General features: G+C 49.4%; 1 protein-coding gene across 1 annotated transcript; it reads right to left on the minus strand.

Moving 5' to 3' along the window:
* Positions 1 to 31,305: 31,305 nt before the first annotated feature.
* SNX19 (sorting nexin 19) lies at positions 31,306 to 57,625 on the minus strand. Its single transcript, XM_042800591.1, has 11 exons — positions 55,778 to 57,625; positions 55,244 to 55,382; positions 54,419 to 54,519; positions 54,154 to 54,273; positions 53,731 to 53,861; positions 52,452 to 52,548; positions 51,977 to 52,163; positions 49,590 to 49,719; positions 36,808 to 36,992; positions 35,867 to 35,954; positions 31,306 to 35,190 (listed from the first exon to the last, which is right to left on the minus strand). Exons 1-11 carry the CDS (start codon positions 57,302 to 57,304, stop codon positions 35,055 to 35,057), a joined length of 2,841 nt encoding a protein of 946 aa, XP_042656525.1. The 5' UTR covers positions 57,305 to 57,625; the 3' UTR covers positions 31,306 to 35,054.
* Positions 57,626 to 71,065: the final 13,440 nt, after the last annotated feature.

A 71,065-nucleotide genomic window follows, 5' to 3' on the forward strand; every position in this document is an offset into this window, starting at 1 on the left:
GCTTTGGGCTCAGGGGTGCAGGGCAAGACAGCGTCGAGCAATTAAGATCGCTGGAGTTTGCGTAAACCCCACACACCAGTCCTGAAAGTGATGCCTAAATCTCAGCTGACCCCCCAGGCGATTTCTACCCATCCAGATTTGAAGGCAAACAAACATAATACATCCAGTTTTGCAGTCACATGCTTGCAGAAGCATTTGGGGAGACCCAGGGACTGATTGTCTTTGAGCACAATAAGTGTCCGGGTCTCATTTTGAGCAAGGCTGAGCTCCCATTGATTCTGGTTAGAGTTGCACATTACTGAAAATTGGGCCGTTTCATTACAGTTCAGCAAAACACATGAATATGTGATAAAGTCTGTGACTGGGCCCCCTTGCTGGCACCACAGTTATGCTAATAATGATAATAAAAAGAGGATGTTCCCTCCCAGAAGGTTTATAGTCTGAAGAGACAGCCAGACAAGACCGGAGCAAAGGATTATCATTATCACTAGTTTCTGTGACTCAGAGGGGCTTACCCAGAAGTCACACACAGACTGCAATAGTGCCGGGAAGGAGTTCAGCACCCTAATTCCCACGCCCATACCTCCCACGTGCCACACTTCAGCACCTCTTCCCCCTACACCTTCCCTGCTTGTGGGACCATCCAGGTTTGGAGACTAAAGCGGTCTTTTAGAGGGAAGAGTCCTGCTGCTACTCAAGTTTTTATCGGATCCTCCAGTTTCATAAATACCCAATACACTTGACATCAAAATCTGGTTTACGGCAACTCCCACCTCAGACATCTTCATTTCTGCAAACAGGACACTGAAAATTGTTCTATAACACGTCATTAAAATCCTATGGGAACACTAAAGTGATTACACCAAAACTGAAACACCCACCACCACCAGGAAATCTTAAAGGTGTTTTTCTTAAACGTACTCAACAAATCTTTTGCAACAGGGAGTGACCTATTCCAGTGTTTGGGTATTATATTCCCACTGTGGACCTACTGCCAACTTTTCCACGTGAGTAATACTGAGTAGGTGGCACAGAGGGAATGCGCATCCTCGCTTCTCATCGGGTTCGAGATCTGCCACAGGCTCCAAACTGGCAGAGTGAGGCGGGGGGGGTCCCAATCCCCGCTCCGCTGCGCCACTGGAAGCCATCCGTCCTCCAACGAGGTACTGAGCAAACTAGAACATTTGCTCGTCCTGATGCTTTGGGTGCTACTGAGCAACTTCATTGCTTGGGTCTGGCCCGAGTTCAAATTCCACATAACTGTATCCTCACCTAAAAGCTGCTCTGTTACTGTTAAGCAGAATCATTTTCTCCTGGAAGACTTAAGAAGAGGGTGGTTTCCAGTGGAGGTTGCTCCCTATTAAACTGTCAGAGTCGTTCCAGGGCTTGCAGCAGTGAAATCAAATTTGCTATGCGGGGATGGCTTTTATTCAAAAGCCTGACAACCAGACTCCTCACGCAGAAGCTTCACCAGTTCAAAGCTCCCAGAGGAGTCAGCGAAGAGAGGTAAGGTGCCACCAGGCAGTGTACACCTTTGTCATTCTCCATCACCCCCCGAAGGCGCTTGTAAGTCTACAGAGAGCCTAAGATGTACCTATTCCTGACTCGGACACCTAAGTGCGTGTGTAGATGTAGCACATTTAAGATAATCCCCCCCACCACCATCCCAGCCTTCACCGGCAACTCCTACAAGTGACAGCTGACAGCATGCTAACGCGGAGCGTGAAGGCTTGCAAGAGCCCTGTTTATACATCCCAGCACAATACTCCTCTTTTTATTTGCAATAGAAAGCCACAGGAGACCCAGGCCTAGGTCAACTCCAAACCCTCCCAGGCAGAGCTGTTAGCTGGCCAGTCTTTCTTCCTCCTCTATTTACGCACCTGGTGATTTATGTGCAAACCTTGCCCATGACAAATTATATCCAGGGTTTGTTCCCCACCCAGAAGGGAGGGTGTTTCTCTCCACTGCGACCGTCGCCTCAAATGCTAATCTCATCCTCCGGCAGGCTCGCAGCACCTCCCTGACTGGCAGCACTGACACACGTATTCCCTCTTCTATCATCCAGAACCTCAGGGATTATGAAACACTTCGGGTCTGAGTGTTTTTTTTTTTCAGGCCTGGCAAAATCTCACTTAATAAAGCTTGCTGTTTTGGCAGTGAACCATTAACAACTGTTCTGTGTCTGGTTTTCTCCTGCTTACGTCCACCTTTTAGCAGCAGCCTCCAGACCGTGTTTCCCAAGTTAGAGAAAGGTCCACAACATAGTGCCAACAACCTTCAAGTTGAAGATATACAGGTTTACTCTTCCCTATCCTCATATCTGGTTACCCATCAGGAAAGGCAATTAAATTACCTGGTTGAAAATAAATCACCAGCAATATCCATTATTCCTTGACATTTTCTTGTTTTCCTCTATGTCGCAGCAAATACTTAAGTAAATATCAAACAACTACATAATTCAAACATTCTACTTCAAAAGAGTTTCTGGATTCATCACAAGTAACAGGTCACAGGGGCAGAGTTTCTTCGCATTGCCACTGCCACATGTTTATTTGCAAGATGCTCACAGAGCAGGTTGATTTGAATTGGGCTCGATTTATGTTGAACTCGCCCAAAATTTCTAACTCTGTAGCTATTAAATGCGCTAAATCCTGGGGCAGCAGGTATTCAATTCATGAGAAATCGGAAAATCCAAGAGAACACGTGTGGAAGCTCTGGGCATTTTTTAATTCTCAAACAGCTCACCTATTGCACTATAAAACTTACAATCTCTACGTAGGTCTGAAGGAACATGCAAGCAATTGGCACGCAGGCTACTTTTAAACCGTCTGAAGCAGAGAGAAACGCATCGTTATAGGAACCTGGAAGCCACTTCTGCTCATTATTGAGCTCCCATTCTGCACACAGTTGCTTTTCACCTACCAAGACTGGCAGACAAAGGTCTCCCACGTAAGATGCAGTACTCTATTTCAAGAAATTCAGAAAATGACTGGGATAAAGCATAAGAAGTAGCAACAGAAGTGATTCAGCAGATGTTTCGCTATGATACTTTTCCAAAACGATGCTCGTTTTTAAACCACCACCAAACATATGTACAAGAGCAGCCACCCTGCTCACCAACTTGGCCAGACAGTATCAGACACCAGTTAATATCCTACTTCCTATTTCACGCAGGAATCGCCGAGTTTTCCATTACTAGAGACCTAAACACCCATATTGTACCATTTTGCCCACTCGCTCCCGATCTGTGGCCAATGATTTTCTGCATTCCACTGCTGCAAGCCTTCCCAGCGTGTTGCAGTAACAGCTAAGTCAAGCTCATACTCGGATGTGCAATGCCAGTTCCTCCACTGGTCAGCCAAGCTCTTCACATCCGTGTGGCAGCAATTAAAGGGTGACGGCCATTCTGCCTCTGTTCTGCTGTTGCTTCCCTGGCTTACTGCTACATCCCTGCTCCTTCGCTCCCCTTCTCACCCTTTTATTTCCATGTGAGCAGCATCTCTCCAAGGGGAGTCTCTGTAAGACTTCCTGGAGTACTCTGGGTCCGACTGGTCTTCTCTTCGGCTTGCCCACCCGTTCTCCACACACAGATGCTTTCTCTTGTGCTGTTAATGCACACAGATCTCACCTCCGTGCCATCCCAGCTAGCCTTTTTACCCCTCCTGCCTCCACCCCATCGGCATCTCGCTGCGATCCAAGAGCCCTTTCTCCTGGGGCCATACGCATAGCCCATACCCCACTCCAACATCTCACAGAGGTTTCCCGAGCCTAGAGATGAACGCACACTCCATCCACCCACTATGCCATATTCTTCACTGCCAAAAAGCTTTCCTGCCCCCCTTCCCTTTTCTCTCTGCCCCTGGACTGATGCTCTGCGCTACGTTCAGTGATGATCTCCCTGCCTGGAAAAGGAGAAAATTTCTGCATCGTCCTCTTTCGGAGAGACACCTCAAGTAACTCTAAAGGAACAAAACCCCCTAACAACAGTATTGGCTCAATGCAGCAAGTACAACTGCAATTAGCTAAGCACAAAGGGGGTATATCCATAGCTCCAAGGTATTGTAACCATATGAGCAGCCATTCTATATTTAAGAGGAAGCCATGGGATTTATTTGTATCATGCAATGATGAAATAGTTTCTAATCCAACAGTAACTAAGAAGGATGTTAAGCCACAGCTAGTAAATGAGGTATTTTGAAATCAGCAAGCCCAGAGAACTTGTACTCGAGATTTAAAAAGGACCTGGCCAAAGAGTTCTCTGGATCATTAATGTTGACTTTTAATAAATCTTTGGAACACTGAGGGCTGGAAGAAAGCTTATGTTGTGCCAGAGTTTTAAGAGGATAGAAACAGGATGACCCACATAATTATCCACCTGTGACCCTGACTCCTATCCCAGGTGAAATAATGGAACAGCTGTAAAAGAACTTCATTAATAAAGCATTAAAGGAGGGTAACAGCAAATGCCAACAGCTTGGGTTTATAGGATGCAGATTTGTCACCAAGTTGGGAAATTTTTTTGGAGTTGAATATGTTCCTTAAGCTTGCAGGCTGGATGTAAAAAGAGTACGAAGTTTATACAATTTAACGCCAACTGAGGCCTTACAAAAACCTCAGCCTTCCTATCCCTGTAGAAGGACTACCAAAACAGTTACAGAAACCCTGATGCAAGCCAGGAAATTGTGGGGTAAGATGGGCAAGTGATCCTTGAGTCACCGTGTGCTGCGGAAAGGCAGTCGCATGAGTAAAAGGAAAGGAGCAGCCATCACAGGAATTTCCCCAGTGTGAAGTGCAGGACACCGTCACTCCCTGCTCTGGATTTCCTTTGCTCAACGCTTCCACTACTGAGAAGCCCATTGGCCTCTAATTAGTTTTGTCTTCAGCACAACATCAACATGACATTCATAAAAACTTCATTTATTCGAAACCAAATCCATAAGCTGAAGCTCGAGCATGAATTCCAGAGATGCTTCCAGGTACACACCAGAAGATGTGCCTCTGGCGCTCAGAAATGGCAGCGAGAGCCAGAACAGAACAATATCCTACTGGTAAGGGACTAGTAAATTCATTACGCATCGTGAAGGCTTTGGGTCCTTGCCCAAGGGTAAGGAGAGAAATGTGGGGAAAAAAAAGTAAAGTTGCTGTGCATGTCATCTTCCGGTATGAAGCAATGGGTGATGAACAGCCAAACTGCCTAACGCTTTTGGGTCCGATATTACACAAAGGATGCGCTTCATCTCCAGCAACATCTCGGCCCTGCCTGAGGCTTAGCGGCAGCCCTCCTCCCTCACCCCTTCCTGGGAGGTCAGCTATGGTGTGACCTTCACGACAAGGCCAGTTTTCCAACCCAGGAGCCAAAAATCTTCAGCTACAGCCCTGTCATCTTCCCCTTGATTTACGCCTGCATGGGAGTCCAGGTGGAGCAGTGGAGAGTTGAGGGGAAAAAAAGCCATTCTTCACTCTGAAATTGTTAGCAGACAGCAATGCACATCGAGTGTCACCCCCACTCTGCCAAACAGCTGGGCTACCTTGGGCATCTCAGGGACACATAGAGGGTCTGTGAACAATTTCAAAATCCCCCTGATGGTCATTGCTGAGCATATATGACTTCATCTCAGTTACTGTTATGTTGTTGAGAGTCAAGAATAACATTAATTTTTCCATATCTTGTGGTTTTTGGAGGGTGTGAATAAATTCTCTTGCTGTGAGTTATTTAGGTATCAGTAAACCCAACCCAGCAGCGGTGAAGCCATTGAGCAATACAGAAGGCCCACGGTGGTGATGTGGCAGGCAAAGACCCACCGGTATGACACATCACAATGTCCTAAGTGTCAAGTCAGAACCATCAAGAAGAACTGTAGATCAGGTCACGATAGGTCTACTGAAAGAAGTTGCCTCAACTCAAAACTTGTGAAAAATGCATTTACCTTCACTTTCTGTGTTCAGTTTCATACCTTAGACACTTGCATGAATACAGAATGCTGAAAGACAAAAGGCTTACGCCCTTTCAGGCCATCAGGAATCAATCAACCCTCCCAGATCCTTCAGAAAAATACCTTGTTGGCATATCAACAAGAAAAGCTCTCCCACCACCATGCTGTCTCTTCCTAGAGATGTATCTCAGCAGGACCTTTAAACCAAAGGGTCATTTGGTCCAGTGGCCACTGAAAGTTAAGCACAGCTTGGAAGGACTTCCAGCTAGTCTCTCACAGCCTTATTTGCCTGATGTTACCACAAAACATACTCTGGAGAGCCAAAAAGCAAAGCTGCTTTTGGTCTCAGGTTTTATCCAGCTCATCCCCACGTTTAGAACTCCAGTTGCACATGTGTTCACCAACTGATGGTCATGAACTCTCCCTGCTTCTTCCAACCCTGTGCGCCCAAGGAATGGTGCACCCCAAAGCCTTGAATGGTTCCTGAAGGACAACTTGTACCCCATGGCCACTTCCCTCCCTTACCTCTGAGTTTCCCTTCCTTCCTTCCTCCAAAAACATCTTGTTTTTTAACGTGTGCTCCTCGGCTGAGCTAAAGCCCACAAAGCACACATGGAAAGCCTCCATTTTACTCAATGGATTTTTGAATCCCGCTCAAGAGGAACGAGCCTCCTACACGAACAAGTGCAGGAAGAACTGGAGAAGGAGAGACCTCATTTAAGACTATACAAGGGGAAATTGCAAAAAATTACCTAAACCTTTAGGAACATATTTATATTTTGATTTCATGTAATATTACTTCCTGGTTTCCAGCACGTATTCCCTGGGCGTCCCCTATCAAATATCAGGCAGTATTAAATCACTGATCCCCGATCCCCGTAGCTCTCAGAAAAACATCTGTACTAATTTGTTGGTTTTCCTTAACATGAGGGCCAGATGAACTCCTCCAGGGCTCAGCCAAGTGAGATCGCTGACAGATGCAGAATAGAAGTGCAAAGATTTTTCCTTTATTAAAAATAAGGTTCCACAGTCCAAGCCCTGAGCTTGTCGTTTGCCAGAGTGATGAAATGACACGCGGCAACCTTGATCCAACACTGTTGTGGATACAAAAACAGGGTTCTTACCTAATGCTACTCCACTAGTAAATGATTTCTGACAGCACATCCAAATTGGCACAGGCCAACAAGGTGAGGGGTCTGGCGTCTGGATACAGCCCTTTTCTGCTAGGGGTGTCTGAAATGTCTCAATGGCATACAGTTAGTGAAGTAAGGCAGCTCTTTGTCCTTGCTGTTCATGAAAAGGTACATCAATCCACATCAGCAGCAAAGCCTGCTGCTGGAATGAACTGCAAAGCCCCAGAGGGTACCATCTTTGGTGGGCAGTCCCTGACACCTTCCAACACTTTTGCACATACAGCGTGTCACACTCGTGCTGAAGGTGTGCCGGGTAGTTTGCAGAAGCAAGGAGGAATTAAGAGCAGCAAGCCTCGGTGTGCTCCCACCTCCTTAGCCACGACGTTTCGCATCAACGGCCTCACGCCCCCCAGCAAGGTGTTAACACGGGCATTTATTAACAATCATGCCAATGTTCACCTCGGCTACTTCATTTTTCCACCACCACAATAAGCAGGCCTAGCCACGATCCTGTTTTGCAGAGGAAGCTGGGAACCTCTTCCGCTTTTGCCCTGGCTTGGGGAAGGCACTGTACTCCCAAAACAGTTAATTGCAACTCGGTTGAATAATCAGCCTTGCCCTGAAACAAAGAGCAGTTTTCATAGGAAAAGCTCCCTTCCAAGTTCAAAAGAGTCCCGAGGGAAGGGGCTGTCTGCACACAAGTAACAGTACAAGACCTTGGTTTTCTCCCTGTCTGGTGTGCTTTGATATGGATGCTTCTCTGCTGCAGAACTTGCACACTTCATGCAGGATTCCGAAAAGGTATCGAAGGCTGCCCTTGCATTAATAGGAATATTAATCCAAGTGCTAGCTCGCTGCCAGGGGAAGACCTACTTGCATGTATAACCTCAGGCATGTGTTCAGCCCCAAAAGACTCGCCACAAAACTTGTCAGCACCACGTTATCTCTGCACAGGGATGACTCACACCACTTTGCCAATGCTGGTGGGTCACTGGGGGCATTCCCCCTTCAGGAAATTCTCCCTGGCGATGACCCAGTCAAAATGCAGAAAAAAACCCACAAAACCAGATCCATCCACCAGAAGCCTGGGGATGCATCCCAGCCAGGGGCATTGGTCAGCCCATTGACAGGCTGTATCTGCTTTCAATAAACTTTTATAGCCTGTCAATGCGCTGAATCCTATGCAATAAAATTTGTGTCATAAAAAAAGTCGTGCAGTGCCAGTGTCTCTTTTTTTACTCTTTTTAATTTGAGGACAGCTGGGAGGGACTGATTCAGGAGCCAAGTTCATAAGATTTTTTTTTTTTTTTTTCAAATCACTTTAAATTACAATGGGAATTTTCAGAGCCTCCTTCTGGGGAGAGCAGCCATTTTCAAAAGTGACTTCATTTCCAGAGCTGGCTTACCTCCCAGTATCTGAACAAGCAAGAAAAGAAAAGCTCAGAAAGTAGATAGGTTTCAAGTTTGGTTTGATTGGTTTCAAGTTTAACAGTCATAAACCAGCCTTTAAAGTTCCAGGCGAATTCAGGATGGTTTAGCTTACCAGGCTGCCAGTCCTGAACATCAGCTCACCGACTAGAAGAGATCATCCTGCGCAGCATTGCCTTCAGCAGACAACTTAATGCATAAACCTGGCACAGACAAGGAATCTGAAAAAACCCTCAGGCTGGCAAACCTGTAGATTTAACCCTGCAAGGCTTTTGCCTGGGCTTTCACAATGGGCCATGGTCTGAACCCCTGGGATGCACTTCTGCGGGCCGGAGGTCGTTAAGGGCTCCATTTAGCCAGCTTAAATCCCTTTCAAGTCCCTGCACCTAGTGAAATGGGGAACAAGGGACAGTTAAGAGCAATTCAGAGACCCCAGTAAAGCACCAACTGGAGACACAGAGACCAAGGAGACTAAAGAAGCTAACAGTCTCTTTAGTCCCTACCTTTAAGATGCAGATAACATTGTTTTCTTAACGAGCATGTTCCAAAGATAAATATGCTGCCAGGGGTTAACAAGCTCCATAGCTCTCAGGATATGCAGCCCAATTCCCAGTCCCACTGATGGCTGTTTAGGGCAGTTTTCACCCCAGCTGAGGGTTGTTTGTAATGCCTGGTTATCAGGCAGAGTTTTCCCTGGGAGGAGCAGGGCTTTGATAAAGCTCCCGCAAAAATCTATGAGTAAGCAGGAAGAATTTTCCCCGGCTCGGTATTGTTTGGACTGTCGGTCACCCCTAGCTTTGCTAGGAGTAGTACATGAGCCTAGGAGAGAGCTGTAAATACCATGTCCCAGCATGTGTCTGAGGGAGGGGAGCTCACGAACGTAGGGTGCAAACAGCTGGAGCTATAGACAGCTGTTCTCCACCACAGCACAGTGACTGATGGGGTCTCTCGCTGAGATGTCAGCTTTAGCTAGTGTTTTAGGAAAGATAAGTCGCTAATGACCGCTGTTTAAATGATTCTTGGCAGGAAGAAAAACACAGAGGTCCTTTATGAAGAGTTGCTCTTTATCTGTCAGAATAGCAGCGCCAGTTAATTTTTTTGTTTTGTTTTGGTTTTGTTTCCATGCTATATGTTGTCTCTGGGGTGGGTTGGGGGATGCACGTGGGGGAAGAGCTGCTTTCCAAGTTTTCTAGACTAGATGTTCATGTCTAAGACGTGATGGACTGCTTGCTGGAGTCCCATGGCTGCATCTCCTAGTATCACCTCTTCAGATTTAAGCACTTTTGTTTCTGGTGAAAGGTGGGGGATTGACAGCAATCAGTTTGAGCAGCCACAGGAGAAGTGAGGAAAGCTGCTCTGGTCTGCCCTGACAGAGGGATCAGCTCAGACTGACAGCCCTGCCTGGCCATCTGTCCCAGAAGAGCGATTTATACTGACAGGCGGCCTCTGGTTATTGTGGCTTCCCACACGATCCCAAAGAGCAGTTCTTTGGAGAGCTTGGCTAGCAATCTGGCTGGCCAGAAAGCAAATTAAATAGCATCATCAATGCCTACTCTCCAGGTGGCATCACAAGAAAAAGCTAAAGACCACAAGCCGTACCCTGATGACAGAACTTCCTCCAAATATGTGTGACTTCGCAAGTCGCTCGTTCTCACTTTCCTGTTTACCTTGTGTGTCTCCTACCTCTTCGGGCCTTCAACCTCCACAGGGCACGGGCTTTTGCATGGCAGCAAACCCAAGTTGCATGCTTCTTGATCCAAGCTAAGTATCCATAAGATAGCATTTGCTAAATCCCTTCATAAGGGGCAGGGGAGCTTCCTATGAGGCCAACGGCACGGACGCAGCAAAAGGGCACTGTGCAGCTGCAATGGGGAGAAGAGGTTCTGGAGAATCCGGGACTAATCCTCTCCTGTGTGACCTCAAAAATGTCCCACTTTTCTTCCTCAGACTCCCCATCTGCACAGAGATCGGAGAATCATAGATGATGGATAGCCAGACTGCCCTACCAAGTGGTGAGAATTAACTAGTGCCTGTAAAGCACGTTGAGAGACTCAGATGACAGGTAGTATATAACTGCAAACTCTATTATATCATTCCACCACCCCCTCTGCCAAAAATCTGCCTTTGCAGAAGAGATCCAGACACCAAATACGTTATTAAGTGAGGATGTCTGACAGTAGTTCAGCTACGTAGAGATGTTAAATAGTAATAATAATGAAACAATACTCAGCATTTGAGGATGCTGTACATCTTCAAAGCACTTCACCAAAACATTAACTGATTATACCCCCAAATAAATTGCTCACAGCTGTTAGAGATCCACGAGGTATTCAAAAGAAATGGATGGAACATCATCCATCCTGAATCATACAGGGGGATGCACGTGCTATAGCGTAGTCAAGAGCTCAAAAGGAAATAACTTGCAGGTTTTAGTGCTCTTCCGTACACCTCAAAGCACGATTTATTCTTAGAACAAGAAGCAGAGGCCCGAGCTCCCTCCTCGCGACAGCAGAAGAAAGTTGTTGCAGTGCCAAAGCCTTATTCAGAGTTCAATGTCATAGCGTTAAAACTCCTTTTTCAACTTAATCTTAGCAGAAATAGCTGCATGCCAGACAGCTTAAGGCATCTAGGGTGTTTATAGACCCAACCAATAGAACATAGATTTGGCCCTCTTGTAGTAAACACAGAAAGCTCATCCAACAACCCCTTTTGTACTCATCTGCCTTAATTTAAGCACGGACCTCACTACTGCAATTCCCTATTACGTTGAAGAATTAAGACTAGCTCCCCCCAATCAGTTCACATCCCTGGCTTATAAAAGCAGCACATCCCTCTCCTCGGCCCACCGCTCCTACCCCCAAAGCAAGCAGCTGCAAAAAAGCCATTTCAGGTGCACAGCAAAAAGCTTGTTGCTGTAACTGCCTGGTGGCACATATGCCCCTCAAAAGAACACCAGGGCACTTGCATCTAAATAAGCCCAGGAGAAGTATTATTTCCATATACAATTACTGGCTAGCTTTCCAACACCGGAGCTAGTTCCTGGCCTGTTCCCTGCCAGAGCACAGCATCTGCCTAGGCAGATGCCTGGAAAGACACGAGCGGGGACCTGGCATCTGCAATAACCATTAAGGTATAAAAGGTTGTTTGTTCGCAGAGCTGCAGACTCGCTCGTTGACAGCCCATGGCCGAACACTGCCACGGCCCAGTGTTTGCCACTGACCCACTTTGTGGTTTGCCTGCATTCCCTCAAGGTGCCAAAGGGCAGAGCTCAGAAGAAAACAAGGCCTGAGAAGCCCCAAAGCAACCACCAATTTAACACCACTTCACCACAGCATTAGGCTTGGCCTCTTTAGTCTATCCCTTGCAAAAGCAAGGCAGCCCAAGCAGTGCAGCATGAACACCTGATTTCTCATCTCACAGCAGAGGTGCAGCACATCAGGGCAGATGTGCCGGGGCAGAGCAGTAGGGAAAGGGTGGAACGTGCCGTAGGGAAAGTGTGGAATGTGCCATAGGCCCAGGGTGGGATGCACACAGAGCATCATCCTTCATAAAACCTGGAGCAACCAGCACAAAGCAAAACCACGAGGTCGAGCAGAACTTCATTTTGGGGGATGAGGCCAGCAAAGGACAGAAGAGCAGTGTCACCGGGGAAAGAGAGGGCATGATGCAGGTCAGGAATAACCTGCCGGCACCACACAGGGCCAAGCCAGGAGCTTTCCAGATGCCAATGGCCCAGATGAAGGCAGAGCAGCCAAGCTTGCACCAGCACAGGATCGCAGCACACTGTGAGGAGCTTTATCAGATATTGGGGAAGTCAAGGCTTGCTAGGAGAGGGGAACAGCAGAGCGATAGCGAGGACACACTGACACTGCCCACATCTAAAGGAAAGCAAAGCAGCCCCTCGTTTTCTCGAGTAAGCTCACAGCGTGCCGAGTCTCACAGGAGTTTTGGTTTCAGCCTTCTCTACCATTTGCACGCCGTGTACTGGAGATCATCCTGCCACACATCATCAACATCTCCAAAGAATCCCAAGGTAACTGCATTTAAAAATGAAACCTCCAGTACCCTCCAGGAAAGCCGATGCACCCTTGGTAACAAAGACAGTAACCTATTTAAAGATGAGCTATTTAAAAGCAGTAGTCTGGGGTACTTTGCCAAACCCTTTTCACTTAAGGAGAGCAGCATAACAGCTTTCTCTGCTTTGCCCCCCCACCCCCGTTCACAACACACCAACTCCGAAGCGGCGGGGGGTTTTGTTTTGCAAACCACATTTTAGTGCACTGTCACTATGTTTATGGTGTGTTTTAGGCTCTACAAGACAGGAATCGTGCCCTTACACTGTCTACAACTTCACTGGGTCTATATAGCTTATTTTCAAGCAACTGTTTAAATACACACCCTGCACGCCACAGCAGCTTGAGATACAGGCTCGAGGACACAAGCGTGGAATCGTGGCTGAAAAGCTCACCCCTGCCTTGTGCACCGTAGAAAACATCCTTATAACATCACACAGCACACACCAGCTCGAAATATCAGGTGTGGTTTGATATCAAGGGACAGCGCTCCAACAGACAGAAGGATGCTGCAAGAGGCACTGTGGATGTTGGTCAAAAGAAACATCTTTAGACTCTGCTCTGTCATTTAGGATCTGTAGCATAAAACATAAGGCAGCATTGCTGAAGTCTGGAAGTATAGCTTAAAAAAAAAAAAAAAAAAAAAAAAAATATCTGTGTGGGGCATCGGAGTGGGAAGAGCCAAGACCTGCTGTAAATCAGCGCTGGAGTGCATTGGCAAAGCTCAGTGTGAGTTCCCTGGGAAGGAGGGAGCCATGCCCAGAGCCCAGCACGGGGCAGACACGGGCTGATTTGAGGTGCTTCTCGTGGCCATCCCTCACCCCAAGCGCCCCAGGAGGGTCTGTGCACGGTCAAGGGAGGAGACATGGGGAAGGGCAAAGCACATACAGCACCTGCTCGGGCTGTGCCTGGATCCAGTCAACACTGTCAGCCTCTCACTTGGAAAAAAAGCCACCACAAATACAGTTTCTCCCATCCAAGCCTCTCTCCTTCCCCCTCTGAGCTCATTCATGGCTCAGGCTCCAGGACAGCTGCCGGGTTGCCAAGTCCCCCCCAGCTCACTGAAGCACAGAGCAACACGATCGGGATGATAGCTGGGCCAGCTGTTAGGAATCACTGCAGGACTCAAAACAACTAAAGACCAAGCAGGGGGGAAAAAAATAAACCAGAAAAAAAAAGCCCCTCGCTCCTTTTCCTCTGCCTGGACATTGTGGTCTTGTTACCACCATCCTTAAATCGCCAAGTGAGCCCTGGCCAAAATGACAGCTCATTAAGAATATTTAAAATAAAATACACTGGGTGGGGAACGAAGGAGCCCAGGGAACAGGGACCAGGCAGTGGATTTTTTCACACCTAAGTGATTGTTTTGAATGCAGCTCAGGTCAATAGAAGTGACCTCGATCCTGACTGGGACCAGTGCCAGTGGACTCCAATGGGAAGTCCCCCTCCCTCCAGGCATCAGCAGAGCCACCCTGAAGTTCACAGTACTGCAGGAAGGTGAGCTGTGTGCCTGCAGGACCTGCTGGTACAGGAGGGCTCGTATACATTTCTAGATAAGCGCTGCCTGTAAGAGTTGCCCAGCTCAGCAACCTGCAAGCTTAACTCAAAGGCGGAATCCCTTCTCTGCAAAAAAAGTCCTTTCTAACTACAGGGAGCTACTCCCTCCTGCAGCAAAACCCAAACTCATTTGAAAACACTGGTTTGTTTAAATTAGAGCACATTAAAGCAGACAAGAATGCCCCTGTCTATGTTTATGGGAAGCACATTGTCTTCTCATGGTGACTTGCACAGTGGGCTACCATGTGTCCTCAATTGACACTAAACATCAGCAAAGGGACATTGAGAGGCTGGAGGAGAGCAGGATGCCTGCTCCCTGAACACGTTGGGACCAGGAACACCACCAACTCAACAGCTCAGCAAGGAAGATGGAATTTTGAGGCACAGATATCCACAGGACCCCCACTGACAGCAGTGGGGCTACAAATCCGGTTTGTTCTCCCAAGAAAAAAAGGGCGGGGGGGGGGGGGGTAGCTGACCAAAAAAACGTTCACACCAGTGCCCAAGTACCAGGCCCAGCATGGGATACCCCTCACCAAGGAGGGGACAGAGGCCTCTCCCTGCACGTCGTGTTGGGATGGGGCTTGGATGCTATAAACCTTGGTGATGGTGACAGAGGACTGCGCGAGAAGCTGAGGAAGAGCAGCAGCACTCGGGCTCTAATACAGTATTTTCTCAGCAGATCGCCTTGCTGTTGCTCCACAGCCTTCAAGGCAGGTCTTCCCAGCCCCTCTCTTTTCAGCTGGCAGGATGAGGACCTGCAGCTGATTTCAACTGGAAGCCATCACGAGGGGATAACATGATTGTTTCACTTTGCTCTCTGGCTGGCAAGGATCGTCACTGTGGCAGCACTAGGCCACTCTCTCTCTACACCCCACTCCTTGCACAAGGCCCAAGCCAAGACATGGATGCCTGGGAATTTACCTCAAAGTTTTAGGTGCCCTTCTGCCTCTGGGGTGGGAAAGGAGGCCAGGCAATCACGTCACTCTTTGCACTACCATCACGAGCCCCACAGGTGCCCAGATACATCCTGAGCATTGGGACCCTTAAGAAACGTCTCCACACCTCCTTCCCGCTGCGCTAGCTCGACAAAAATAGCAGAGCCCCAATCTGTCAGCTCCATTTAGCTTTGCTGCAAGCACAGCTGATGCAGCAAAGCCAGAGGTTATGCTCCCCATTACAAAGCTGGAAATAAAGTTGCAAGAAAACAAAACAAAAACCAGAGTGGACACAGTTCTAGGCTCTGCCTGTCATCAAGATGCCTCCTGAGCTCTTTCCACCACCATCTCCCTAATGCACAGCAGTGTTTCTGTGCAGAGTTTCTCCAGCACTGAACCTTCCCCATTTTTACTCCCCAATTCAGGGCAGCATATTAACCCCGGTGTGTGGCCATCCAAAACACTCTGCCCCTCCTGGCTGTAAGTTAAGCACGGCATTTCACGGGGGGAGAGGAAGGGGACTGCACCTTGGCTGTTCAAGAGACTCTTGGCTCTTCAGAAGGAGCAATCATTGCACGCACAGTTCAGCAAACCCATGGGCTCCCACATCCTCTCAGCACATTAAGAAACAGCTGACTAGTTAGTTATTAGAAACTCTGGTCCAGATGAGCTCCTCCCTTCCTGTCCTTGGCCTTCCAGAAAGCTGGTCTCTCCCTTTGGAGAAGTCTCTCACCTACAGCAAAGGCTCTGGCTAAAGAGCTCAAGGGTTTGTCATTTTTGGTGAGAACAGGAGCCGCTACAACCTCTCTCCTGCAATTGCTTTTCTTCACCAAGCCTCCAGTTGAAGGATCCTGACAGCTTGCTACCCTCATTTTAACCCCAGCTCCCTACAACCGCTTCTTCCCATACCACAAGCTCACCCCCACTGTCTCCAGGTGTGTAATACAAGCATATTTCTGCCTAAACACTACTCCTGGTCAACTGGCTTCTTTCTCTCCCATTCTTTTATCCTCTGAGGCTTTGCTGCCTGCACAGAAGACAGGACAGATGTACAGGCTGCTGCAGCTCAGGGTGCCCTGTGGGACAGTAATTGCAGGATGAGGTAAGGCAGAAGGAGGTGGGTGCTCTAGGCTGAAGGGAAGGACAGCTGTGGCTGTTCCCAGGATCTGGAGCAAGTTAATTGGTAAATACCAGAGCTGGAGCTGAAGGAAAGCTGGGCATTCACAGCCAAGAAAGCCGAATTGCTTTGGAAGAAGCCCTGGCCTTTGTTGCACAATCTCTACGCAAGGCACTCACTGTACTCAGAGAGCACGAGGCCAAGGAGGGATAAAGCAAACGCACACCCCCCTCGCTCAGCCTTGCACAGCCCAAAACACAGCTCAGCACAGGCCTCCAGCTTCCCATCTACCAAAAAACACAGCCTCCAAAAGCCAGCACCGCAGCTTATCCTGTGCAGCTGCCCCTGGGGAATGCAGTGTAAGAAGCAGCCAGATTTCGGTTTCCTTCGGGGCTCAGAAAAATCAAAGGCACACACCATCCTGCACAGACAGTTTCTGCAACTCTTGGTGCTCGACAGCCTTTGAAACCTCAGGGGAGAGTCAGCAGCAAGGAGGACCTCAAGCATTCTTTCCAAAGCATTATTAAAAATACAACTAGCTGCTAGGTAAGTGAAAACTACAAACCCCTTAGTTTGAAGCTTCACAACACACAGCAGCATAACCTTGTTCTTCTCTGGACACTTGCAGTTGACAACGCGTTAAAAGAAAACTCTCTTTAGTTCCCACCATTCCATTGATTTGCCCAAATCCTACCTTATCATGCAAACAGCAACGCGGACCCAGTCAGGATGCTCTCCGGCCGCACCAAGCTGCCACGTGGTAGCTCACTATGCTCTGACTGTTACAGAAAGGACCCGGCAAGAGGAAAAAAAAGAAAGGTACGTCTTCAGAAAAATCAGGGTATAACACGCTCACATCCTCCTTGCTACTCCTCAAGTCTTTAATCTGCTAGGTCACTGCAAGCTTCTTACCACAGAAAGGACATCAAACATGACGAGAGAGCTGCCTCTTTCATCCCTTCCCTGAAAAGCTCAGCCTCAGCTGAACCTCATTTATGTGAACTCCCTGCCCTCACAGCCCTGTGAGGACAGGTTAACTGGAACTACAAGGTTGACCTCCTTCTCTTCTGCAGGTGGGACAGTTTACATTATTAGTCCTCCTCTTCCTTGTTCCTCAGTCACTGACAGCCTAGGGAACTGCCTTTGAGACACGATTTAAAGCCTCTGCAGCTGACTGATATGGGAAGACTTGGGAAGCCCCCTGTTTTTCCACTCGATCTAAAAAACATCAAAGAGCTTAGAGAAAGCGTGGGAAATCACTGTGCAAGAGATCTTATCGGAGTCACAGCCCTGCGCCTGGAAGCACAGGCCTAAACCACCTGTACAACACATACACTTCAGGCTTCCCTTCTCGTATGTGCCAACGCATCCACAAGATTACACGTTTATTTCCAAGAAAAAACCCTGATGTGCCCTTCCAGCCGTGGCAGCGGGCTAGAAACAAAGCCTGCGTGTATACACACGCGCCTGTGTACGCGCACACACACGCAAAATACACGTGCACACCCTGGCGTGCAAATTATCTGTCTCCCATTTGTATTTGGCTTGGCTGCACAGCCTGCTCTCCGTGGGCTCGGCCAGTAGATATCCAGGCTAAGATAAACACCAGACAGCTGCTGGGAGCCAGAGATATTTTGGTGATTAACAGCTGTGTGGGGCTATACAACAGAGACCCCCCCGACCTCCGCCATCCCTCCAGAACAGGCTGTTTCATTTCAGATTGCTGGTTGTCAGGCGAAGGCTGGAAGCGATCAGAGGAGATTCTCTGCAAAAGTCACAGGTGGGAAACCTGGCGAGGGATAAAACCGTTGCCCCAAATCCCATCCCTTTCCCAGCACGCCGGCCGTGGCAGCCTGCGTTGGCTGTGTCCAGCGCCTCTTGCGCAGCACTTGCAGCCGCAACTGCGAAAAAAGGTGATTGCTTATTTCAAGGTTTCTTGAATCCACGAAGGAATAGCAAAAAGCTTACAGTGAAGCCTGTTTTCAGGGCATTTATGGTTTGACATAACTTCAGAAGGTCTCGCAAGTGTTTCACGTTGGGCTCTTGGTAAATGGACTCTCCTCTTGTAGCACAGGCACGCAGCAAGTGACAGCCTTGTCCTGGAAGAGGAGAAGCTGGGAAAAAGAGACAGACGTGGGCTTTGGAGTAAGAATGGGGCTGATGGGGGGGAGGAGAAAAGAAATATTCATACCATGAGGGAGCGGGATGCATAATGACTGTAGCTGATCATTTCTAAAGAGCATAAGGAAATTCCCAGTCTGACTTTCCCAGTTGGAAAGGGGAACTGAAGCCGCCGCAGGACTGCTGGATGGAAATCCATCCCGAGCAGCAGCAGTCTAGGATGCCTTACATACAACGGCAGAGCCAAAGGCGTTTTGATGGAGGAAAGGGGCGAAAAGTGGGAAGTTGCTCACAATGCGACTATAAAAACAAAGTCTAGGGATTAGTTAATAATGTGTGGTCTGAGAAAACAAACACATCTCCCGGTAAAGACCCTAGTTCAAATAAACTGGTGCTGTTGTCATTAAAACCCACCATCTGCATGTCTGTTTTCCACTGGGTCTAGTGTGAAATTTAAAGGGACCCCTGCGTGGAGAACTAGTCCCCCAACATCATCCTTTGGGGGCACTTCAAAATCCAGATGTGGCTGAAAGACACCGTGACTTGGACTCATCCCTGCACAGCATTTGTAGTGAAACTGAACGTATATAGCTGCAAGTCCTTAAGCTTTTACGCAGGAAGCCGAAGTTGAAGGCAACAGCTTCTTGTCTTCGAAACGATGAAGCCTGCAGACCCTAAAAAGCCAGGAAACGTAGGTGTGTGGGGAAAGATGGCTGGCTGTGCCCAAGGTGATCGCGTGGAGCTCTCCTCCTGCTTTCCCTCTCTGCTCCCAGCTCCCACCCTGCAGTGCGATAGGTAAAATAGACCTGAAAAACCAGGTCTAGTACTAAAGCCCCCCAAGCTCGGCGGGGGAGCGGAGACCTCCCTGGTTCTGCTCAGGTCGCCCTTTCATGCCTGATTGCAGCTCATCAAGGCCCAAAGTCTAATAATGAAACAACCGAGGCCGAGAGCTCCCTCTGACAGCTTAACTGATGGTTGTAATTAGGGACTAGCCCACACAGCTTTTCATTAGTGCACTGCACAGCGCAAGACTTATTATGACTGTGGTGGAGAGCCTGCGCTCCCCGTCCAGGAAAAAGGCATCAAGGCCCCCAACCTTCAGGGAAAACGGGAGCAGAAAGGCTTGGTGCAAACAGGGAGCTCTCTGTGCTCTTTCGGGTTCGTAAACGGCCATCCGTGTGCATTTTCAGTGCAGAAGGTAGTTCCACTTACATGGAAATTGCATTCTGGGTACATCCAAGCACATTTTTATTTCGTTGCACATGGCATATTCATCATTTAAAAAACTTCTGCGGCACCCTGATTATTCCCTAGATGTTGGTGACTGCAGGCAGTCTCTGCTTCTTTCTCTCCAGACAATCTAGGTATCCCTGGATGAGCCTGACCACCTCTTTCCATAGTCCATGGGTCACTGGTTTTGGCCGCGATTCACTTACCAGCCTTCTCTGAGTACTAAGATCTCCCGCCGCAGTTGTGGTGATGCTGGGTAGCTGGGGTGTCTGTATCACTTCCTCTGTTTTGCTTCATGAAAAATTAAAAATATTTTCTTACATAGCAAAAGACTAACCGTACTAAGAAACACACTCATCTTCTAGATGATAGGTAGAACAGAGTCCTCTGAGGTCCCTGCTTTCATCCTTCCTTCTGGCTTTCCAAGCAGAACCTGCTTCTTTCTCCTGCACTGCAAACAAGATTTCGGTTTTTGTCAAGTTTGATTCTGCAGCTTCGAGTTTTCTTACTCCTGGGCAATGTCTGCTCTTCTCATAGCTGTTTTATAGAAGACCTTGTGATTGTAAATGGCAAAGCGAAGGAAAAGGAAGTAAACTGGTTAGTGTGCCAGAATCACTCCTGGCACTCCTCCCATTTCTATTTTCTCTTACATTATAGAGCTGGAATAAATCAGAAGTGAGCAGTACACCGGTAAACTGATGAAAGGGGAGCAGAATCAGCACTCTGCTCCCTTGCAGTGGTAGAAAAAGGTGCAGTCCCATGCAGGCAACAGTTAGCCTGAATTACAAGTGGTGGGGAAGGAGAATAGACTCAGAGTGTTTATTAGCAGTCATAACCTTAATCAAATAACACTCAAGGATATGTAAAGAAATCTGTTCCACTGCAGCCTCCCAAGCCAAATAAAGGAGTAAATGGGACTTCTATCAAAAATCCCTTTTAAAATTCATGCACGTTGGGTTCTAAAAAAAATATCCCAATTTCTTGGGGAACAGCCAAAGCTCCAGAGAAGCCGCCCTAGATCAAACCAGTGGCCCATCACGCCAAGCATTCAGTCTCCTGCCGTGGCCAGCTCCAACACACTGGAGAAAGGTGATGGCCCAGGATGAACCTGGCCGCTTGGGCAACGGTGTCCGTGTGTGGAAGGAAGAGGATGCTCTCCCCGAAGCATCATCGGCCCTGCAGGCATCTCCCAGCTCAGTGATCTCCATCTACCCGTTTCACTTTGCTCCCTCTCCCCCATCTATGGGACTGCTTTAGTCAACGTTTGCATATTATGTAGAATTACATGGGGAAAAAAAAAAAAAAGAAAAGAAACAGACTCCGTGTAATAGAGGTGCATGTAAATAATCACTGGCCTAATCCCCTTTGACAATGAAAGATATCCAACCAGAAAATGTTCACGTCTGTAACTCAACCTGAAATTTAAGCACAAGGAAGTCGTGTCAAAAGGGGACTTGGGTTCCCATAAAAGCCTCTCTACTTCCAGACCCCGGGCCCCCTAGCCAAAAAAACAGAGCAAACTTCCAGACATAACATCTGAGAAGTGCAGGCCTCACAAAGGGACTTGCTAACCTCTGCCGGAGAGACAACCACCAGGAAAACAAGCAGAGAGAAGGGAGCCTTCAAGCCCAGATGAAGTACCTGCCACGGAAGAGAGGCACGCTTTCCATCAGAGATGGAGCAGGCTGTGGTACATTATCCCACGAGGGCTGGTGAAAGCCCTCTCAGGGGAGACATTTGAAACCAGACTGGACAAAGCCCTGGAGAAGATTCATGGCTGGCGTCTGTTCTCCGCTCTTGTGCAACAACCCTGAAGTTGATGCACGGCAGAAGAAGTTAGCTTGGGGTAGGAAGAGGAGCCCCTGGGCAGAGAGAGGTGGGTTAAATAACGTAATTGTGGTTTCAGTTCTCTTGCTCGATCACTTCTGTCCCACTAAGGATACACAGCACGTGAGGTCCACCAGCAGGACTGAAAATCTTCCTGAAAGCAGCACACATCACCCAGGGTGCGGAGTGGGTACTCATCTCGGCCTGAGGACGCCTGAGGTTAAAGCCTCCTTTGCAGTCAGTGATGGTATTAAAGAAATGAATCAATAAAAGCCAAATTTTGGGCTACTTCTAAGAGCAGAGGGCCAGGTCAGGATCCGGCTTCTGTTTTTTCACGAAGGAAGAGAAAGCTTCAGTTGGCATCGTCTTTTCCAGGGCGAGCAGCTAGTCTGCTATATTCCCTGCCTCCACTAACCTTGCCTTGCCTGCCTGCACCCCAGCAGCTCCTCAGGGACTGCCAGGGCACCCCGCTGCTTGAAAACCAGATCACATCCTTCCAGCCACAAAGCACCGAGGCGGGCACTTACCAAGGGTGGGTGACAGTCCAACCCTGGCAGCAATGTCCCACGGTCGGGCAGAAAGAGCCCTTGTGGGGGCAAGAGCCTGTTATTGCTCTAGAAGGATCCTGAACTTAAAAAAGAAGAGCTGTCTCCACAGCACAGACAGAAATTTCCTCCGGCCTGGTTAAGCCACAGGACTAGGGACTGGCTGGGGCTACGCGACCACCGTAACTCAACAACCAGGGCCCTTTGAGAGCAGGTAACTTTCTCGTCTTGGTTTCTCCCATCACCTCGAGTTGCAGGGTCCCCCTTTAGCTCAAGGCCCCTACCAAAGGCAGGGTGGGCCACTGGAGCATCAACTTGTGCTCCCGCTGCCTCCATGCCCTAACAGGTCCCGCCGATGCTGCCTCCGGTCTGTAACGCTCGCATGCTGCACCCTCTGCCTGCACAGAAAGCACCGACACTGTGCTGAAAGAGAAATATTAAGAGGAAAGTGCTGGGAAAACAGGCAGCAGGCTGCAGAGAGCAAAGCCGCCCAGTTGTAGGCCTTCACGGATTCCCTTCTTGCCATCAGTGGGGCTGGCTGCATTTCGCTTTCTTTACCCAGAGCCTCCAGACACAAGACTCCACTGGTATTAAATTCCTGCCACGTGCGACAGTATCCCTCCCCTCATACAGTGGGGAGTTTCTCTTTGCTGGTTGGGAATTTTCCGATGAGATGGTTTCTCATCGGAAAATGCCAATACACTGAAATCAAAGCCCTTTGTGGGAACGTACCAGTTTCAGGGAGTCTTTCATGGGAAAATTTTCTTCAAACCCAGGCTGGAGCTTTCCGCCCGAGAGGTGGGAGCAAGGGCGCTCTGCATCCAACGTCCCCATCACCTGGCAGAGTCCCCCGGGATGGGGACACCAACACCCCTCTCTATACTTTCTTCTCCCCATCTCCCCACCTCTCAGACCTCTCGCTGTGAGCTTCACGTCTCTGCAGACTTATTTTACTCCTCATAAATGCTGCAGCCCTCAGGGACACAGCCCTGTGGGCAGGACGTTATCTCGGGCCACGGGGAAGTGCAGATTGGGTGTGAAGCCACGCTCGCCGGCGCGTATCTCTTCTAGATCACTTGTCCACCCGCTTTTCCTGAGAAAAACCCGGCAGAGCCTTGGGATCACCCTGAAGCAGGGCTGGAAACAGACTCAAATTTGGGAGAAGGTTCCACCTGGGAGCTGGGCCCTGTCTTGCACAGAGCTCTAGCTTGCAGGGCGGTGTGGTGGCTTGGTGGGGTTCACGAGTGTCTTCCTGTCCACGGCGGCTTCCCCTTGTCCCTCGCAGGCTCTGCGATGGCTGAGACAACAGCACCATCTTGTGCCTCTGCTTGACCCGGGGAAAAAAATTAAGGGACAGCCCCAAAGCTCCCTCTCGCGGCTTTCGCAGCGAGCAGGTCACACCAACCAAGGGCAGAAGTTTCTCTGCACATCCCTCGAATGTGGTTCAGAGTTGAGAGGAGGCGTGAGGACAAACCAGCTGACCTGCTCCCCAAACCAAAGAAATTCAGAGAAACCACTCCCGGGGATGGCAGGCCGTGGCACGTTCGTGCCCCGTCTGTCCCCAACACCATCCACAGCAGCCGGGGTCCACGCGAGGACATCATGCAGGCAGAGGTTTATCCTCCGGGCAGGCAAGTCTGGATTTGATAGCTCAGACCTGCTGCTGCAAAGCACAGCGCGTTATTTCAAGAGCTACCAGGTTCCACTAAATTCGTTTCCAGAAAAAAAAACAAAAACAAAACCAAAAACATCTGAAGGGCTGCGGTCCTTCAAAAGATATTCAAAGCCAAGGGAGATGTCTCCACCTGTGACCTGCTGCTGCAGTGCCGGGCCCGTAAGCGCTAACCTTACAGGCAGTATAACTTAAACTGCTGACTTCTTTGGCAGTTCAGGGTTGTTTCAGGAGGATGCTTGCTGCAAACACGCTGTCGCAACGTTTGACGGTGGCTGCAAGGCTTTCAACACCTGTGGTTTCAAAGCTGGCACTTTTACCCAATCCGGCGCAGAGCTGGCGGGGGGATTTGCTCATGTGAGGTTGTCCTTGTTCTTTTCCCAAGTGATTTCTTCCCCTATTGCAACCATTTTCTAATTACACATCGTTTTCCCCCAGAATGATCCAGAGGGCTGACAGATTGCAAAACTTTTTAGTGCCGTCTTATCTGCCGGTGCTTGTGCCGCGCTCCAGGCTAAATACAGCTGCTGCCAAGGAGAAAAAACGAACTTTTTCTTAAGGACAATATGATCTACAGACCAAGAATAAGGAGTTTTTTAAAGGGTATTAGTAGATTTAGATGTAGCTTTAGCTCCATGTTTGCCACCTGAGAAAAGTGCTGATGGTAGTCCTCATGCTAATCTTATATCTGGATGTTTCAGGGTACGTGCTCTGCCTTCCTCTCTCTCACCCACATAATTTCCCACTCACGCTGCAATAAAAAGCTTCCTGCCATCCATACAATCTCACTTTTTCATTCCTAACCGTGCAACCGTCCTCGGCCCTTTCTGCATCCTCTGCCTCCCACAAGCACGGGGCCCTCGCCCACGCTGCTCTCCAACTTGATGGAGACACTGCCAGCCGGGATCTTACGCCCCGCTTAACTAGCGCGAGCTTAGCCTTGTGAGCTAAGCCGGCCTTCCCGGGTTCCTCGCCACGCACGCTCAACCTCCCGGGGAATATCACGCCTGACGGCGTGCCAGCCTTGTTGTTCGCTATCGATGAGATAATGTCTCTTAAATCTGGATCCCTGACACGCGGGCGTTCAACCCCCTTTTGCCTGCGGCGGCATTCCAATTTCAGGACAGAAATGACCAGGAGAAATATGAGAGGTTAGTGACATTTTTGGCTTGGAAATCGTCAGCCTGTCGTGGAAAGGAATGTGATCAAAAAGAGGCATCGCTCGTGTTTATTTTCAAGCCCTTGATGTGTGATGCACTTTAATACACGCTGTTCTAATGCAGCTTTGGGGCTTCAGGTGAACCTTATTTTTGCTTGCAGAGCATATTGGGTCAGGAGCAGCCCTTAAAAAGGATCGCAGCGCATCGTGCCTATTTATACCCTGGACGCTGTTTTCTTCAAGACGGGAGAGCCAAGGGATGGACAGGCCCTGCCTCCTGCTTTTCCACGCAGGTGGTGGCAGGAACGTTGCCAAAAGCCATTCTGAGTGCCTACCCCTCGAGGGAGAGGGGGATTTTCAGACTGTCCGTAGGTGCTGCTTTAGAGGTGCACACGAATCGGGGATAAAGCTCTTGAAATGGGCGAGGGTGTGTTTGTGCTGAAGTGTGTTGAAAATGATAGCCCTGAGCTAGTTTGTTAGAGTTTGCCCGCACGGACAAAAGCAAAAAATACAGCTTGGTGGCAGGTATGGAACCCAGAGCAAACCTGGTTCAATAAAAGCACGTTGCCTTTTGCGATAGTGGTAAGTACAGCGCCGGGAAGGTTCTTTACCAGTCAGTCATGCTGGGAAAGCTCCAGCTGCTTCATCTTTGTCACAAAATGAGCAACGAGAAGCAGTCTCCCTCCTCTCAGAGTTACTCAATAGTTCCAACAGCCCTTTTTCTAGAGGAACAACTTCTTCTCCCAAGGCCACGTCCAGAGGAACACAGGAGGTGATCTGGGTGAGAAATAAAGCATGCTATTTGTGTGCTGGTGTTTGCAGCATGTGCGTGCTGGAGATATGGGAGGAATCAAAGAGCTTTTATTGGCCTAATCAGACAAAAACGTTGACGAGATCCATACCGGCGCAGGTATGTGCACAAACACATTTCTCCAGTGGCCCCGACTGTATGGGCGGCAGATAGCATCAGAGCATCCATCGAGAAGAGAAGATTACCTAGTGCTAATGCTCTAAAAAAAGGCCCCAGTTTCCCCAGAAGCTGCAAACATAAGCAAAGCAGAGAATGTGTTGCAGGCAGACCATCCAGCAGCATTTTCCCAACAGACAAGTCCCAAGTGCTGTTCAGCTACGTGGTGGAGGGCCCTGGCTGACAGAGGGAGGGAAGCTCAGCGCGGCTGGCTGCGGCGGGAGCAGGGCGTCCTGCATCCCGTGCTGGCCAGACACAGAAAGGGTGAGCCAACAACCTGATCTTAAATAAAACGAGCTCGGCTTCCGTGGCTCTTCCTCACCACCCTATATTGTGGCAGCTCTCGAGGCAGCCAGGAATGGCATCGGTTCTCCAAGGGACACAGCTCGCAGCTGCCCTTACGGCGCGGTGCACGTCACCGCCTTATAGCAAGCAAGTGAAGCTATTAAATATCAAGTACTTCCCATGAAGCTGACACTTTTAATCCCTGCGCTGCCTTCCCTTTTCACACAGTGGTGGCTGGGGCCTTTCCCCACTGCGAGGGGCTTTTTCTCCCCCCCCCCCCATCCCCAGTTTCTCCAACCTTATTGCTCCCTCCCACTCGCAGCTGAGAATTAAAAGACATAATAAAGAGCCCTTGAACCGGAGGGGGAGCGTCTGGTGAGGAGGGGGGGGAAAAAAAAAAAAAAAAAGCAGGTCCCTTGTTTGAGCCCGGGATTCATCTGCCTCTCCCCGCGGAGATGAAGAGGCCCTTTCACCCCAGCAACCAGAAGGTTGAAGCTGGATATGTGCTTACCAGCGCGGCCGTGGCTGGGAGCTGCCAGCCTGGGGTCTGACGGCGGTGACATTTCTACCTCAGATTAGACGGTCCGGTGCAAAAACGCATTACGAGTTGCTGGGGAGACTGCCCCTTCATAAGGCTGCACGCTTGGGAGCGAGCCGCTGTAGCTATGAAACCGGGCCACGGCGTGGCTTCAGCCCCTTTCTGCAGATTAAGGTTAATAAGAGCCTCCCCAGCCCGCCGTGCCCACCGCGCTCTCCCAGCGGAGAGCAGACCGGACGGAGGTGGGAGCCCAGCGCCTCTAATATCCCCACCGGCGAGCACGCCGTGCCCCCGCTTTTGTTCTCTGCTTCTGCCCAGTGATTTTTCATTACAAATATCCTCTTATCATGCGCGCACGGGGGCGGGGGGGGGTGGGGAGAGCGGGGGGACCGGGCCCACACAAAGAGAAAGAAAAGGCTGCTTGCTAGAAAACCAGTAATTACAGGGCTCGGGCTTTCCTCACGGAGGATTCACATGGATTCGACATGGCAGTGTTTCACACACACGGCCCCTCTGGGGGTGAGCTCCTGTTTCGATTTCATTATCGGCAAGCTGGGCTGCCAGGGGAACTTTTGCCCCGAAACGAGTTTGCGAAAGGGGACAGTTGCAACTTCTTTTATTATTTGCTTCGAAAGCAATTTCGCTGCCGCCCCCCAGAAGCCTCCGCGTTCGCTCGGGCGCGCGGTGGGAGAGCACAAATGCGGTGAGCTGGCTTGTCAGCGCCGCGCTGCTGCTGCCCGTGAGAACGGGAAACCTTCTTCTATGCGGCCACCGCCTGCTTCAGCAAAACCTGGAGGTGTGGAATCAACCCTTCAGGCATCTCCTAACCCCACGCGTGACTTGGGAAGGCTGTGCTCGCAAGGTGCTTTTGGAGATCAGCAAATTCTCTGTTTGTCCTTTTACAGGGGAGCTAAAACATAACCCACGTATAAATGGATGCAAGTAAAGCCTTGCAGGACCGAAATTTGACCTTTTGTACTCCCTTGCCATCGGTATGGCATGATTTTCCCCGGTTCAAGCTGAAGGGGTTAGCACAGCACCCAGAGCTTTGCAGTGTTAGGATGCCTGCACAGCTCTGGGTCAGCTTATCGACCCCATTTTGCAGCTGGGCGAAACGATGGCTGAAAACAACCGGGGCAAGTTCATGCAGGAGGTCCGAGAGACGAGGAACCCAAACTGCCTCCTCCCTGCTCAAAAAGCACGTTAGCAGCAAACACCTCTCCTATTCGCTAATGCATCCTTGTATGGTTGTACACGAACCTGGGAGGGGCCCGTTTGGGCTAATTTTACACCGTTTCTCTGGGGAATGTACCACGGGGCCAGTTTTTCACCTTCCCTGGTGCTTTGCCAAGAACTCTGGGACGTTTGCGGACACCTTGCAGCGGCAGGACTGATGAAGAGAGCCAGAAAACTCCACAGGAAAGATGTTTCTGCCATTAGCACACGCACTTGTAGGCAAGCTACCCTGATCCTTTGTGTTTTTACGATGTGTACAAGACAAGGGCCAGCACAACGACCCACTCTGCAAACTCAGAGGTGAGGTACACTCATTTGATGACAAATACTAAGAAATGCACTGTCGTGGCCAAAGCCTCATAGTACTGGAAGTCACTACTGCCCCTGAAAGCTCACAAACTCGGCGTTTACCTGCGCGCTTCTAGGCGCCTGGATCTGTTATTCTTGGGCGAGATGCGGCGTTGGACTGTAGCTTAGGTTTTGGGTAACCCCGACCTGCTACTAAAAAGGAGTCCCAGGTCTATGGTTTGCCCGCTCGTAAAGACAGCACCATTTGCAAAACTCAGACCCAAGCCCAGCATTTGGTTTCCAAACACGCTGAATTTTGCTTTGGTTCCGTCTCTTAATTCCCACCGTCTTTTCTTTCTCTCCTTATTTACTTGTTAATTTTCATGGGTCTTAATTTCCTGCACCCTGAGCCCCGCTGAGACCAGCCTCTGCCTACACGGGATTGCACGCTACAGCCCTTCCCTCTTCAGGAAAGGTCAGGAACGGAGGTTTAGTGTGCCGAGAAGAAAGGCAGCAGCAGACAGACGGAGAGCACTCATAAAGATCTGGCTGTGAGCCTCTCTGAGAAAATGTCAGGTTGGGGAGGCTATAATAGCTTTAATCTGCAGTACAAGGGGATTAAAAGACTCCTTCTCACAGGACAAAAGAAAAAGGAGCGGAGCGGAAGGAGCGGAACAAGGGGAGAATGAAGGCTGTAAGGGGAGGAAGGGAGAAAGTTAAAGAGCTCAACTATAAAGAGCATCGGGATTTAAAGAGCTCCGTCTTCTGGCGTAATAAATGTGAAGTGGCCTGCATGGAAAAGGGGCTTTAGCCAATGGCTTTGCTTTTGCTTTTTCACACTAAGCACACACACTTCGGCCTTCTTCAATCAAGGCAACTTGTTATGTTTGGCTTTGTTGATTTTCAGGGGCAAAGGAGTAGGAGGGGGAAACAGAAGGTTAATGAGGCTCTGCCAGATGCGACACTCCAGAGAAGCAGTGGGCATTATATTTTTTTTAAACAGTGGTTTATGGTCTTTGATCCTCACCCCTGCTGTCCCTCCTCCAGCACGTCCCTCAACCCCCCCCTTGTCCTCGAGGGCCGTGGAAGAGCAAAGGGGCCTGGGAACAGGAAGGAAGTATGCCGAATTGCAAGATGCTCTCCTCAAGTACTGCTTGAGCAACCTTTTCAGCCACTCAGCGAGGCCAGGAGATGAAGAGAGCGTAACTGAAAGGGCAAGGAAAGAAGGCGACTTTAAATACTTTTCAAAGGGGAAAAAAACAACCCAGTGCATCAATTGCAGGAGATGTGAGGGCCAGCCAGCCACCAACACGGACAAGCAAGCGGCGCTCCAAAAGGGAAACCAGGTACTCAAAGGCAGCTTTTAGCATTGCTCAGGTGCTGCAGGAAACAGGGTTTCCTAGGGCTGGCTGCTAACCTCAAATCAAGGCAGGACTGCTCCACTAGATCAGCGGGGAGGTTTGGCCAGGAGTACATAAAGACACTGCCAATATTCTCCTCAGAGACAAGAGGACTTCCACCTGGCAGTAACGACATACTCGAGTCTTCAAAAAATCTTTGAAGAAATGGCAACATGGGAGGGTAACCCAACCACCCAGGAGTCCTGAGTTTCCTCCCATTAACACACTCACCAGCCTAAAGCTCTTTGAGAAAAGAGAAGGGGGTTTCTAGGAGCCCACTGTGTTAAACAGGACTGCAACATCTGCTCCCATCTTTTATGTTATCCATCTTCCCAGCACAGCAGGCTTACAAGTCAGAAGAGATGCTCCCAGACACCACCAGGCACAATCAAATGTCTAAGGCAGGTTCTCTCGACTGTTTGAGCAGCTCAGCAATGTGCTGGGGGCTGGCTAGTGCTCTGTGCACAAGTTGTACTCAGAGAGAGAGAAAAAAAAAAAAAAAAAAAAAAAAAAAGACTTCGTAACATAATAAGCAAATTCCAGACAGGAATTAGAGTATAGCATATCCAGTGGAGACAGGGGGCTGGAGTGGCATTAAGGTAGGAAGAATATAATTACCTGAACTGGATTGTGGCCAGGACAATGGTATTAATTTATTTCAAGAAAACCACACATGCCAAAAGCTGGATTTTACATTTAAATCCAGAGGATGGCAAGTCACAGCATCCCGATTCCATTCTTCCAGTGTTCAGCTAGAAGGAAAGGTCTCCCGATGGGTTTACACCCCTCACGCCTCCTGCCCCTTGGCCACGATGGGAGAAGCTCACCCCCAGCTTCATTTGGGAAGCCCGATGCCATCCCAGCGCAAAGCCCTGGAGCTATTGCTGCTCTCCCCCAGAGAAAACCCCATCCCACTCCCCAAAACTCCCCCGCAGGCAATAAAGCCGCACTCAGTCACAAATATAGTCACAAGCAAGCTCTCTCGAGCGCAGCCCCGGTTCGATCTGGTATTAATTATCCACTCTTCTGCAGAGATAAATGCTTAATCCTCTGGCTGTTGACACTGGAAATGGACCAACCTACCCCGGGGTGGATATTATACAGGGGAACTTGGCTTCAGCTATGATCCCCGCATCATGTGCTGTACAAATGTTCACTGGCTTGTAGGTAATGGATTTCATAGGGTGTACAGGATCTTTCCGTGGCAGAGCTAATCCGGAATAATACATGACTCAAGCATTTATTGTATCAGGTTTTTCCTCCTCCCTCTATTTTGTTTTCTTCGACGTAATATTTCAAATTTCTCATTTTCAGACATTCTCTATTTCCTTATAGCTTACCAGCTTTCCTCCTCCAGGACTGATAGCAAGGTGAACTTCCCCAGCAGCAGCACCCAAGGGATGCGGAGATGGGTCTGCACAACCCCTGTTTCTCTGGGTGTCTTTCACTTTTTTCCAGGAGAAAGGCCAAAGATCTCCACGTAACTCCTCTGGTTTCACACTCGCTGGAAAGCCTAAATCAAGTAGTTCACTTGTCAGGGAGAAAGAAGCAAAGCTGATGCTACCAGAGATGGTAAAACTGTTCTTATTTCTGACCAAGCTGCCAAGGACTTTGTTTTTTCCCATGTCTGCGCAGTCCCACTAAAGTCACTGTGTGCCAGGAGGGCAAACCACCGTCCCAGACCCGTTGCCACCAGCTCTGCTACCCCAGCCAGGCGTTTCAGGACGCCTGGGGAGATGCCTGCTCCCTCCTCCCCACTCCCACCTGGGCTTTTTTGCCTCTCTCCTACTTGCTCTTTCCTTCCCAATGGTTGTCTTCCAGGCAGCTTCTTGGCAAATTTTAAACCCAAACACAGAAACAAGTTTGAAACAGAGTGTTATTGTACACCGAGTCAGAACGTAAGTCACAAGTGCTTGGGAGCACCGTTTTGCTCCCCTTTGAACAACAAAACAGGTTCTCAGGACAGTGCTTTTCTACACCGACATGAATGGCTGCATCCACAAGCAGCTGATACAAGGGTTTGAATACAGCAAATACAACGGGGAGTCAGTGCAAGGTGGCACTCTTTTTTTTTTTTTCCCCATAAACACCATCAAAAAACCCAAGCTCTGGTTCAACACAACTGCTATTTAGCTTATGGGGGTGGCCTTGAAGTTCTGTACCACCACGCTCTGTGTTGTACACACACACAAGTGGTCCCTGCTTCCAGGGAGCTTGCAGTCTAACGAGCCAGCACTGGGGGAAACTAATTGCTTTCCTCAATGCCACACAGTCAGCAAGCAATGGGCTGGAAGCAGATTGCAGGTGTCCAGTAGGATCTCGAGAGCTGAGCACCCACCTGAACCCTGCACCGTTTGCCCTATAGCTAATACGACAAAAGCCTGCAACTTTTTTTTCTGAGATCAAATCTCACTGCCGTCACCACCCTCCCTTTAGCAAGAGGTGGCTAAAGCCTTCTGCACAAATTCCTGCAGGGAAAAGGGAGCTTGATGGGAGTATCACACACAGAGTGAGTTAAAGTTTTTCTGTTGGCCTTGTTTGTTTTACCAAAGTGGTATTTCTAGTCTTAGTCCAATGGAAATAAACTCTCAGCCCACCTGAATGCAGAAGTTTGCCTTTGCCGCTGTCATGCTCAATTTAATCTGAAAAATTAGAGTGAGGCAAAGAACTGGCATTAGAAGAAAGCTGAGCTTTTTATTGGATTTTGTATGCCTTAACAACGAGATACAGTGAGGGGCTACTTGTTCCTATGCTGTTCCTGGGCAGCTTCACCTCAGCTGTGAGAATGAACTAAGATCTATGAAGGGGAATGGGAGTTTGAAGCCTAGCCAGTAAGAGCATGAGAAAGGGCTCTGGCAACCCTGGTTTCTGTTTTCCTTGCTTTAAGGAAAGAAAAGGGGTTCTGGAGATTAAAACAAAGATCTTGCAATCCGAACTCCTGGGGTCTGCTCCCAAGTCAGCCGCTGACTTTAGAGTGTGTGCAAGTAAACCTACTTCATCTCTCCCTGCCCCGGCTCCTCCCACGTAAACTCAGAGGAGATGTTGCTACTTTGCCATGTTGGCAAGTCAGCGAAGTGCAGGCTTCGAGGCCCCCCGAGTGAAAGGTGCAGAGACCACGCAGTTGTCTGGTACGACCCCAAATCACTGCTGTGCCATCCCAGCGAAGTGCCGGCTCTCAAGCTGTCCTCCTCAGAGCCTACCAGCAGAAATCGCAAATTCTTTCCATCAGGAGGATTGAATACTGAGTCATTTGCAGAACGTCAGAGGTCAGGGTTAAGGATGTTAGGGCTTCCTGGCAAAGGAGAAATCTAAGCTTGTCCTTCCAACATCACATCCAGTGTCTGTAAGGGCTGTGCTAGACCTTTGCTCTCATGTGGAGCTGGCCGCGCCTGTTTTACAGTCCATCTCTGAATGAGCCTTTTCAGCAAACAGCCTCTTAATGATATCCCTAATCAATGACAGAGCACAACCTTGGAGCTCCAAACCCATCAAATGAAAGCAAGGAAGCACACCAAGAGCATCTGGGAAGCCACCAAGAACAACAGGGCTACGTTACATCAACGCTGGCTGATCGCTCCTGCTCCTGCTCCTCAAGACAGGTGATGTAGTAAATGGAAGTAGTAGGAAAAAGAAGGGAAACAGGAGCCTGCATCCCAACCTGCTCCTTGGCCATTTGGGATCATCCCATATGGAGCATTCTCCAACACTTTGCCTAATCTACTCTTAAGCTACTTAACACACCCACCGCCTCCTTTTCCAAGCAGGTGCCAAGTCTGCCACCTCAGAAGTGTCACTGCTGAGAAATGGCTCTGGTAAGCGATGCAAAACTGCTTTGCTTCATTACAATGGATTCTGCCTAGTCTTGGGATGTCCTTAGAGCTCCCTAAGAATACACCTGCTAGCAGCAAGCTAATCCTCCCCTGTATTTTCACACATGCAATACATGCACACAGACAACAGAAGCAGGAAGAAGCACACAAGCAGCTGCGTGTCCGTTATTAAGCAGCTCCCTCTGGAAAAAGCAGAGCCTCTGCTCTCAGCAGTAGGCATGCTGGAGTTGCACAGCCTTCTCCCCAAACATGCCACAGAGGATCCAGCTCCAAGAAACAGCGCGCTGTGTGAAATGCACCACTTGGTACTGTCACACGGACACTAGCTGTGATCCTCCACGCTTCCCTCTTCCGAGGTCTTCTCTTTGAAGCACCTTAATCTACAGACAATGCCAGTACCCCCTTGATCAGCAAAGTCCAGCGCTGGTCAGTTCATATTTCTCCCAGGAATTACACCGATACAGGTCACCAAACTGGTCTGTTGGTGCATATTCTCTGTGTCCTTATTCTCCGTGTCCATTTGCCCGGTCACAAGCCTGACAGCTGGGCAGCACAAGCTTGCAAAACCACACCTGTCTTGGATGACCTGGAAAAGCAGCTGCCAAATGGATATGCCGTTCTGTGCCGGGTGGCACTGGACACTGGGACCCGACAAGCTTTCTAGAGCCCTTTGCACACAGCTGTCGCAATAGTAAACCCAAGCATGGCGACGTAGCAATCCCCACGAGAGCGAAGGTGGTGTTCTCAAGCCCGTTGCTGTGGTCTAACCTGCTGGCTGTCCATGACATGTGGCTGGGATCCCTCCTGGGCTCCGAGGTGCTCGCTCCTCCTCCAGAGCTTGCTGTGACAAGCACTTCCGTGTGGGAGCTGACTTACTCGCTGGGTGTCACACGTCCTTTCCACCTGCGCCTTCCAGGTGACAGTGTCTGGGACTAAAACACGACTCAGCAGGCAAAATACACGGTAATCCTAAAGTCCAGCTAAGCTACCATTCCTCTTTAGCCCGGGGTCAATTCTCTTTTCCACGATCACAGTCTACTTGCACCAAAAGATGCCAGAAAAAAACCAAATCAGAGCATTTGCAGCGGGAGGCAGCTTATCTCTGTCCCTAAGGCAGGACAGCAGCTTTGATTTCTGCACTGCTTTCGACCTCCCAGTTGTGTGGGCGGTGGGGATGGGTCCCTGACTGACTTCAGGGCTATCACCACATCTCCATGCTCCATTCTCTCCCCGTCTTCCTTCTGGTAAAACGGATGGTGCTGTGTAAGCAAGGGGCAGGCTGCTTAGAGAGCAGGGAGAGCGTTTGGTCCTCCCTTCACCTGTCCTGGAGAAACATCTATCGAAGAGATATCATCACATCAAGTCTCTGCGTGCCAGTGTCAGAGCCTGAGGCCACAAAAGCAAATCTTCTGTGCTGTCTGCCTTTAGTTGTTAGAGATGGTCAGAAATGTGGGGCGAGACAACAGGGTTTGTGGGCAGCCTGCATATCCTTCTCACGCTGTCCAGCTCAGCAGAGGTCTGGCATCTTCATTCCAGGCTCTCCATCAGGTCAGCAGTGGAACAGATGCTACACAGTGGAAAAGCATCTTCAGCCCCTGACACTGGGTTTAATCCATCACCCAGCCAAAACAGAGAAGCCTGGAAGCAGCCTCATTTAGCACTGGCTGGAAAAATTCTTTACAAGAAGCTCTCAGACATGTTCAGTAAACACTGAAAATCAAATCATCCCATGCCTGTGGCTGCTTCTCTCCTCCACTGCTGGCTACACCAGCCCTGGTTAATGTGCTGAAATGCCTGCTTTGTCCAGGCCACTAGACGCAGATGGCGCGACAGCTGCGGTCTCGAGCTCATCGCTGGAGCCCTTCAGCATCAAGAACTCCAGCAGAACGTCCAAGAGGCAGAAAACCAGGTGCCTGAAACAGAGCGAAGACAAAGCTTAGGCTGGTCAGGGCACAGCGAAGCTGGGAAATCAGCTCCAGACATGCAGAAGCCAAGGCTCACGCAAGGAAGAAGTATTCTGACTGCCATCAGGGGAAAACCAAAAGATCTCATACCCTAGAAGAAATGTTTTAAGGGATGGTTCAGGGTTTTTTTCCACCCTTATGAACCAGCGGGTGCTTGAAGCCACTGAGCAGCACAGAAAACACAAATGCATCTCCTGGCCTGAGGTGGCATATGCATTTCTCTGCAGTTAATCACAAAAACACTGCTTTCCAAACGCGCAGTGATGGGTATACAGAAAACCACTATCTACACATATAGGCAGCTCCCTAAGCTCCTCTAAAAACAACAGACTAAACCAGGATTTGTCTTATTTCCACTGACAGTCCCCTGACATCCACAAACTAAGCAGGCCCAACATAATTAACAAGATGTGCTCAATAACCTCCAACCAGACCGAGGTCCTAGACGTGCACCTTCATAATAAGCAAGCCAGATGCCCTTTGATAGTATAAAGTCCAGGATAATTAACCAGTTATGTTCTGTGCCAAGAAGCTGGCAGCGTGAATCTCACGGCGAAGCCCCGAGCGTAGCTTACAGGCCCCATTGCAAAGGCTATCGGGGTAAAGAGACTATAAATCCACATACCTGTTTATCACAGGCTGGCCCAGGGACTCCAAAACCAGGTTCCAGCTCATCCGACATTTACTGGTTCCAAGGATTTCTTGGATCACATCTGCCAACGTCAGAGACAAAGCTTTAGGGACTGCACATTTCCATGGTAGTAAAACCAGGGTCGGTCTTCTGCTGGTGGGTGCTAAATCAAAGGTTGTGACGGTGCTCTGAGCCTGAAGCATCTCATGCCCAACATTACTGTGACCAGAAAACAGCCAGGGACAGCACTGAATGCTAGACAAGCGTTCCAGGGTGGAAGGGCATATACTGGTAGTGCTTTCTCATCCCCAAAGGATAGCAAAGGCCCCTGATGATGCAGCAAGGAGTTAAAAGTTCAGGCTGCACTCACATGGATTAGGCAGCAGCTGCTTTAATGCCAAAGGTCCCCGTGTCAAACTTGAAGAGAGGGAAATCCAGTGCAGCTGGGCTCATGATTGCAGGCCAGTGGAAAAGCCACTCTTTAGAGCGAGAAGCCAAAGGCTTTGCCTCAGCCCTCTTCTCAGCCACGCTACCCTTCGGCAGCGGGTGGGAGCACAGCGTGGCGCTGCCTGTCCTGAGCCCAACCTCGTCCGAGGTGGCTCTGCGGGAACCGCACCACCAGCACTAAGCACAGAGCGCGTGGCCACTCTGCACCTGGGAATCACCGAGACGTGGGTCCTTCCCCTCCGTGCTCTGCTGCTCCCCGGCAGCCTAGGCAAACTCTCTAGAACCAGGAAGCTGTGGGTTTTGCTTGCAGGAAACCATTCAAACCCTCAAAGGTCAGAAACCTTTCTCGGTGCCTTGGCACGAGCAGACTCCCATCTCTGGGTTGAACCACGTTGCCAGAGATGCCAACGCACTGCAGGGTTCCCCAGCCTCCCCCCTCCACGGCTCCTTTCTCAAGGGCAGCTGGCACATCTCTGAGGCACACTTACTAGGTAAGATCCCCATCAGGCTCTGCAGGGCCTGCTCTGCTGCTGCTTTCTTCTGTTCCTCTGTCCTGGCTGGTTTAGGCACTGCTGGTAAAACTCCTCCAGGCCAGATGGATTCCTGTAGCAACTGGAGGTACTGGACCCAACGCTGGGTGCAGGTCAGGTTGACCACCTGGACTTCCAGCCACCTGTGGGCACAGGGAAAGAGAAAGAAAGATCAGGAAAAGTCAAGCTCGGTACCAAATCATGAGCTTTCCGACGACCAGAGGCCCTGGTGAGAAAACATTAGCTTGCTGGGTAAGTTAACATGCAGTTTCCAAGTCTATACGTTAAACATTTTCACAAGTATTAATTAGCTGAGTTTCCCTGTGCACTAGAAGTATGTAAACCTTCCTCATCTTATAGACAGGAACACTAATGTGAAGTCACAGTGGAAAAGCAAAAGCCATGAAAAGCTCCACTACCCTGCTGCCCGCAGGAAACCAAATGAGTAACCGGTCCCTAAAGGGAGCACAGCGCAGGGATATGACTGGCCTTAACTTCCTAAGTTATGTCCACGCACAAGCAGATGAGAGACAGAAGAAGGAGCTGGGAGAACCACCAAAATTTGTGTTTTAACTCTAAAACAACCCCTGCGACTGACTGGAAGGACACGAGCGTGGTCTGGCAACCAGCACTGCCCGCATTGGTCCCTCTGCTACCTGAAGAGTCAAGGGTGTCTTGCCTGGAGACCAAAACACACGCTCCAGTAATGGCATGGCAAGAATATCCCCCTGCTTCCCTGCTGTCCAGCCCTGCTCTGTCCACCGGTGGCAGGCAATGAAATCATCGCTGCTCCCATCCAAAACCTCTATTAAAAGGAAAGTGAGGTACCTGCCAAACAAAACTGCTGGTCAGCCCTCCTGCTGGGCCAAGACCGTGCCCTTTATACGGTAACAACCTGCAAATCCCGAGGCCGCAGGAATGCTGCTCCACGTAAGGGCTCAGAGGCGTTTGCAGCCTGCATGGGGGGAGATGTGTCCACACCACCCACGTGCTGGCCAGGGAGAGTTTCTAAATCAATCATGCAGACCCTCTCTCCCAGGCGTGAAATCACTTCCCCGTGTAATAGCAAAAGCCACCAGCTGTCAGTCAGAACTCGCCACTGCTTAAAATCTTCCACTCCCCCCCTCCCCAGAGCCAGGAGAGGCCAGCGGATGAACCCCTGACGCCACAGAGGCCAACGGGAGGGTCCCCAACAATTTAGGGAGATCAGGAGTGGGTGGTGCAGCACCGGTGGCGATGGCCCTGCTGCTGCTGTCCTCGTCGGCGGGAGGCTCCGGAGCAAAGGGGGGAGCGTCGGCACGGGGGCTGGGTAGGGAGAAGGCTTGTGATTTCACCAATGCTTCAAGAGTCCCAGAGGAGAGGAGTTTGCAAGCAGGGCCAGGAGACCCGTTCCTCTTGGCAGCTGGTGTTCGTGCTTGCAATTCCGTCACCACTACGCCCCGGCAGCTCATAGTACATCCAAGAGCATGGGCCCTGCCAAGGCAAACTTTATTTAACCTGCGCTCTGCCAGACTGTCTGCATTCTTCCCAGGCGAGGCATTCGGGCCAAGGGCGTCTTTCCCCCACGCAACCGGGACAACACGAGCGGCGAGTCGAGAATAGCAACACCTAAAGGTAACCAGGGGCAAAGGAACGGCAGGTAGCCATCGTCAGGAGCAGGGCTGCAACGTGATGCTCCCTTCTTCAGCACGAGGTGAGGTGCCTAGCTGCAGGTCTTGAAGGATGCACACCTAGGAAACGTCAGCTGCAAAAGCAAAGACCATTAAAAAAAAAAAAAACCCTGAAAACAAGCCTTGGGACAGCAGTGAGGCCTGTTATGTCTCAAAGCAAGGTCTTACTGGAGGATGGAAAATGTTCCTGGTGATCCCAGTAATGGCACTGGGAATGGGGGGGCACGGCCTTTGCACTCAGGCTCACCAGGGACCCCAAGTACTGATGTTGCTACAAGATAGCGCCAGAGATCCGAAGCATAGCTTCCTCCTGTCTTAGAGGACAAAATGTCACAGCACAGTCTTGCCTGGGAAAAGGCTATATTTGAAATACAATTGCTTAAAAGGGTTTTTATCTCCAGCCATCAGTAGAGTTTAACAACCTGGATCATGTTAAACCCTCCAGCCATCCCCAACCAAATTAAAGTGTTAAACTGTGGCTCCTCTAGGGGCAAGAGCCTTCATTAACATGGTTTTTCATTAACATGTTTTCTTATACAACCTGCTTTCCTAATTGAGAAAATATTTGACAAGCAACAGAAGTTCAGAGACATGGGGACAGAGCTGCAAACAATAAAACCCTGCGTCTAGGGAGATCAGACTGAACTTGAAATTCATCTCAGCAACAGTCACTTACCATCCTTTAAAAGCTTGTAGAAAGCAAAGAACAAGCTTTCTTTTTTCTTAGGAATGTTCCTAAAATAGCAAAATAAATAAATAAATAAAATCAAGCAAATAGTGAGCAGAGTGAAAGCTGAACTTAGAGGATACGGCACATGTTTCCAGACAGCTCAAGAGCAAACTGAGAATTGACGAATGCTGGAAGGCCCTGTACAAACAATGTACCATTTCTAGCTCATTTATTTCTATAAATCCACCAAAACCAGGCAACAAGGCCTAAAAGTAACACCTATAAATCTGATCACATGTGCACTGTGATTATGCAAGTGCTTACAGGCCTTAGTTCCCACAGTTGCGAAACGCCATTGATGGATTTTTTTTTTTTTTTTTTTGACTTAGTGTGGCAGCTCACTGCCTGCCACTGTGGGAAGCAAAGGGCAGGATCTGCAAACGGCTCCGCTGGTTTTGCCCCACCTGAGCCGACGTGGGCCACAGCTCCATGCGAGCTCCTGAGAAGATGACAGCCTGCCCCGTCGCACGGTGCTCAGGTGGCAGGATACTCACTGCTAGGAAAGGGGGAAGAGGCACCCAAAACCATAAAGGAGACATAAAAAAAAAAAAAAAAAAAAAAGAGACTCGCCAGCAAAGGGGACAAGAAAGAAGAAAGGGAAACCAAAGCGGGGTGCAAATGGTAGGAAGACTAAAGTTGCTGCGTTCTGGGCTCCCTTTTGCCAGTTTATCAGTGTGTGGACCCATCCCGAAAGCACGGGGAAAAGAGGAGCTGTCAAGACCGGACCATCTGGCTCAGCATCCTCCCTGGGAGTGCAACTGATGTTCTCGGACACTTGGAAAGAAAATATCAAAACACAGTAACCTGCCACGAAGAGTTTTCCTCCCTACTCTCAGCCTGCACCCATTAAACTCACCGTCAACACCCACTCTGGAGGATGCACGCTGCAATTACACAACACACGAGCAACAGTTATTAAATGGTGAGGAGCAAAAGTAACTCCTCAGCGCTCACAACTATAGTTGCAACTCCGGGAGGGTCACACCAAGTTTTACTGAAGAATCCTACCTGAGTAAAACCCAGATTTCTATGGCAAATTGACCTTTCCGTCAGGCAGACTTGCTGCATCAGGATCAGGAATAACAGCTCGCCCTTCTCACACAGGAACTCCAAACATGTGCTGGTCCAAAGCTGACCTTCACCAGCAGATCACAGATGATTGGTTTTGTACTATTCAAGGACTAAGCATTTGAGAACCCTGTGCCACACTGAAAGCACACGCGTGCCTGCTCCCAGGTAGAAATAAAACCAGCAAGAAACACAAATAGACCTATCTTTTTTTATTTTTTTTTTTTTTTGGATGGCTCATGAGTTACTATTTCCATTCTGCTATTTCAGGAAGAAATAGCCTTAATAAGAAAGAAAAAAAAACAAACCCCATCACCAAACCATCTCCTTACACTTCAGCTGAGACCAGAAATAGATAGAAAGTGACCTCCTGGGCTCAGACGTTCAAATGCTTTGATAATGCCCAATGCAAAGAGACAGACTGCAAAGGCTACGAAGTCCTGGATGTTAGTCTGGAGGTGCATAACTTGCCTATGCTGTAAGGGCCCTCTGTTTGAAATAGCTGCTGATGGAGGAATGAAATGGCTGCTAAAAAAGAGCTGATTTAATGCCATGGCTTAAGCTGGAACTCCAAGGTCAGCTGAAGGGGCCCATTAAGACAAGAACGACAGAAATGCCCTGGGAATGAGAAACAAGGCCTGGAGGGTACATACCTTGGCCCTCCTCTGGCACCTAGAAGCAACAAGGGCTGCTAAAACGGAGCAGCCTACGGTAAGGACTGACTAAGAGTCAGCAAGAGGCAAAACACAGTGTATGGACTTGGTTTTACCTGCCTGATGCACTCACTTAAGAGGACCACCCCGGGGGTTCACCAGCAGATAGAGAAAGCTCAACTCAGCAAGTGAAGGTTGGACAGGCTGGATTGGCTTAGTCTGGAAAATAAAGATGGACCAGGAATGGACAAAAAGACAGGGTACTCTCCAAAGTTACTAACAGTTCCTAGAAGCCGGTGAACCTCTGCTCTTCTCTCCCGTCAAGGTTAAGATAAGAACAGCTACGTTCAGGGAGCTGAGGGATGGTCAAGTTAAACAGGCTGATTGTAATTAAAATCTGAAGCAATAGCAATTGTGATTACCCCAAACTGGAGATTTTAAGGATTGAGACAAACACAAACTGGAGGCCACATTAGAAAGAAGACAAAGATGAGAAAGCCTCCACTAGTCTGCTCTAGCTGCATAAATACAAGTAGCTCTATAAATATACATGAGCTGTGCATAACAGTAGCAAGTCCACCTCAACGTCTACTACCTTCCACCCCAGAACAAGGCCTCCATTTCCCTGAGGTCAGTTAATACGGCATGGCTAACCAGAAGCTCAAAAAAGGCCTGTGAGACCAAGGTAGCGCAAAAGATTTAAGGAAAAGGCAACATCTGGAAACGTACAAGGCATTCAAGCATCTGACTCTTATGAAATCAAGAATGGCTGGTACTTAAATCACCGGACCATCCCTCCCTTCGCAGTACTCGTCCCCCACATTCTTCCCCAAATTGTGCCTCAAACCACAAGAATATCCTTAACTCAAGGGCTCAGCAAGAGCAACATTTCAGTGCTTTGACTGTAAAACATTTCTGAGCAAAGCTTGTAAAACCAAAGAAACAGCTGCAGAGGGTACAGTTAGAAGAATGGAAAAACACAAATGGAGAGCTTTCGCCCCCGGGCTCGGCTTTTAGCACCTGCTACTTGAGCCCACATCCACCTTCTCCGCACAGCCGACTGCTGGCTCGCTCAGCTCAAACACCTTCAAAGCAAACCCACACTTGTCCAGGCCATCGGTAAACCCTTCGTAGAGGAAGGAAACAGGAAAGAAAAGGAGAGAAAAAAAAAAAAAAAAAAAGAAAAAAAAAAAAAGAAAAAAAAAAACGCCAACCCAACCCCTCCATAAATCAAAGAATATGAAGCATCCTGAGTCCTTTTAAACTTCTGGCCAAAGACACACAGGGAAAAAGTAAACTAGCCTTCTCGCCTTACTGGAAATGTTCCTCTCCTGCTGCCCTATAAAAAGTTTACAATTGTATATGCTATGAACAATACGTCCTGCACCCCTGCCCGAGCACAGGGTAATGAAGTGTTTGCCCAGTGAGGCAGCGGCCCGGCAGGCGAGTGCCTTCTCCTCTAACAGGGTTGTCTTGCCAGCCTCCCACCTCCCAGCTGCACCAAAGGAAGCAAGAAATAAATCAAGCTGCAGGGAGTTCACACCGGTAGCACTGACACCCGACGTGCCTCGATTAGGCTTGCCCATACCAGTGGGATTTTTCTCCCTGCTTCAGGCAGGCAGAGGGAGGTGGAGCTGGTAGAAGCCGGGTGAGAAGCGGGTATGCAGGACATTTTATTGTTGGGGAGAGAGGAGGAAAGCCAGATTATCCCCTACTGCCCACAGGCATGAAACCACACCTCAGTGTTGGGATCTGGGGCACGGCTCTGTGCTGCTTTACGTGCTGCTCCCTCCAACACACACCTGCTGCAAAAAGAAATGGTGTAAACACACGGGGCTCCAACCCCAACGTCTTCTCTCCCCAGTGAATTAACTGAGCTGCTCTGGTTTTGGCTTTTCGCAAGTTAGCTCTCCCTGTGACGCCGTGGGGCTCAGGAAAAGGGGAGAAAGCGACGTGATTAAAAAAAAAACAAAAAACAAAAAACACAAAACTGTCCCCAAACCCCCTTGATTTTTAACAAAGCATCCCGGCTTTCGATAACATCTTCATCAAGTATTTATTGAGCCAATTAAGCTCTCAGTGGTGCCCCAGGGAGAGGCCAGGCTGTCTCAGCCAGGTCCTGCTCAGAGCAGATTGCTTCATTAGCCCGCTTCAGAATCAAAATACATAAAAACACCATTAACCCCTCACAAGCCAGGGAAAACTAAAACCAACAAGGAGACATTATTTCCTCGCAATCCTTTTCTTCTTTGTCTCTTCTATTTGAAATAGGAAGTTGTTGTGGTGCTTTTTTTTTTTCTTTTAAACTAGGAAAAAAGTTGGCACGTATCTAATTGCTGAAACGGAATCAAAAGGAAAAAGAGAGATGCAGTTAAAATAATGTTGCAATTGTTATCAAAGCACAGAGTGCTTACTTCATTCTAGTGGCTGGTTTTGGAAGAATGCTGCTTCTAGAAGAAGAAAAAAAATTTTGTTTGGGACAGAGATTCAAAGCCAGATCCAAAATTTCCAGGTGCTTGGAGACAACTGAATCGAGGCCCATTTCCAAGTTGATTTTTATTTACTTTACATACACACACAGTCCTGAAGATCGCTTTTGCTGACATACCACAGGCCTGCGACTTCTCCTGCTCCTTGCAGCTACAATGCAAATAGCCAAACCCAGCGACGAGGAGGAAGATGCCATAAGGTTGGTTCCCCTATATACAAACTCCGTTGCTGGCTTTTAGGCTGGGGTGCACGCTTGCACCGCCACGGGAGGGACAGGACACGTATCTGGGCCTGCCAGCACAGCCCCTCGACAACATGCGGTCGCAAAGCTCCTTGTTAAACGTGACCAAATCAACTCCCCCAGGTACCAACAGCGAGTGGATTTAGTTGCCCCAGCCACACTAATATTGCTGTTTTGGCAGCTCATTTCTGCCAGCGTAACCCAGAGGTGCTGCCCAAGCCCGGAATGGTAAGCTACCAGCCAACTATGAAGCCGAAGGAAAGTGGGAGCAGCCGTGCTGGGAACAGCTTTAGCATAAACCTTCCCAGCTTCTCCTGATGCCCGAAGAGCACGAGTCAACCCTCAGCTTTAATGTCTTTTTCAGGGATGACACTGGGAAGGAGCGAATCCCTGCCCACGCACAGCCACAGCCCACCCCAGGATACCCCCTCCACCGGGTGACACGTGTACAGCCCCCGCTTTGTGCTGACCCCTGGTGCAACCCGGCACCGAGATGAGGTCTGGCTCTGTCTCAGCTGTTGGACATGGCCCCTGTGGGGCTCCAGACAGCCAGGGCTGGGCAGAATTGCTTGTCCATGGGCAGCGTGTTCCCAGCACGCCCGGGGCTGCAGGTGCTTGGCTGCCCGAGTGGGCCGGTTTACTCAGGGACATTTAAGAGGGTCAGGCAACACTACACGCCGGTGGTACTTTCAAGTCAAGAGGATCAAGGAGGCTGCCAAGGGTCTTTGTTTTTGCCAGTTCTGTTGGCACTGAGATCAAGGAAGAAAGAGAAAAACCAGACAAAAACCCACCCAGCACGCAACTCCCTGAAGCTACGAGCTCCTCAACTCACACCAGCAGTTGCGCAAGTGCCCGTCACACCTGGGCTGACATCGACAGGCTCCGGCACAGAGCCCTGAGGCCAAGAGGACAGCAAGAAGGCGAGGGCAGCCTGGGGTTGTGCACGGGGATAACCTCCAGCAACAGCCCACCTGAACCCACCCGGGGCGATGCTTGGGCTCCGTGCTGCCTCCCTGCCGAAGGAGGATGTGCCACGGGAGCGAGCTGCAGCCCCCTTTGGCCGGATGCAGATGTCCAGCTTGCCGAGGGGACCCCAGGTGTGGCTGCAAGGACCCTTTGCTGCCCCATTCAGTTGGCAGCCCATGACCTTTGTCAATCACAGGCCATGGATTTTGGTCCAAGAAGTTCTCTTTTGGGCAGGGCTGGAAGCTGAGCGAGCCCCCGGGGGGGAGGGCTAATGAAACCAGCCACACTGCTGAAACGTCACCCCTCCACACACACAATGAAGCAGGGACAGGGAGGACACATGCCGTAGCCATACCTTGCCCAGATCACCAAGCAGGGCTGCCCGTGTTGAAGAGTTTGCTCTTTAGACCGGGCTTAGCCAACCTGTTTATCCAAACCCTGACAGACTGAACCCCCTGCCAAAATCCAGGCTGCAAAAAGAATTCAGATGCTCCAGACCTACTGCTGATAAGATGAAGACTATCAGGCCTCTGTGGTCTTGCCCAGATCTTCACCCCCAGCAAAAATTGGCAAGATCGAGCGCTTCAAATGAAAGACAAGGCCCTTGCTGCTACAGTCTCCACAAGACCACCAAGCCCTATTTTAATGTACATAATCAAAACCTGTCCCGTGTTCTGTCCGATAGCTCCTTCTCTCCTCCGATCCCACCCCAGGGCTCAGTGTCCCTCACCACAGCACCTAAGAGCCAGGCTCCCCGCAAGACTGCAGCCCGACTCAGCACCAGGGTAGATCAGAGCTCAGACAGAATTTCCTTTCCCATGCTAGTTCAAGTGACTGAAACTTTGGGAGGACCAGCTCAAGAAAGCAAACCCCGCAAGGAAAACAAGCCAAAGCCGACCAGATTCACAAAGAGAACCAGAGCTAGAAGAGCTTGCAAGAAATTGCTCTCATAAAAGCCTGATGGTCATCTGTAATCGGTCTCAAAGCATCCCTGGCTCTCACTCTACATCTCACGCAGACTGGAACATCACCTCTCCAAACCCATCCGCTTTGCTGAGGAACGATGAGACAGGGGACAAAGCCTGCACGGGCACCAGAGTGACCCAAAGCAAACAGCAAGTCAAGCGGTGCTGAGCTGCCGGGTAAGGCAGGGATGATTTGCATTTATTTTAACTCATGCTCAGCGGAATGTGACACCATCAAAGCTGCCTGCGTAGTTCCACACGCTCCCTTATATACACACAGGCGCTTCCGAGCTCCGGCACGGACTCTGAGCCCCAGCCCCACTCAGGTTACAGGGTGCAGACAGCCGGGGTGCGCCGAGATACCCTCCCTCTGCTTGGTGCTTTTTTGCCATTGCCATGGCTTTCTGTTGCAATGCGTGGGAAGGAGCTGGGAAAAGCACACAGACCTGGATCCGCACCTAAAATACACCCAGGTCCATCCCCGGGATCCTGGCACTCAGCTGGGGCTCCCCCCTCCAGAAGGGGGTCCTGGGAGATGTCCTCCAGATGTGGTCCTGGGAGAAGCCCAGCAGTAGCCGAAGGGCACAGCGAGTGGGTACCTGGTGGCTGTCACCCCGGCCCGTCCTGTCTCTGGCAGGCCCCTGACCTAGTGACCAGCGTGCCATCGGGGACAGACCGAGGGCAGGCCGTGTGCTCGCCGGGTATTTTTAACACCTCTTTGACTCACAAGGCTCTAAAAAGCACAGAGATTCTTCAAATGCTTCTTAGCTCTTCCACCAAACACCCCCCAGAGCCCAGAATAGCCCCATCTACTCCCCACTGCAAACAAGGTCCCTGTTGCAGCCTCCCCAGGAAAGGGAGATCTGCGTTTCCAACCCGGGGGGAGGGAAGCAGAGCCAGACAGAGGAGGGGTGCGGAGCCGGAGCGGGGCAGCGGGTTTGTTTACAGGCACGGACCCAGTTTGTGGAGAGGCTGCTGGAAACGCTCCTCGGCCCCGGGGTCATTCCTGCTCCCAGCGAGCCTCCTGGCCCCTCCGCCTCCCCTCCGTCAGCCTCTTCTTTCAGCTCCGAAAAAGGATCACTCCCTGTTACATAACGGGACGAGCGCCGCACGGATGCGGGCTTGCACACGCGGCCTCCTTTTTACTTAACAATACCTTTTTCGGTCATACAGCCTTCCTCTCCCCGGCTGCCGTTAAATTGACAGTCAGGGGAGATGGATAGTGCCTGGCTCCAGCTATTTCAGCTGCGGAGAAGAGGGGAAAGAGGAGTGTGGTGGGATGCTCCGTGCAGAGAACAAGGTAGGGAGGTCCCGGAATCAGCAACAGCGTGGTCACAGCAATCACTTGATGTCACCGCAGGGGGATGCTGTGGGCACCGCAAGCCCAAGGGAAAAAGTCCCCGTAGGAGAGGGGGGATTGGCTCTCTGGAGAAGCCGGACCTTCTTCTTGGTGTTTTTCTGTTGATTCTTCTGCTCTGGGATGAGGCGCTCTCGGTGCAGAGTGGTAGCAACGCCCACAAAGGCGGCTGTGAGAAGGCTGCAGGAGCAGCACGCTACTCCCCAAACACAAGCTGGCAGAAGAGTACCCAGCAGCAAACCCGCTCCTAACACCCAAAACACTGCCAGGACACCTCCTTTTCCACCACCCACCACCTAACCCAGCCACTGACAGGAACAGAGAAGGACCTCATCTGAAAGGATGAAGCCTGCTCATACTTTGTGACCAGCAACAGTTAGAGACAGGATGTGTGCACCCATCTGCTGCCCCGTGTTTGTCCACCTGTTCTCAGAGGCAGGAGCAGTGATGCCTTGAATAGCACATGCTCCCAGAACAGCTTCTGGTATTTTTTTCCACCTGTAAAGGGTACCCAGACACAGTGCCAGCCAGAATGCCAGTGCCAGGGCTGTGCCAGGGCTGGCCAAGCAGCGATCAAGTTGCAAATACTTAAATGGAAGAGAAATGTCACCAAATCCACGCTGTGTCCCTGGACAGGCAGCTGGCAGCAGGTCTGAACTAGAGGTTTCTCAGGACAGGAGTGGCCACCTGGGCCAGCCATGAGTACAAGTCTCGGCCACCCTTCTGAGTGGATCAGGGACAAAGTGCAGTGGCAAGCCAGCATGGAGCACCTCCCGTCCCAACTCTCCTCCATTACATGCCTCATCTCAAATGTCTGTCTCGGACATTGTCTGAACTCTTCTCTCCTACCAGATCACAGCTTTCACAACAGGCAGACACTGACAGCTCTCGGGGCAGTGTCCCGCTGAGCCCCAGCCCTCCACATGGGCTTCCAGGATCACTAAAAACCTTCCACCCTTGATGAAAGACAGGAAAACCTCCACCCTAACACCCCTTCCTTTCAGGAGGCCAAAGCGCTGTCCTAGGCCCAGCCTTCTGGGTTGGGGTGGCGACTACAGCAGCAGAAACAGGAGAGGAAGATGTTCCCTGCAGCAACCCATGAGCAACCCCATCCTCCTGGCAACGGGTCAGTTCACACTGCAACTGTCCCCTTCACACCAGACCTGCGGACTCCTGACTGTCCCAGAACAAGAGCAGAGCCAGCGTGGATTTCAGCATGGACACATACAGCCCCAGGGGCACGGGGTTAGTTCAAATGGTCGTATTTGCACCCTGTCCTGATCACGACACCAAGGAACCACGGGTCTTCCCAACATCACCTCCAGCCCAAGGTTTGCCTGCAGCACACGTGGAGTCACCCAGACCTGTCAAAATGAAGCAGCTACAAACGCATTCACCCTCACGCTGCTCCACCAGCACAATCTGTGGAGCTCCTCCACCTCCCAGAGCCAGGCATGTGCTGTGTGTATGACAGCTTCTCTAGTGGAAAATACCAATGCCACATGTCGGTGCTGAAGGCTCCCTGGATGACCGGGACACAGCTTATTAGGAGGTGATGACGTGCCTATTCAAGCTCTCATACTTCTGTGCTTACACACAAGGATTGGGTTCCAGCTCATTCCCCAGAAGACCAGAGTCCATTTTGGAGAAATGGGAGCAACACCCACCTCCTCCCACCCAAGGAAACAGACTCGGGAGTGATGGCCAGCAGCCCCTGACCTCAAAGCGCTTCGGCAACCTCTGCTGGGGGCAGCTTAAATTACCAGCTCGGTTATAATGTGCTACTCTGCACATTCTGACACCAGCTTTGAATGCCTGAGAGAGAAGAAAGGGGGCAGGAGTGGGAAAAGCACCACTCTGAGACTCCCCATAGCCAAAGTCCTTCCGGGAATGCTTTCCTTTTACTCCAAAGAACCATATCTTCAGCTAGTGGTAATCACCAGCCTACACAAGAAAACAGAAATGCTGTCTGTTTGTGTGTCTTGGCCTAGTGCCTTACCACCCAGAGGCACTGGCCCCAGAAAAGCTTGGCAAGTACGTACCAGCTGGAAAGGAAATCTGTCCCTAATACATCTGGGGGTCACTGCCCAAGGCATGGGCGCTGCTGGCCCACTGCAGATCACAGAGGCGTGCATCAGCGAGAGCAAAGGCCCTGAGAGGATGTACTCTGAGCTGTTACTTGACAAGTCGCTGTTGCCTGTGCCTGTTTATTCTCCTTTTGCAGAAAAAACAAGCCGAGAACCCTGGGCAGTGAGAGACCAGGAGGCCAGCAGAGGCCAGTCTCTCCCTGGAGAGCCACTGAGCTTCCCCTTTCACGAGGCAAGAAGCCTCCCATTCTCAGGGCTGGACCCTTCCTTTCCCCTGTCATTAAAGGATGGGAGGCTGCCTGCTAGAGTTATGTTACTGCTCACAGGGCAAACAGCTCCTAGTGCAAACCTCTGAAATGTTTACTCTACAACCAGGCGACATCTTTACAGAACCTTGTTGTCTGATGTGACAGAAAGCATTTATCTACATTCAGGCAAGAGCTCCGTTTTAGACTGTAACTCCAAAGGCAGTGCCACCTCGCAGAGCTGTGAGGTTGGTCGCTGAGGCCTTACCTTTGAATGAGGGTCCCGAAGAGCAGGTGGAAGACCTTCTGCATGTTTTCCGTGCACAGCCAGCTCCAGTGATCCATCAGCAGCAGACGAAGCACATCCAGGGCCAGGTCAGCCAAAGCTGTCTCAGAGTCTGCCAGGAGGAAGAGGAGGGTCAGATGAAGAAGCCAACTCTGCACTTAAGCAAAGCTGGTGGAAAGCATCACCCGAAACTCACTCTTTTCCCCAACAGCCTGCTCGACGCTCTTCTCCCCAGCCCAGCACCTTGTGCCACATGCAGATGAGCTGCTGCAGCACAGCCAGCCTGGAGAGCCCGCTGTCCCAGGCTCCTGCCCTGATCACTCTCTTTTATTTCCACTCTCATCCAAGCAGCCCCAACTTCCCTACCAAGGGATGCACCAGACCAGAACGTGGTTGCTCCGAGCACCCAGTTTCTGCTCAGTTAAACTGAGGTGTTATTAAATCCCAGTCCGTGCACAGGGATGGCAGCGTGCCCAAAACAGGTAAGAAAGAAGGCAGCGACTGTAGCCAGGAGAAAAGTAGATTGCTCAGGAGTATTTTCCATGTCTTCACCAACGCTTTCCCCTCTTCCAACGCGCAGTTTTCTGGGCGCAAGACTCTGGTCCGTGTCTGCAGGCTGCCATCGTGTGGCAGGTTCAAGTCTCAGCAGGAAGATGGAAGAGCCACATCTGGATAAACCAGATGCATCAGTTCAGACAAAAAACCCCACACGTGCCTTCATACCCCTGGTGACACAGGCCTGGGACAGCAAAACCTCTTTCTGATCCTCAGAAGGACATCAAGCCCTTCAATGTTAACACATTCTACTTGCTAGAGAATTATTTTTACGCTGCTTGGCTGCAAAGCATCACAGGTGTTAAGCAGAACAAGCTTACTGATGTACCACAAACCTGACTAACACAACCATTCCTAGGCCAGCGCCCCGACCTGAGGCTACTGCGTCAGCTCTGCTGGCAGAGTGAGCTCCTGTACAGCAGCTTCTCCTACTCTGCCATTCCCTGACGCCTGAGCTTTCAGCCACTCTGCCCACAGAGAGCCAACAAGACTGTTCACACACAATTTACTGCGGGAGATAAAGGGGAGAGGGATTCTGGACTCCAGCATCTTTCCTTCCCTCCCCTTCTTCTCCCTGCTACATATGAGCTGGACTAATTAACTCCAGGCCATTTCACTTGGAAAAGACGGGCCGTGAATGCATTTGGCGCCTCTTGCTCTCAGCCATGCATAAGTTCCTCCTCGTTTGCTTTGCCCTTTGAGACTTGACTTCCCTGTGCAAAAACTGGAGCAGGCTGTTTAGCTTTACCATAACCCCATACAAAGAGCATCGTCAGCAAGCTCTGTTTATTCCTGTAGCATCCAAGTCCCCTTCCTCAGAGAGCTGCTGGCCAACCTCTTCCGAGAAGTCACCCAGTGAGCAGATACAGACACTTTTTAGCCAGCCACTCCCCAGACATTCATTCCCCTTACCCTGCCAGACCAGTCTGCCCTGTCTCAGCTCTGAAGCATCACAGACCTGCAGGCATTTGACATCATTTACGTTAAATTTCCTTAAGAGTTCAGCTAACTTGGCCTGCCTGTATCTTTTTGTGCTCTGTGCAAAACACTGGCCTCCAATTGCAGTCCTGCTCCCCAGCAGCCCCAAAACAACCGCGGGCGTATGTTCAAAGATTATAGGCAAAGCTGGTAGCACAGGCTACGTTTCAGAATACCAGACTCTTCCTATCACAAGCACATGCTTTCAGTCAGAGCTTGCCAAACTTGAACCACTGGAGTGAAACTTTTGGAAAGTTCCAGCTGATACAGCTCAGCTATTCCAAGAAAAAGATTAGAGAACATATTTTTGCTCGTGTTCAGGATAATCTTGTAACCGCTCTGAGAGGCTGTAGCACCCCTGTGCTTCAGAGGAGGGATCTACCATCACAAAAGGAACATCATACTTTGAATTGGGATTACATATTCTCACCAAACCTATCCGAACTTAATTGAATCTCAAAAGGTGCGTGGACATATCAAGGCTGACTTGAGACTACAAAGAAAACATCATTTGGCCATTTTTCAGTTTCTAAGAGCTTGATTTTATAACATTGGCAGTTTAAGCAGCGTGTCCTTAAGAAACTTATTTCTGCAGTAACTGTACTGAGTACACTAAAGTGAAGATCTACAGTGACACAACTGAGCCAAGACCCAATTTGCGTCCACTAGCAATAAAGACCAGAGCGACCACCTAACAGGACTGGAAAAATGCAGTTTGCTTTCCCTTTAATCAAGGTGCAACAGGCAGGAGACCAGGTCCTTGTAGTGAAGACCCTGCAAGCTGAGCTTGCAGATGTTGGCGCTGTCGCAGGACCAAAGGAGATAGCTGAGCTCACCAGAGTCCCTGTCTGGATGTGCCCCCTGCTCTGATGTGCCCGGCCTGTTGATATCCTCCTGCAGGGAGTCTTCTTTAGCTTCTCTGCCTCCGTTGCCTTCGGAAGCCTTGCTGGGGACGGCCTCCAGCAGCTTCTCCTGCTTCTGGATAAAGGACTCCATCGCTGCCAGTGACAGGGTGCCAGAGACCTACAAACACACCGGGGTATTAGTACCACAGCAATGAGCTGCACACAGCCAGAGCTCAACATATATATGACATCTCCACTGCCCAGACAGCCTCCCACCACCTGGTTTTCACCTTGCTGTAGTTAACAGCACAGCTAGGGCTGCTTATTGCTTTTCTGCAAAGGCCTGGCATGCAGGAACAAGGCTGCAGCAGCCACAACCCTTGTGCACATGGATTATTCCAAGCCAGCATCCGAACAGGGCAATGATTAGGATCATGAAAAGATTATGAGAGGGATCTGAACTTACAGTGCTGCCCTCCCTGATCGAGTACACGATCCTGTCGTGCACTTCACTCACACTCAGCACTGGAGCAATTTTACTGGATGAGAATCTCAGCCTGGACCTGAAGAAGAGAGACATGCCACAGTCAGGGTTTTCTCCACAAGCTGCAAGTGAGGAGTTTCCCAGCCCCAGCCAAGAACCTGGACCAGCTATCTTTGTCCAGTGTCATGTCCAAGCCAAGGAGCCTGATTAGACCTAAACTGGTTCAAAAAAGCATCTGCCCCCAGGACAACTAAGAAGTGGCAGCAAAACCGTGCAACAAAAGCATTAAAATGCTTTTCCTCAACTACACGTGGGCCTTGCCAAGGCTTTCCAACATTCACCACATACACTTTCTCTTCGGCAGGTGTGTCACATATAAGCTTATGTGCACATATAGGCATTTCTGTTCAGCAAGGTGCGAGCATTGCAGCATACTCAGGGAAGTGGTCAGAAAAGCCTCTGAGATGAAACACACTCAGCAGGATTGGGAAATCCTATTATAAACAGTCGCACACAGAAAGAAGGGTGTGAAAGGGTGTTTGGGATTGTGGAACAAATGGTCAAATAGCCCTTTTATCATTAAGGAATGTCCTTTTCAGCTAAGACGCTTCACAACATGTACTTTTTTGGTTTGTCTTTTTGTCCAAAGCAGCTTTTTCTAGCAGAACATCTATTTTCTGGAAAAAAAAAAAGCACCATACTCACGCAGAAACCTTCCCTTTATTCTGTAAGGGAAGAATCACTGATGAGCACAATGAGGCTCGTCACTGCCAGCAACACTAAATAAACACTTGGTGAGCAACATACATGCAATGACCTTCAACACTACTCCTAAATAAATATCCAAGAGTTTGCTGGGCAAGGCAGCATGCCACTGTGTGAAACACATGGGAAAGGCAAGCAGACAACTTACAGCTTTATTTTGCACAACATATGTATGTCATGTGCACGTTTAAGGGTAAAAAGCAATTCTCCAGGAGCATCAACATCCTTGCCAGCAAGTGCCACGGCCTCACAGCTCCCTCAGGAGGACACCCACCTTCTGTGAAAACCTGAGCATTCTTGGAAAACCCTTTATCCAAAGAGGAACTCAAATCCCCTTGCTCAGGATGTGAAAGAGGAAGCAGTTCAGCTACAGTACGCCAGCAGTGTATCATCCACAACAGGTAAACCACCAAGTCAGTGTTTCCCAGAATGGAGTCGGTTTATGTATGAAACCATGCTGTGCATAAAGCACAGGGGAAGCTGAAGGAGCCCTTACTTGTTAGCCTTCTTCCCATCTGTCTGAGATTTCCCATCCACTTCAGACTCGCTAAGATCCTCCGTGGGGCTCTGGGGCTCTGACCTGGGGAATGCCGTCTTCAAAGTGTCCACAATGGCATTGACAACGATCTGCAAAAGCCAGCAGTGCCATCAATTATTGAATATATGCCCGTTCCTTGAATATCAATTACATTTTCAGACTTGTGCTCTATTTTTCATGATAACCCCTAGGCTCTTTCAGATGGACTCTGACTCTTCCTAGCTTTACAGCTTTCTGAGCAAGCCGAGCCCAGGCACACAGGGCACATTCGAGTTATTTTGGCTACTACTGCAGCAGCCATATATGTAGACATTGAAGCCCACGAGGCATGTCTAGGTGCAGTTGTAAGCAGCGCAGATAACCCGTTTCCCACTTGTCTACCTTGTCAATCCTGGAGACAACGAAGGGCTTCTTGACAAACGCGATCCTGGCATCGGTGTTCAAGGCGAGGAACTCCTGCACCTCCTCGCTGTTTGCAACCTCGGGGACCGCACACAGTTGCTGCAAGGAAAGATGTAGCTTTAGGTCTTTTTTGAGTCAACTTCCCAACTCAATCCTGTAAAGTACAGATGGAACAGATCTGATGTCGGTACAGAGCTGTCCCGAGCGCCGCTTTCAAGCTCACAGGGGCACACAAGCACCTCACCTTCAAGAAAGATTCTAGCAGACTTTTTCTGGCTTCCACTTTATCGCTGTCCATATTTCCAAATGGGAGATCAGGGAACAGTTTCTTTGGGCCTTTGATGTCTACAAAGGAAACAAAGCCATTAGCAAGCTCGAGAAAACTGCAACAGTTGTATTAAAATCTTAATGCTCTCATGCACTGCATGCTGCCTGGCATCAGCCCAAGATAATACGTCCCTCAAACCAGAGTAGGTGAATCAGACCTTAAATCCATACAGAACTTGCATTCTGCTGGACTTCATATCATCCGTGACTTTCAATTTAAAAGAAGCAAGAACACCAGTTTAGCACAAGGACTCCGGATCACTCAAAGAGCCCAGAAATTCTCAACAAAGCAGTTTTCCAGCCAAATTCTCATATCTGTCAGAACCAAGTGATTATGTAGCGACATGCTAAATTTAATGCGGCTTTATACATAAGTAGCATTAGAAGGAACACTATTTTCTTTTTAAAAAAAGCTTATGTTCAACAGATATTACTCTACTTTCTCATATGCAAACAAGATGCTTGCAAATACCGGTGTTTCTATTCATTGTTAAGGTGCAAAACTACAGAAGCAAGTGTTCTGATCTAAATGGGAACAAGGATGTTTTGAAACACCGGCATTTGCTGCCAAAAGAAATCAGTCTTTCCTCCAGCCAGCTCTGCACAGAACAACAGAGGATGTGGGCATCGCAGCTCAGTGCCCAGAGCTGCACAGGCAGGACAGGATACCCTCAGAGCAGGGGAGCATGGACTGGAGTGAAAGGGATGAGGATTTTCTCAGGAAGCTAATGCAGGCACTGACTTTTCAGGAACTTGCGGAGCTCTGGTTTCTCCTCCAGTCTGGTCTGGAGGTTGAGGAACTCCCGGTACCGGCGGTTCACGGTGTGGTAAGCCATTTGCTGAAGGCTGCCCGCACTCTCGCCCTCCAGGGCTGTCTCATACTGAGGAGGAAGGCAACAGTCAATAATTCTTACCCCAAAACAATCCTGATGTGCTGCGGTCCCTGCTGGCCCCACAGGCATCCCACCCAGTAATTCCTCAGATTGACCCTTCCCAGGGGCCGCACAGCACTCACACCCCTCATGATGAAGGGAATGGTGAAAACAGGATATAAAAGACTCAACCAGCCCCATGCAACCCTTGGCCATGAGTGGGAACCTCTATCCCACACCCAAACAGCCACTGGAAAAGCCATCATGGCCAATACTCCCCCACTACCAGACAAAATTTGCCGTTGAGCCACACGCAGAGCAAGTCCTCGTCTCCAAACGTCACACGTGCTCCCCTGCCAGGGCAGGGATCTCAGAAAAGGGGTGACAGCCAGGGGAGCCTTTACCTTGACGGTGTACAGGGTGTAGGGGTGGAAGCCAGTCCCACTGTGCTCTCGGGCGGTGATGGTCCCAGTTATCCGCAGGTTTTGGATGACGACCGGCCCGTCGGGGCTGCTGAGGGGCTCGAAGCTGAAGGTGCTGATGGAAGCTGTTGGGGAGGATGAGAGCAGGGGCAGAGTCTGCCCGGGGTCTAGGGGGCTTTGTGGTGGGCCCTCTGCTGCCCCCAGATCTTTCCCCAAGCTGGAAGGCCTCTGCGAGGAGGATTTCTTGGAGGCAGCTGGGTTCTCCTCTTCCTTCTCAACAGCCGGGTCGATCTGGATGTCAGGGCAGGAGTTCAGCAGCAAAGCAGAGGTGGGAAGCAGGCCAGCATCCGAGCTGGTGGCAGTGCCCTCCTCCAGCTCCCCCATGCCATCCTCCGAAGCGGCCGGTCCCTCCAGCACACTGGAGGTGTCCTGGAGGGGTTCATCAAGGAACTCCCTGGCGGGTGATGGTGCCAGCAGGTCCGTGTCCTGGCCTGCATCAGGCGCGGGGGACTCCAGCTCCATACTCTCGCAAGGGAAAAGGGAGCCCAGGGCTTGTGGGCGAAGGAAGGGCTCCTCTGTGTGGCACAGCCCGCTCACCAGCTCCTCTCCCTCCTCGCCTGCAGCCCCTGCCTCTTGCCTGGGCACCTCTGTGGCCCTCGGGGAGGGGGGCAGCCCGGCAGGGGCAGCATCCAGCTGCACTGCAAAGGGCAAGCAATCGGGCACTGGGGGCGCAGGGTGGGGCTCCTCACCCCGAGGCTTCTTGGAGAAAGCCCCGACGAGGAGCAAGTTGATCCAGTCAGGATCGGCCATCTTCCTGACGGCCGGCAGCAGCACGTTGCAGGCGACCAGCTCCACCACCACAAAACGCCCCGTCCGTGTCTCCAGGTGGGGCCAGGGCACCAGCGCCCGCAGCAACGTCTCCACAGCAGCCCGGGCGTAGCCCACCTCAGCCGCTGGGCTGCGGAGGGCAGGATGCGACCCCGCCAGCCGGCTGTACTCCCGCCACAAGCCCTCGGGATCAGCCTTCAGGGCCTCACGGGCCCGCAGGTAGCTCTGCAAGTGGTGCCCGCAGAGGAGGAGGAGGCGGTGGGCTAGAGCTTGGCGATCCACTCGCCCCATCCGCCGCCTCAGCTCGGCGGCCAGCCCCATCATGGCTTTCTCCACCTCAGCCTCAAAGGCCGGCTCGCTGCTGACGGTGCGGTACCAGGAGGCGACGAAATCCCGCACCACTTTGCGGACGGTGCCAGCGATCTCCCTCTCCAGCCGCCTTTTGTCCGCCGGGCAGTGGGGCTGGGGCCGCAGGGAGGTGACAAAACGTTCCAGCCGCAACCGGCGGCCGGGGGGGCTGAGGGCCCGGGGGCCCAGCCAACCTCCCAGTGCCGCCAGCATCCCGCAGAGCAGCCCCAGCGCCCGCAAGTCCAGCAGCAACTGGAGGGCCAGCAGCCAGCCCAGCGTGGCTACCAGCACCACCAGCGCCCGACGGATGCCTGAGGGCCCCCGGCCCGCCATGGCGGGGATGGGCGGGGGGAGCCACCGCGGCCTCAGTTGGCGGACACCGGGGTTTATCAAAGCGTAACTGTACTGGGCAGCGGGGCTCAACCGACCGGGCTCCTTCACCGGGCGGCGGGGCCCAGGCAACCGGGCTCCTCACCAAGGTCGCTCTACAGGCACCGGAGCTCACGCTGCCGCAGGGCACCGAGCCGCGCCCTGCCCGTACTCGGCACAACGAAGCACACCCGGCCACATCCCCCCTGCCGCCATCCCGGGGCTGGCAGCCGGCGCCCGCGGCAAAGCCCCTCAGCGCACCGGCCGCCACTTCCGCCGCCACTTCCGCCGCCACTTCCGGTAACCCGCGCCGAGGAGCGCCTCCCCACGGCGCCCCCTGGCGGGCGGGCGGGCTCGCGGGAGGACTTCAAGACGAAATTATTTTTTTTTTTCTTTTTTAAATCCCCAAAAATCTGGCAGCGCGACGGTTTTTTTCACTGGGTTTAGTTTGTCGGTGGTGTTAAGCGCAGCAAGACTTTATAGCGATGCACTGTTTTTATTTCTTTGTATTATTACTTTTTTGCATGCATCCTAAAAAGAAGCGTTGAATTTATTATGCATGAGTAAAAAAAAATAAGTTTTCATCTCCACTGTTTAAAAAGAAGAGAGTCTGGTGATGGTGTAAATAGGCATTCGAGGTGCTGAGCAGCCTGAAAACACCTGGGCCCTATTAGCTTCATCAAACATGGCCAAAACAAAAGAAAAACAAGAAACTAAGGTGATTTGGCATCAAATGGGGTTGAGAGTCATCACCTACAGCCTGCAGCATGTAATTAATTGGGAGGAAATTGCAGTTGTGCTGCTCACCAGTGGTTGGGCTGCGGGAGTAAAGGGGGCTGGGGTAGGGACAGCACTTTGGTGGCCCCCATGAATGTGGGGGCTTTTCTGCTCACAGTGTTAGTTTTGGGCTTGTGCTCAGAAGAATTTAGGCTGAAATGTTTGGTGGATGTTAAAAGTACACCTGGATTTCCTTCTGTTGCAGCAAAGGAGGTGTGGGCCCCCCTTTTGTCTCCGAACGCTTGTGGGGTTGCTGGGGACAGTCCAGGCAAGAGGAGATGCAAGATGGCACCAGGAACGGCTCCTCTCCATCAGAAAAGTCAGAGGAATTTTAAAAATTCTTTCTGGGGGTTGCGGGTAGGGGGCTTGGAGGGTTCCCTGCTCGGTTGTTAGGATCTTTGCTGGGTACATCCAGATTCCGGTGGTTGAAGCGTTGTGGGAAGGTGTTGCCGCAAGATTTGTTTGTCCTGAGGGATGGTGTTTGTGTTGTGTGGTTAAATAGGGAAGGGTTGTTTGGGGCTGAGAAACTCGTTGGCTGTAACATACAAAACCTGTCAGGGTTTTTCTGTTTTTCGTTTGTGTGTGATAGCAGCTCTTAGGTTCATGTGAAGAGCAAAAAAAAACAAGGAAAAAAAAACCACCCAGGAGGCAGAAGATGTTTGTGCCTGCGGGAGCTGGTGTTGGGTGGGATTTGGGTGCTGCAGATGGCCGCAATGGGGAGCATGGGGTGAAATTGCTCAGTCCTGGTTGAAGAACTTGGCAATATTGTAAAAATTGCCCAAAATATGTCAGTTTTGAGAATGTCTTTTAGCTGCGTGTGGGTACTGCAGGAAGATCAGCAGGCAAAACTTGGTTTAATCAAAACCTTCCTGTTTAAAAAAGCATCCTTTTGTGAAAGACTTCTCAAGGGTTTTCTTGCAGCCTGAATCCCCTGGGAAGCAGAGGTGTAATGCTGGTCTCTGTACTGGCTTGGTGCACATCCAGGGGCATTTCTGGGTGCTGGAGCTGTTTGCGTGCAGGGTTGTGCTGTACCCCTCACTGCCCCGGTGCTCCCACCCCTGCTTCAGTGTGTTATGGTGTAAATACATATGTTAGACCAGCACCAGTACCTGGTGCCATATGTTGGATGGGTATGAATAAATGATGAAGTAGGTCTGAGTTTATTTTTTTTCTTTTTTTTTTTTTTTTTTTTCTTGCAAGCAGGCAAAACGTACATCTTGCAAACTGTTTCTGCCTCCTAGGCATATGTAAGGGAGAGCTTGAGCTCTTGGGTTAACAAAGCTGAACAGCAGAACTTGACTTCTGCTTCAGCATCGAACCTCTAAGAGGTTTACATCCTCCTCCTCCTCTGCTGGAGCTCACCACATTGCAGCTAAATCCTTGTGCCTCAGTTTCCCCTTTGACCCCAGCCCTCCCCATCTGCTCTGGTTCCCCTTGCCTCTTTAAGAGAGATCTTGTGGAGAGGATTTTCTGTTGCATAGGCTGAGCAGCCTTGCCCTTATATTAGGGTACCAGAGCTGGAGGATGCCATGCTGCCAGACGCCAACACATTTAAATTGTGATGCCAGCAGTGACAAACGTCACTGTTGCCCCACTGACTTTTTTTATTGCGGATGGGAGGGGGGTGGTGGGGTTCTTTGGTGGGTACTAACTCTTCAGTGCCATATGAATGTGTGGCGTAAAGGACCTGTGGGGAGCTATTGTTCCTGAGTTGGGCTGGGAAGCGTGGCCAATTAAAAGAGATTAATTTATAACAGGTACGAATGAGGAATCTGACAGCTTATTATTAATGGATAAATGCAGAACAGAGCACATGGCACAAGGAGCAAAGAACCTTGCTGATCTCTGGAGGTGAGATGCTGTGTACAAACCAGATTCCACCTGTCCTTGGGGATGAGGGTCCTCTAAATGGCTGATATTTGGGATTAAATCACCTGTCTGAGATGCTTTGACTGTCTCAAGCACCTGGTTTCATTTGGATCAAAGATTTTCCTGCTTGCAAGCATGGGGGTGGGATGGGGAAGAATTTCTGGGGTCTTTAAATATTTGTGTCTGTCTTAGTTAAATAGTGCTTTGCTTAACGGGCCACTCTTGGGAAGGGCGAACCTCTGCAAAGATGCTTTATGAAAGTTACAGCTGCCTGGAAGTTTTAAAGGGGGTGGATGTAAATGATGCAGGGAAAAATGAACTGGTTTGAGCATGCCATCTCTTAGAGCTTCTCCTGGGAGGTAAAATATCTGCAATTCCCTGTTTTGACAGCAGTTTCCTATGTGGAAAATAAGTTAAAGTGTGATTCCTCTTCTTGTAATTGGGATGCAAAAGAGGTCACGGCACGGCGAGGCGCTGCCACAGCACGCAGCTTCATCCCAGGGCTGCTAGCCACCCTCTTCTCCCCCCTCAAAAAAGGGAGGAACAACTTGATTAGATGCATGGGGAAGGTAGGGTCACAAAGAAACCATCCTTGATCATTCCCCATAGCGAAACTGGGGCTGTTGACCATGCTTCTGTGCTGTTTGGGGGACGAGTATTTTAGGAGCAGTCAGATCTGCCTAAATATCTGCAAATAAATGGACTTGTTCTTTGAAGTAGGAACTTGGAGGTCGAGTATGGAAGACTTAGACACCTGACTCTTCTTCTGTGGACTTGAAGAGGGGAGTGTGATGCTGTTGAGATGATGATCATGACTTGAGCTCTGACACAAGCTGAAAAGCATCCGCGGCACTGGCCCGGAAGGCTATAAGGTCCTTTAAGGTGCCTACACTGAGTACAGGTTCAAGGCTGGTTATAGGATCCTTTAGGTGCCTACACTGAGTATAGGTGTTTTGCAAGCTATTGCAGAGCTTTCCCCTAACTGCATCCTTCCTTGCCTAGGTATTAGAGCAGACTGGCTCCTTTACATTTGATCTCGTGGTTGTTTTGCTTGTTTTCTGCCTCCTCGGGAAGCAGGGTTATTAATATGGAGACAGTCTGTACAGTGTCTGGAACAGAAAGACCATGGTGGGACCGTAGTTGCTATAGAAATGTAATTTGGAAGGTCCTTTGCCTCCTACGTGAGCCTTTAAGTGAACAAACAAGCATGGTGTTGCTTTTCTGCGATGCTCCGCCAGCTTTGAGCTTGGCTTTACGCCTGCTGTCCCGTGATGTCGATTTTGAAGGGGCTCTTGGGCACTGGAAGCTATTCCTCACAAAAACATCCTGCAGCTGGGAGTCTGCCTGCTAGGGATGATAGCTCTGATCTGCCTGTCTGATTTAGCAGTGCAGCTCTCTGCCTGCCAGGGAACACAAGGCGATGAAGGAGCCGTTGTCGTGCTGTGATGCTCAAGAGTTGGCCAGCTCTTCCCAGTGCCACTTCTAGACTCTTCAGGCTGAAGATGTCCCGGTGCATTGCTCGTACCTCCCGGGAGGGTCTGCGCTCATCGATGTGTTTGCTATGGAAATCCATCAGCACGAGAGGGGAGGAATCTCTCTGTACCCAGTCCTGACCCTGGGGGGAACTTGAGGTGTAATCAAGTTGTCTGGATTTGAGATCAGTCCTGAGTTGGAGAGGAGGAAAGGGGCAGGATGAGTGGCCTTCACGTCGTCCAGGGATATGAGCCCCCCTTAGAGGATTTCTGGTGCCCTGTGGTTTGAGGAGCATGGATCACCATTGCATCCAAGCTTGTCAGCTGGAGTGTGGCTTGGAGGCCTTGCAGACGTGAACCACGCTTTATAATATATCCCTTAAATCTTCCACCCAGACCGCGCCCTGCTAGGAGGCAACATCCCAGCTGAATCTCACACTTAGGTTGATTAACATACTCCTAGCTCATAAATCTAAGAAAGTAGATTTGGGGAAGAACTTTCCTGCCTCCAGTAAAACTTGCCTCTAAATTATTTAACAAGCTTCTTAAGCAACTCAGCCATTTTGCATGGAATTTGTCAAGGCTCCATCAGCTATACACAGTGCAGTGTGACAGCCATACTTTTATTATGAGCAGTGTATTAATCTTGGAATAGTGCTATTTGTTTTCCTCTCTTGCTTTTATGGTGCTTAAAAGCATGTATCTTCTCCTGAAAATCAATAACTAAAGCTATGAATAATAAAAAACACTGCAGTGAATGGCTCATAGAGATCCTATGGATGTAAGTTGCAGGAGTAATGACTCTGTTTGCTATCCATTAAGTATGTGAACTCAGAAGAATTATGCAGATTATAATAGCTGTATCAACATAAGTATGTTTTGCTGATAGACTTTCCTGATTGGATCCACGGGATATAAGCCTGCTAATCCCCTGTGCAGAGGACCTGATTATATTAGAGTGTTCTGCAGATCTGCAGATAAAGTTAAGAAACAATTAAAAAAAAAAAAAAAAAAGTTGGCCCATGTGTGGGGTTTTTCAAAGGCACTCAGGTTGCTGCTGTATTTGGGTTTTTCTTGAAGCAAATGTGCGTTTTCTCTGTGGTTTTGGTGGAAGCCAAGAGCCAGCTCCAAGCTCTGGTGACAATGCAGACGTGTCTGGTTTATGTTCAGTAAATGAAATTTGGCCCGTGCTGAGCCTTAAATGTCACAGCAGCTTTGCACTGCAACAGCTCAGCCTGAGGCTTGAGCAGCGATTTGGTGCTGGGAGGGGATCTCAATCCGTGCACGCGTGGCGTAGCCTTGCTACTTGCTCATCTGAGTGGCCAACTCCCATCACGCACGCTGCCAGCGTGTGTAACTGCTAATTGCAGGTGGATGTTAGGTGTGTGCCTACGGACCCTTTTTTATACCCTTCCTTGCCTGCAGATCTACGGTGATTTGTTGGCTGAAGTGAATAATGAAGCTGCAATGGGAAAAAAAAAAAAAAAAAACCAAACACCACCACTCTGTAATTAAAATAATCACCTTGCTGTGCACTTGACACAAGGTTAAAAGTCATGCAATTTTGTATGTAAAATTCTGCATGTAAGATGTGCTTATTAATATCACCTTGCTAATACAGCATGTCGCCTCGGTTGGATAGTATGCTCTACAAAGTCTGCTCCACTTATTTATTTATTTTTTTTTTAACTTTCTTGAAGCTAGGGAAACAGAGGCTGTGCCACAGGGAAGCGATGCATCCTGCTTACATGGCTTGTCTGTCTAAGCTATATTGGTTCCCTATATAATGACTTAAACCAACCGAACCATTTCCGTAGTGTACAGGTTGCACAGCCGTGTGTAACATGTTGAGATCCCCCATCTGTGCATCTGCTAAATCTCCTCAGTCCCATCATTTTGTGGGCTCTGGGGGTTATTTGGGCACAAGCTTGTGGTGCCCAGCAAACGCCTTGGCTCCCCTCTGCCTTTTGGATCAATGTTTGGGGAGACTTTGGCAGTTGCTGAAGTGAGTGGAAGGGAGGTCACTGCATATTAGGACTCAGCAGAAAAAGATCCCCTCCGTCAGCAGAGATGCATACAAGATTTGAAACATGCTTTTATTTATTTTTTTTTTTTTTTTTGAGAGAGAGAAGATGAAAGCACCTTTCTGCCAGAATATCTTCCAGCATCTCTGCTCCATGCTGAGTGATTGCCTGTGAGGTAAGGGAGAGCAGCTTCGCAGCTCTGTGGAGCTTTGGGTACCACAGCGGAGACCCGTTTGCTCTGTGAACTGAATGTGTCTGGGGCAGCATTTGCAGCAAAACTCCTTTGGTTGTTGGGAGAAATCAGACCTGGGATGGATGGCTTCAGCCATCCCTCGGTGTGGGTGAAGCTTGCAGCCAGCAGAACTAGTAACCGGAGTGAGATTTTTGTCCTTGCATCTGTCTCTTGGCCAGCACCTGGCTCGAACCTTTTCCTAAAGTATGGCCAGAAAAGGGAGTTTAGGGCTTGATGGTGCCTCAGGATCCGTAGGACAAATATTTACAGCTTGAATCCCATCTGGGATGTGAATGCACTTAATTTTGGTTTCCAGGCTATTGGAGGAACTATAATGAAGGGTGCTGCATTTATATTATAACATCAGCCATAGGGTTGGCTTCAGCTTCCCCATACAGAAAAACTGGAAGAGCAATGGTATGGTTGAGGTTAGCCTGAGGAATTCATTATCAACACTGGTTATTCTGTGGTTGGAGAACTCATTCTGCATTATGCCGTCCAGACCGGGAAGCCATCGCCTCATGCAGCAGCCCAGCCTACACCAGCTAGCATCTCATTAGCAAATAAAATTGTTATTTTCGGGATAATGCTGTGAGTTAATGTGATGTGCGCATCATGAAACCCCAAACGTGCTGCATGCAGAATCGGGCGAGTTGCAGTGATGAATGTCATGCAAAACTCGGAGGCACTAATTGAAGGTGGTTTCAACAGAATATTCAATTAATGCTCTCTGCGTCGCAGACAGTCTGGAAAAGGCGCTGTTTTCTCCCGAGGATCTGTGTTACTGTGCAACAAACAGATGAAAATGAACCGTTTTACGGCCTTCTAATTGAAAGTCGATGCACCAGTTTTATTAAAATTTTCATGGTGGGGGGGAACTGGATGCCTCAAGGGCCCAGTAATGGGATGAATAAGCTCCCTCTTCTGTGCTGCCTCGCATCCAGCCCCAGGCAGAAGCGACTGAAAATAAATGCTGGCAATGTCCCTAGTGGGATCCGTGGCCTCAGCATCTCTTCTTGTGTGCACAGATCTATTTTATCTGTGTCCACTGCACCTTCGGCTCACGCTTGAGAGGAGCCAGGATCCCTGGGAAAAACTGCCTTTATGGAACAAAGTAGGGGACTGTTGGGTAAGGAGAGTGGAAATGATTTTCCCCATCCCTCTTTGTGGGCAGCAGGCTCGGTTTCTTCTGGCTTTGAGTCTTTTTTTTTCCTCTTTCTTGGTGCCGTTGTGACACGTACTGGGGAGCTGAAGCTTATTAGTAGGAGGATTGAGCAGAAGGAGCTTCTCTCCAGGGCAGGCTGTCCCATAGGGTGAGGAATAAAATAATTAAATGAATTTTTTTTTTTTTTTTTTTCCTAGCCTGGCCTCCTGTCATCCTGCAGCAAACCCTGCTCCTCTGCATTTTCCAGCCAGTGTTGGCTGCCTGGGTAGCTCCATCTCTTTCCAGCCTGTCTGCAGACTCATGGCAGCTCTCGAGGGCATGGCTGGGAGCGATTTGTTTCCTCGCTTCCATGGTTTTTCCAGCTCCTCTTGTGCCTGAGCTATCAATTTCCAGAAGTCATTGGCGTGATGTTGGTGTGTATATTTATATAAGGCAAAATGCCAAGACTAATGTGATTATCACTTCTGGTGCAGGTTCTGGCACTGTCTGGGTGCTAGGAAGCAGCACAAGGAAGATGCTTTCCATGGAACTTCCAAAAATCTGGGCGTTTGCTGGCTGATGCATGGAAGCTGTTAGCTGAGGCCTTCCATGGCGTTGCATATGGGTACTAATTTATGCTCTGGCATCCAGTGATGATTTAGCCATTTCAAAGCATTATTTACGATGAGTTCCTATACCCATTTTGCCATGGTGATAGTGTTGTGATAATGGGAATTTACAGTTCTTTCTGACAAGAGACCGTAAACCAACTGGTTGGATATTTTTTTGTATTCCTACAGGCCTAATTTGTAACATAAAGCACTTAATAATTGTTATTAATGAACCTGCTGTGGTTGGTCTATAGACCCAGCTGGAAATCACATCTGCTATCAGATTTGCAGCAAACTTGTGACTTGAGGGAGGCGTGAGCAGCCAATGTGGCCAGGAGGAGATGGCTTCAGCTGGCCAAAAGAAGTGCCCGTGGATCAGTGGGAGGCATGCTCAGCTGGTACAGTTTTGGGGAGGATCATGGAAATCTTAGTCTGAATGGCTGCTGGGTGAGGTAGGAGCATCATAATAAAGAAGCAAAAAAAAAAAAACCAAACAAAACAAAAAAAACCCAAAACCAAACCTGCATGTTCTTAAGCACAGGGTATTTGGGACAATTAAATGTGTGTTGATAAACAATTACCAGGGACTTTAATAAACATCCTTAGGGATTTTCATACCCATTCCTCACTTGAATGGAAAGCAGCCAAGATTTTTACAGCCAGCTACTGATATCTGACTGGTTCCAGTTTTGGATATCCAACCTGGGATGGAAAGATAAGGGATGCTTCTCATTTTTCCCCAACCCCTCCCACTGGGTTGCGAGTGACCTTGAGAAAGGTGTTTAATCTTCGTGTGCCTCGGTTCCTGGCTGAAATAAGGCTATGTTGTAGTCCTCTGGGTTGCAGCCAAAATGGTGTAAAGATATCGGCAGCACAAGCTTTATTGGCAATATCTTTTATTAAACCTTGCAAATCTTGCTCCTGGTAGTCCCTCCTGTTTATTTAGATTTTGGGATATTCACTGACTTGGGATAACGGGCTCGGATCTGGGTGGAGGCATCTTCATTACCGGCATAGAAATGACAAATTAGAATATTTTTTTTTGGAAGGCGTACAGATGCTTTCAGGCAGTGATGTCAGTAATTAGATGACTTCAGAGGGTTTAATCATTCAAGCATCCCCCAGCTAAACCCTCGTCTCCTGATTCACAGCCCTGTGCCTTGTCCACGGTGGTTGAAATGAGGTAATGCTTTGAAGTATCACAAGCAGATCTTTGCAGGGAGGGTATTTTGCATAATTGGTTTCTGACGGGGCCTAAAATACTATTTAGAGTTACATGGCTGAGTGTTAATTTATGCCTGTACTCCTAAGCATAACTTTGTTACATGAAAGTGTTATTTACGATGCGAGCTCAGATCTATTGTGTGTTGGTGATAGCGCCGTGATAATGGAGATAGATAACTCGTTGTGGCAAGAAGCCATAAAAGAAATGGGTAGATGTTTCTCTGCAGTTATGGATTTAATTTTTTAATGTGAGATATGGTAGCAATTGTGAGTGATGGGATCTGGTAGTCAGTAGGAAGCGGGATGGTGGAGGTTGGTTTTTGTTTGGGTTGGTTTTTGTTTTGTTTTGTTTTTCCAAGAAATAACTTTCTTCTGGAAAGACACTTTTTAGCTCATGCTGAGTCTGATCACTTCCACCAGCATTTTAAGTGACTTGAAATCAAAATAGCAGGTATTGACTTGTCGCTTCTCTTTTGTTTCTCTTAAATATACTTCTCACATTTAATTAAAGCTTAAATCATATCAAAGATTAATCTATATATTTAGTATGCTAAAACTGAGCCTAGAAGTGGTGAAACAAATTGTGTTTTGCTGTAGTAATTTTGATGCTTCTTGGCTAATTCAAGCATTTCCTCTTGGTGGAAAGGGTGACTCCTCTATCCTCATCCAAGGTGTGACTTTTGGAATACAGATACTTTTATGCCCTTTTACTAGTGAAATTCTCTCTTCAGCTGTGACTTTTGGTGACAGTGGCTTTGTTTTGAATGGAAGCAAAATGCTGGGTTTCCTGACTCCTTCAAAACATTACAGGCAGAAACATATCTTGGTTTTGCATTAGCTTATTTATGTCTTACTTGACAAAGCACAACGGGCAACAATTGAGGGAAAACAAGTCTGAGGTTAAAGTTGTTTCAAAACAAAGAATGCAAATACTGGATTTTGAGGAGTATCAAAGCAGGATGATTCAAATTTGTCGGATGTTATTTTTCCCCCCCTCTTCTGTGAAATGAAATTTCTGCAGAAAAAGACCTGACTCAGCAGAGTTTCATTTGTTTCACTTCCAACAAATCTCACTTCTCTAACGGAAAGCAGTTCCATCCCAGCTTTTTCCAGTCAGACCTGCAATTTACCCTTTCCTGGGCCAGATTTATTCCTTCACTCGACGTGTTTCCTTGTAATCGGGCCGGCCCCAAAGCTCTGGGAAAGGAATCAAAACAGCTCCGGGCACTTCAAAGGGTGGAAGTCCCTCTAGCACGTCGTGTTAGATATCCTGCGACAACTAATCCAGTGTGTGATGTGACCCCTTTCCAGGTGTCCCTGCCTCTCTCAAAGACCTTGAAAAGAGTCCTGATGGACTGAACTCGACTTCTGCTTAAATCACCTGCCTGCGTTACTTTCCCTGTGAAAATGCAGGGGACTGCGGAATATGAAAGACTCACAAGCAAGATGAAATGAGAAACAAGGGGAAAGCAAGCAACACACACGGGCAGGCAAGGTGTTAGCAAGATGGAAAGAGTAAATGCTTTACTGCAAACAGTAAAAGCCAATATGAAGCTATCACGCTGGACATAAAGCTAACAATTTACCAACAGCCCTGTGGCATTAAATCATGGCTGAGGTCAATCTGAATAGAAGGAGTGCTGATGTGTGGACTGTGTAGGCAGCTCCTTGGGATGGGGGAGAAAAGATGTTTACATGAGCAGGAAGGTCTGTGTGCTGTTAGAGGAGGGTGTACAGGCTAAACACGTGCAAAGCTGAGGCTCATCTTGGCTGGGTTCATAAAAGGCAGATCATTGGCTTCATGGGACACCCTGGAGTATGCAGTGAAACTGCTTGTTCTTGGCTTCCTGCATATTCGTAATTTCCTGGGAGCTACTTGTGGGAGTAAAACTACATCTGTGCTTTAGTGTATTGAGGATTAGAGTAATGCCCAGAAGAAATGGAAGAAATCTATTGTTTGGTCTTGAAATCTCATCCTTAAGTGATGCAGAGGATGCTTGTTAATATTCTCTCTGAAGGCTGTTCATGATGATTCTTCACTTTTCACATCACATTTAAAAAATTTTCTTTAAACTGCTATCACTTAAAAATCTTCTTAGCAATTATGGTTGTTTTTTTAAAAAAAAAAAAAACTTAAAGAAAATCCCCAAGGTCAAAGCAGTCTCATCTTTATATGGATTGCAATAAATTACTTCAAGTCTATTCATAGCATAGGGAAGACCTTTTTATGTAGGAAGGATCATTATAGAGTTGCCAGGTCGTTAATTACATTGGGTTCTTCTACTTGCTATGTGAGTCATTTCCATGAAGCAGCTAAGATCATGGTGAGAGATAATGCAGTAAAAAGTGCATTAAAATGCTTCAAATGTCCTTTTGCTCATATCTGTACATCAGTCAGAACGACAACTGACTCAAAAAGGGCACTGCCAATTTAAATCAATAAATTTTTACTGGTGTGGCTGTGGCCTGTATAGATATTTCGAGTCAAGGCAGGGGGCTGGTAGCGTGCTCTGTGTTGATGCCTAGAAGTATTAAAGTTTAATAGGCTCTCCAGCCCCATTCTGGCTGTCTGTCATGTTGGTGCAAATCCAGAGTAGCTCCATCGCAGTCAAGGGAGGGGTGCAGGTGCGAGAGCAGAATCTGGCCCTCTGTGCCTTATTTACCACTCCAACCACCTGCTTTAGGAGATAAAGCAGCTGCTATCTTTCTAGCTTTAAATGTGACATTCAGCCAGTTATATGCCTGGTCCCCTCATCACTTTAGATGCTTGTTGATTTTTCTTAAATGTCAGAAGAGTGTTTAAACTTCATTTGAATGCGGCTGCCAAGCTTCGGTGGCAGCGCTGTCACCTCCCGCGCGGCTCTTCCCACGAGGTCTGTCTGCCGTGCGCGGGAGTCCTGTTGGTGTGTGGTTGTCTATTAAAACGTCAAGGTGGGGGGAAATTAGCCCTCTCCTTTACCCGCAGGGAGAGATTTTTGCTGCGATTTACATCCCTTAATGCTATCTCTTCATCGGCATTGCTGGGGGTGGGCTGTTTTCACCCCGTTTTCTTTCCATCCCATGACGGCCAGAGAGGGGGACCAGTAAATAAGTGCAGCTTGGCTTTTTCTAAGGTGCTTGTTCTTAAAAGGGTTGCCGAAATAAATATTTTGCAAGGGAAAACTCAGCCCCTTTTGTCTCCGTTTTTCTCTTTGAGCTCCATCAGACTAATTTAGTGGTGGGGAACTACCCTCGTTTTCAAGTTGAGGCATGGTCCTCCTTCTCTGCTCACCTTGGCGGTGATGGCATCAGGAGGAAGAGGAGGCTTCATCTTCCAATCTTGTTTTCTGGAGGAATCCCTCATGATGTGTATGGAGGGGGAAAAGTCCAAGGAGGGCTCTTTGAAGCTCTCAGCTCTGTCTCTGCCCCCTCTCTGTTCAGGTTAGATGTCTCTTGAGAAGCCTGTGCGGGAATGCAGGTCGTAAGGAGGAGTTGACTTCATCCTGGTTGGTATGAGAATGAAAAAGCAGCTTGTCCAAGCAGATCCAAAAGGCAGTGTCGGACCACAGGGCTGCAAGGAGAATCCATCCTGGAATTTGGCTCCCATGGGAAAGGTTGTGTAAGGCGGATTCAGGTGAACCCAGGCAGATTTCTACCAGCCCTGGGCAAGGTGGGTTGTAGCTGGGAAGGCAATCCATCCCAAGCCACGCTCTCCCAAGGTCTCTAAGCCCTGGTGGCTTGCCAAACCCTCAGTAGTAGGGCTGTCAACCTAGAGCAGAAGCTTCCTCTTCATCAAAAGGACTATTATAATCATCAACATGGCTATCTAGAATAGTTGGCACTTGAGATTATCAAGGTCTTCAAAGCACGGAGCTGATTAGTAGCTGCTCCAAATCAGCATTACTTTGTAGGCTTAAAGCTTTCTATCAGCTGGAGATCATCTCAAAGCTGGAAAATAGTGGGTTTTTGAAAGCTGTGGAGACAGACAATATGGGTTATGAGTAAGGGGAGGGGGAAGATGCGCAGTGTATGGCCACGGTGTACCAGCCACTACTTTTGTGCAGGTACTTTTGGTGCTGCTGCAAACACCTCACAAAAGTGCCTGGACCTGAGCTCTGCTCTCCGCCCTTGAAAGGGGCAGGGTGGCCGTGGGGCACGCACAAATGTTCTGTGTCTAATCATGAGCTCAAAGCCTCCGCTATCAAACCTTCAGCCCTTCACAGTCTAATTACAACTTTCCTGGTGCATTGGTTACGATGAGCAATGAAGATATAATCACTGCTGTTATTTGTCCTTCCCGGCTCCAGCTGTTAAAACAATTCTTCCTTCATAGCCCAGCCAATTTCATGGCTCTAATGTGTCCCCACCGCTCCCGAATCCCGCGCGTGAGGAG

This window comes from Tyto alba, unplaced genomic scaffold (genome assembly GCF_018691265.1).
Source record: "Tyto alba isolate M040663 unplaced genomic scaffold, T.alba_DEE_v4.0 Super-Scaffold_32, whole genome shotgun sequence".
In the NCBI taxonomy this organism is placed as follows: Eukaryota; Metazoa; Chordata; class Aves; order Strigiformes; family Tytonidae; genus Tyto; species Tyto alba.

Bases quoted from the DNA above. Each gene is read 5' to 3' on its own strand.
- SNX19 (XM_042800591.1), bottom strand. From the start codon at position 57,304: ATGGCGGGCCGGGGGCCCTCAGGCATCCGTCGGGCGCTGGTGGTGCTG. The intron at 52,164-52,451 runs GTAAGTTCAGAT...GTGTGTTTGTAG, and splicing joins CGATCAGGGAGGGCAGCACT to GTCTCTGGCACCCTGTCACT. The intron at 49,720-51,976 runs GTGAGCTCAGCT...TCCTCCTGGCAG, and splicing joins ACATCCAGACAGGGACTCTG to ACTCTGAGACAGCTTTGGCT.